At 45.1% G+C, this 72,089-nt stretch overlaps 2 protein-coding genes across 3 annotated transcripts; both read right to left on the bottom strand.

Moving 5' to 3' along the window:
• Positions 1-13,276: 13,276 nt before the first annotated feature.
• On the bottom strand, positions 13,277-24,260 carry MAB21L3 (mab-21 like 3). 2 transcript variants are annotated; one of them, XM_075197519.1, is made up of 7 exons: positions 23,613-24,260; positions 21,108-21,248; positions 18,674-18,745; positions 17,425-17,716; positions 16,702-16,883; positions 14,983-15,177; positions 13,277-14,638 (listed from the first exon to the last, which is right to left on the bottom strand). In XM_075197519.1, the coding sequence occupies exons 1-7, from the start codon at positions 23,670-23,672 to the stop codon at positions 14,378-14,380; spliced, it is 1,203 nt and encodes a 400-aa protein (XP_075053620.1). In that variant the 5' UTR covers positions 23,673-24,260; the 3' UTR covers positions 13,277-14,377. The 2 variants fall into 2 exon arrangements, with proteins under 2 accessions (XP_075053620.1, XP_075053621.1); XM_075197520.1 differs by lacking the exon at positions 18,674-18,745.
• Positions 24,261-34,277: 10,017 nt separating this feature from the next.
• On the bottom strand, positions 34,278-55,459 carry SLC22A15 (solute carrier family 22 member 15). Its single transcript, XM_075197521.1, has 13 exons — positions 55,130-55,459; positions 50,927-51,065; positions 47,968-48,156; positions 45,624-45,756; positions 43,196-43,360; positions 40,636-40,765; positions 40,346-40,558; positions 40,126-40,266; positions 39,471-39,565; positions 37,820-37,934; positions 36,829-36,901; positions 35,867-36,073; positions 34,278-35,233 (listed from the first exon to the last, which is right to left on the bottom strand). Exons 1-13 carry the CDS (start codon positions 55,195-55,197, stop codon positions 35,150-35,152), a joined length of 1,752 nt encoding a protein of 583 aa, XP_075053622.1. The 5' UTR covers positions 55,198-55,459; the 3' UTR covers positions 34,278-35,149.
• Between the last annotated feature and the right edge of the window lie 16,630 nt (positions 55,460-72,089).

The following is a 72,089-nucleotide window of genomic DNA, read 5'->3' on the forward strand; positions in this document are numbered from 1 at the left end:
CCTCCCGGGAGAGCAGGGCAACCTCCCGGTTCTCGCCCCTGCTATAGATAAGTGGCGGGGGACAGGGCTTATGACGCAAAGATCATGTAATCTTAGCCCCTCCCCCTGCTGTAATTGGCCAAAATTGTGACAATCGTTTAGGGGGCCGGGCCAAAATGATGCGATTCATCAAGCCCCGCCCCCACACGCCCACCTCCCCTGGGATCTCTCTGAAGCCAAGGAGGAAAAGTTGGCAAGTATGACTTTACGATGAGCTTTGGAGCGATATTGGTTCATTGTTGCAGTGTACACACTAATGCATAATCGGTCCACACGCTCATTTATCGTGTGATTGGTCCAATAGTTGGCTGAAACTCTGTAGTGTGTACCTAGCCTAAGTCCATATATAGTGTGTAGATAATAGTATGCACAAAGTCCGCTGCTCCCCTTTTATACCTTCCTTTTTTGGGTCCTGTCTGAAACATACAAAGCAAAAAGGGGGCGTAGGGTAGTATAGTATATTTTATTCAGTATTAAATTCATGAATTCAAAAAAAATATATATGTGTACAGAATTTAGTGTCTGTCAGAACCAGTTTGGTGCAGGTTAATCACCGGTTCCTCAATCGTATAACCCGGCAATACAGATTACCTAGTCCAGCCTGTAGAATCAGTGCAGATATACCATTCCTGTCTCCTCCCAACCAGTTCCTGTGATGTCACCAGCGGTACCATTGTGGGACATCTTATAGGGTGGGGTAAGGGTTAACGGTTTGGAAAAGTCAACATACTTTTAAACAATGTGACAATAACGATTGGTATAATACTAAAATGACTACTTACCGTATAACAGATAAGAACTTTTTCCGAAGGTAGAAATGACCGTCCACTGCAATATCCGAATGGGCTAAACAGCTACACTACCAAATTATGCCATTTACCATAGACAGAGTGAAAATGGCGGTTTCAAAGCGGCCTTACACGTACCCCACGCCTGTATTCAATTACACCAGCACTAGATAGCCGCTTCTAAGTGGCTGATTGGGAATTCACCTGAAGATGATAGATGCTTCTGCATTGACCAAACATATATTATAGGATTTTGTGGGCGCATATTAAAAATAATGTTTTTTACTACTTTCATTCGTACGTGTGAAGGAAGATTATATCTGTATTATATCAATCCTAACAAATTTGTTTTTCGCTATCAAAACAAATGATAAAATTATTTTCTTGTGCTGAAGACCTGGCCGTGTGTATACATCATGTTTATATGCTACAGATGCGGAGTTGGAGTTGATATGTGTAACTGGTTTTTGAGCATTAATGCTGTTTGTATGGGGGTCTATTTTTCGTATAGAAATTACGCCCAATATGTGACCATCCTAGCATCAGGCCCGATGTTCGCAGCCATTCTTAGAGTGCAGCTCCTAGGAAGCGATGACATGCACAGGTGTCTTCTGACATTGATGGGGGCTCACACTGATTGTACAGTTCTGTATCTAGATGTTACCTGATCAGACTGGGCCTCCTAGGAGTAGTGTAATAAAGTCACTTTATGATGTTGGTGTAAGAGTTGGGAGGTGTTTTACATTCATTGCCTTGGACCCCTGAGATCATGCTCAGTCCATTCAGTTTGGAGCAGAGCGGGAGGGAGGGAGGGGTGACTTTCTGTGTTATCAGCCCAATCATCCTGCAGCACAGTCTATAGAGTAAATGTTTTATATACTGTACTGGTAAAAGCTGCGTCAAACAAGCTATTAAATCTCTGGCACATTCCTGCCATTAACCCCTGATCGTCTGGTCCTTCTTCTGTGACCTTCAGCAGACTGACAATACATTATGTACATGGGATGGGGGACTAGTAGCCCCAATAAATGTTATGTATTGTGTGTTATTTGCTTTGACGTGAGGAATTATGTGACAATTGATGTTTTTGTTTAGATGACAAGTGCAGAAGACAGAACCAAGGGAGTAGTATATCACCTATTGTACCTTTCATTGTTTGCTAGGTACGCTCTCTATGGCGTGATAATGAAGTGGTCATGGTAATGAACAGATCAGGAACCCTGAGATCACTAACACTTCTGTCCATTATACCAGCATAGTAAAACAATACACAGAAACAAATGTCCAATCAAGTTTATTTGAATAAAACGTGGCGCAAACCCTCATTCACCACTTTAATATAAATAAAATCTTATTTGTTCCTCTGTCTTTCTAATCCAGTTGGAGAACCTCCGCCATAAAACCTGAGGCAATTTGTCACTATGAGCATCTGTCACTAAATGACTGTGACCTGGAGTGACAGATCCCATTAGCCGCTCAACCGATCTCAAGGGTCTTCCCACTCACGCCACCTGTGATTGGCTAGTGACTAAGGGACGTCCTGCCCAATCAGGGTCACAGGGCTGCCAAGAGGAGTCTCAGGTCCCAGTATAGCCGCTTCTTGGGGTGGGCTCCCCCTGGGCTGGCATCCACTGACCCCCACACCTGAGGGTGCAGTCACGGTTTAGGAAAGGTGTGACTGCATGTACCAATAAGAAGCTATGATTATGCACAGTTACTTTACCCCACCCATTATTATGCTCAGCCGTGGGTGAGTCCCCTGTACGCAACTTTCAGCTCCTTTGTTCACGGTCATTCAGCGACGGGTACTCCCAGCGAGACAGCTTTTATGGGGAGTTGCTCACATTAGATTACAGCGTAGAAAGAAAAGGGAATTATATTTTAAAATATGTATTCTGTGTTTTTTGTTTCGCTTTTTTCTATTGTAGAATTACATGTTCCAGCATGCACTGGTATCCAATGGCTGGAACGGCATGCTGGTGCTTGCTGTTCACTACGTCATTCCAGTGAATGTCTGCAATGCATGCTGGGACAGTTCTGCAATAGGTTCTGTTAACATACAAGGCCATAAATAAAACCGCACCAACATACTTCTCTTCCCTTGTCTCACATCTTCCACCCTGACCCCTCTGCTCTTCACAAGATCTGCGTCTCTCATTCACATTCGGCACCTACACCAATTCCCGGCTATAGGACTTTTCTCAGGCTTCTCCCATTCTCTGGAATTCCCTCCCATATACAATAATACGTTCCCCAGCTCCAAGCCTTCCCTGAGAACCCCCCTCAACAGCAAGCTTAGCACATTCCTAAACCACCACTTCCCCAGACTATTCTACCCTATTTCCCCTCACTAAACAGTTCACTCAAACTTACATTCATTTCATGTATGGGTAAAGTGACAAACACCAACATCTCCAGCAATAGAGCCCCTTACTCCTGTGTGAGAATCCTGCCCTGAGATACATGTGAAATGGACGATGGTAATATCGGTGATGGACCATAGAACCAGGGACTTCCCAACTTAGATTCCGTGGGCCGGTGTTGTGTATGGTCTCAGCCACACTGTACAGGACAGGTCACAGACCTACAATAACTAACTTGCAGCTCTTAGGGCAGCAGTTCCCAAAGTGTGCGGCGCGGCTCCCTGGGGTGCCGCGGCGCTGTCACAGGGGTGCCGCGATCGCCCTTGCAATAAAAAGAAGAAAAAAAACTTACCAATCATCCAGCACCGGATCCTCCTCCTCACTGACTGCCGGGCGTGACGTCATCACGTTCGTCGGCCTCAGTGAGGAGCAGCAGCAGAGAGGACATCAGGAAAGAAAGGAAGTGAAGGTTGACACAGAGACACGCTGAAAGGGGGGACAGAGAGACACGCTGAAAGGGGGGACAGAGAGACGCTGAAGGAGGGGGACAGAGAGAGAAGCTGAAGGAGGGGGACAGAGAGAGACGCTGAAGGAGGGGGACAGAGAGAGACGCTGAAGGAGGGGGACAGAGAGAGACGCTGAAGGAGGGGGACAGAGAGACACGCTGAAAGGGGGGGCAGAGAGACACGCTGAAAGGGGGGACAGAGAGACGCTGAAGGAGGGGGACAGAGAGAGAAGCTGAAGGAGGGGGACAGAGAGAGAAGCTGAAGGAGGGGGACAGAGAGAGACGCTGAAGGAGGGAGACAGAGAGAGACGCTGAAGGAGGGGGACAGAGAGAGATGCTGAAGGAGAGGGACAGGGTGTGAGATGGCGAAAAGGGGGGCAGAGTAATATGGTGAAGGGGTGCAGTGATATGATGAAGGGGCACAATGTGATGGTGAAGGGGCCTAAATACATCTTACGTCATTTTGACACAACTACTTAAAAAAACGAGACTACCCGGTAATTATTTTGGCTTAGGGTTGCCTTGGAAAGATTATGGTGACCCTAAGGGGGCCTCGAACTGAGAAAGTTTGGGAACCACTGTTTTAGGGTGATATGCTGACACCTTGTGGTCATTCTGTTAACTGCACATGATTGGTTATATTATAGTTATATTTATATTCGTTATCTTTTCAAAAACCACCTAATTTGGTTGCAAAATTTCATGTTTGGAATTTGGCCTCGTGTTTTTCCCCTATAATTTTTATTCTTCCTTATTATACTCCATCCGTACCACAGAGCAGAATAAAGCGACACAGCTGTCGTCCCAGAACTATTTATAGAATATAAATTCCCGCTGAATGACGAAGTGGAAGATTGTATCGCTGGTACATCGCACCTTCTGTTTCACTGCTATATACAATTTACTCAACATTTTGCTGAAATTTTGCTCAACTGTAGTTATATTGATGATTCACATATCTACCCACTGTGATAACTTCATATTTTATTACTTTTATGTGCTGCACCCAAATCCCATGTTCTACCAGACACCCCCAAACTCACACTCTGGCCACAGTTTATCAGAGTTGAACTACCCACAAGAAAATATAGGTGCCTGCCTGAAGGTGTTGAACGCGATTTCCCCATTGACACTGAGATGCTGATTCTCCTTCTGGGGAGATTGGTTTACCAGTGAATGTTCCTGGCTCTGTGGAAGTGTAATAACTTTTTATACCAGTTGAGGGGTTAATGAGTTCATTATTGTACCTGTATGCAAGCCAACATGGTTACTACCAGAGTTAGAGTCTCTTTGCATGGTGGATTAGTAACATAGTAACATAGTTGATGAGGTTGAAAAAAGACACCAGTCCATCAAGTTCAACCTATTTTGGATCTCCTGCGATCCTGCACTTATATTTGAAATTAATCCAGAGTAAGCAACCAACAATCTCTTTAAATTTTGAAAATCCCCCCAGACTCAATATTGCAATCCAATTTTTACCCTATATCCACTACTATCCTTTATTTTAAATTAACGGTTGTATCCCTGGATACACCTTTCCGCTAAAAATTTGTCTAACCCTTTCTTAAACATTGTCGCCAGGTCCTTTCTTACGTAGTGTGTTAGAGCTGAGCGACTAACCTCACACCCTCCCACTGCAGCTAATCAGTCACTCTCTCACTCTCTCACTGAGACTATTATTGCGCCCTCACAAACTTCCCCTTGGAAAACCTGACTCGCATGGCGGGCTTACGTAGAACAATATCTGTGGTTCATGCTAACCCTGTTACCACAGTTGTCACTGGAGGGTCTAAATCCTCTTAGAGCTAACTGGGATATTAACCTAGGAGCTCTTTCTGATGAGGATTGGAATATTTTGACTAGTAGCACTAGAGAAGCCACCTCATGGTGCATTTTTATATTTTCCATAGAGTATATTTTATTACCACTAGACTACATAAATTGGGACGTCGTAAAAATTCCTATTTTTCCAAGTGCAATGCTCCCTCAGGTATCCTTTTGGCTTATGATTTGGGGGTGTCCTGTGGTGTATACCTTCTGGAACGCAGTGTGTGCTTTGTGTCCACGAGTTTGTCACTTTTGTCTCACATTAGAGAAATACTTTATATATTTAAACACGATCTTACTATTCAGTTTAACCTCACTTGCTAAGGGTATCATAGCACAGGAATGGGTGGCACCTGAGCCTCCTGCTGTTCCAAACTGGACTGCTCTGGTGAATGGTGTGTGAAAACATGAAAGATTTGTGTACGAGACTAGAGAGGCTCTCTGTAAGTATCATAAGATTTGGCATCCCTGGTATAAATTACAATTTGTTAACCATCCTAATCGTCTTGAGGAGGATGGGGAGGGTGAGATGGGAGCCAGTTATGATGATAACTTCAATGATTCTTCACACTATTCTTGTTGGGTATGTCAGCCCTGCAGGGCACTATAATACTGATATTCAATCTTTCTGTGATGTCACTGCTGATTATTATTATTAATAATTTTTATTTATAAGGCGCCACAAAGTATCCGTAGCGCCGTACAAGACAAACAATGGCACAGCACAAGGTGAAACAGCATAATACAAGCAACAGTAAGCACTATAACTCTGGGGCTCAGGCTCAGCTAACGAGAGGGAGGGGAAAAGTCAATACAGGCTGGTAACTTTGGCCCAAGAGGGTGGGCACGGATGACAGGTTAAGAGCCACTGAGGGGAGCAGAGAGAAGCAAGAGGAGACAGAGGGGAGAAGGACCAAGAGGAGGAGAGCTGAGTAGCTGGAGAGCACAGTTAAAAGTGATCGAGACAGGAGGTAGGAGAGCACTGCTCAAAGGAGCGTACAATCTAAAGGGAGGGGAAGACAGACAGACACAAGGATGAGACGGGAGAAACGGAGACAGAGTCGAGGAAGGGGAAGAAGGGATGAGAGAAAGAGAGGTAGCCGACCGGTGGGAGTTTAGGCATGAGACTGGAAGGCTTTTAAGAAAAGGTGTGTTTTTAATGTTCGTTTGAAAGAGGACAGATTAGGGGAAGTTCTGATGGAGCGGGGGAGCTTGTTCCAATGGAGGGGAGCGGCGCTGGAGAAGTCTTGGATACGTGCATGAGAAAAGGTAATCAGAGGGGAATAGAGGCGACGATCGTTGGACGATCGCAGTGGGTGGGATAGAGTATAAATAGAACTAAGGTTAGAGATGTAGGGAGCAGTGGAGTTGGCGAGGGCCTTGTAAGTCAGAGTAAGGAGCTTGAAAAGGATTCTGTAGGGGAAGGGGAGCCAGTGAAGGGCTTGGTAGAGAGGGGAGACAGAAGTGGAACGGCGAGAGAGGAAAATAAGCCTAGCAGCGGCGTTAAGTACAGATCGAAGAGGAGTGAGATGAGAGAGGGGGAGGCCGATAAGGAGAAGGTTGCAGTAGTCCAAGCGGGAGATAATCAGAGCGTGGACGAGAGATTTGGTGATATCCTGAGAGAATAAGGGCCGAATGCGGGCAATTTTGCGAAGCTGGAAGCAGCAGGATTTGGCGAGAGAGTAAATGTGAGGGGCAAAGGAGAGAGAGGAGTTGAGGATGACACCTAGGCAGCGAAGTGGGGGAACAGGGGAGATAGAGGAATTGTCAACAGTGATAGAGAGGTCAGAGGGGAAGGAGGTACGAGAGGGAGGAAAGACAATGAGTTCAGCTTTAGCAAGATTGAGTTTAAGAAATCTAGAGAACATCCAGGAGGAGATGGCAGAGAGGCATGCGGATATACTGGAGAGAAGGGAGAGAGAGATCAGGAGAGGAAAGGTAGAGTTGAGTGTCATCAGCATAAATGTGGTACTTGAGGCCGAAGGAGCTGATGAGTTCACCCAGAGAAGATTACTATTAAATTACAAATCTGTTGAGTTTATAGAGATATATATGGAATTTTACCTTTTCAAAGCAGGTGACTTTTACCTGCTTATAACTTTTATGTCCTGTTACATAACAAAGTTCTCACGGCCTGATTATGTCTTAGTCAGATAAGCTATGTTTAGTTAGATTTAAAATGTATGTGTTATATGTTTCTAAAATAAACAAAAATACTTTATTGAGAAAAAAAGAGTAACTTCACATCCTCCCAGAGACTAACCCCACAACCTCCCACTCAGATTAACCTCACACCCTTCCACTGAGACTAACCTTACATGCTCCCACTGAGAATAATCTGACACCCTTCCACTGAGACTAACCTCACCACCTCCCACTGAGACTAACCTTACATGCTCCCACTGCGACTAATCCCACACCCTCCCACTGCGACTAACCCCACAACCTCACACTGAGATTAACCTCACATCTTTCCACTCAGATTAACCTCACACCCTTCCACTGAGACTAACCTTACATGCTCCCACTGAGAATAATCTGACACCCTCCCACTGAGACTAACCTCACACCCTTCCACTGAGACTAACCTCACACCCTTCCACTGAGACTAACCTCACCACCTCCCACTGAGACTAACCTTACATGCTCCCACTGCGACTAATCCCACACCCTTCCACTGGGACTAACCTCACACCCTCATCACAAATTATAATGGCGTATGTGTTGCACGATGGCACTGGCTCCCAGATTCCCAGCGCAAATAGCTGTATCTTTTACTAAAATATTCAGATTCTATGGATACTCTACAAATTTTACATACTATAAACATAAATATTACACAGGGGGGTCAGTTGTTGTGCAGAGAGAGATATTGTATTGCTCAACTTTTTTTCATATCACATATATGGGTCTGTTTTTTAAAAAGTGGTTATATTGCTGTTTTCGAAAACCACTTATCGCAGCAATAGTAAACCTGCTACTGCCACGATTTACCGGGAGAACATTGCCTAGTCCTACTCAGCTGCCTGGAGATGCTGGCTGACAGTGGTAAAGCTTGGTAGATTTGAGCATGTTTGAATCGGCAAGCTGGGTAGAGCTGGATACCCTGAAAGCCTGACTTGGGCTTTCAGTTCCATTTGTAAAAAAAATACATAAAAATTATTTAATGTGGAGGTTTTCCCATGTGACAAAAGAGAAACCAGTGTATCATTTTGAAGACAGCGAGGGGGGGGGGCTAATGCCAGCGATAGTCTCTGATAGATAGGATGAAGCCCTACCTCCAAAACACTAGTATTCCTTGTCCAGAGGATGATTACTGGTACCCATCAACCCCAGGTAACTCACACTTCTCTACGCCACTGGAATGGCTAACGGCTACTATCATGAGCTTGTAGAACAAGATGTAGAGGACTTCACCCATAGCAGCTGCTTTTCCCATAGAGCTTGTTGCGCTTACAGGTGTTCAGATGCCCCCAGGTCTTACACTCAGCGTAGTACAAGCTTATGATTGTAGCGCAGCACGGGTTAGGGAAGCGTGGTCAGGAACAGGCCGTGTTCTAGGGTCCGAAGCAGGTAACGTGGTAAGGTACAGGCAAGAGATCAGGGCTGGCAGCAATCAAATAGACTCCAGATAACAAAGCAGAGGTCAGGGCAACAAGTAAACAATCAAAAATCCAGGAAACAAGCAGAGGGTAATGCACAGAGAATCAATCCAAAGTTTTCAGCAAACAAACAGGAGCAGGCACACTTAACAGGAACTGGACGCTATAACCGGCAGGGAGACTAAGCCATCCCTGCCTTAAATACATAGATGAATCCTTGCTGGTAAATCAACCTCAGGAGGCTGCTAATAATTTTGTTATTAAATAAACCTCCCCCTTCATGCTGGGACAAGGCGGATAGTGACATAGCGTCCCGACCGTTGCTCTAGCAACGGCTGGGATGAAACCGGAAGTGACGTCCCGGTCGTCATAGCGATGGCGAGGCGCAGCCAGCGGAACAGAACGAGTCGCAGTGGTTAGGGCACTGCCACGGCTCGTAACAGTACCCCCCTTCAGGAGGGGTTGAGGCACCCCGACATCCAGGTTTAACAGGAAATTTTCTTAAGAACTCCTTGAGGAGTTTGTCAGCATGAAGGTGCCTCCAGGGAACCCAGGATCGTTCTTCTGGGCCGTAGCCTTTCCAATGTAAAAGGAAATGGAACTGCCCTTGAACTTTCTTTGAATCAAGAATTTTTTCCACAATGAATTCATGATCCCCATTCACATTGAGTGGCCGTGGTGTGTGTGCTCTATGCCAATTGATCTTACTGGAGGGGACAACAGGTTTTAAGAGAGAACAATAGAATGTGTTTAGAATTTGTAAAGATGAAGACAGTTTGAGTCTGAATGCCATGGGGTTATTTTTTTTGATAATTGTAAAAGGTCCAATGAATCTGGGTCCTAGTTTCTTACAAGGCTGCTGGAGTTTGATGTTCTGGGGGGAAAGCCAAACTTTATCGCCGACTTTGAAAAGGCAAACTCTATGATGGTGATCTGATTTGAATCTGAAAGATTCCTGACATAGCGCAGAGTGCACTTTCTTCCAGATAGATCTGAGTCGTGAAGCAGTAGAAGGAATTCCAGAAAAGACAGGAGTAACAATAGAAGAGAAAGTTTGCTGTTTGATGGAACCCGACAGTGCAGAAAAATGGAGACATGCGGGTTGAGGAGTGACAAGAATTATTATAATGAACTCGGCCCATGGCAGTAAAGAGGACCAATTATCATGATATTTGGATACATACAAGCACAAAAACTGTTCCAAGGACTGGTTTATTCTTTCCGTTTGACCAATGGACTGCGGATTGTGAGTGGATGACAGGCTAATCTTTATTCCCAGTAGACTGCAGAAGGATCTCCAAAAGAGAGTGACAAACTGGGACCCCCGGTCAGAGACAATGCCCTCAGGGAGACTGTGTAAACAAAAACTATGTTGAATAAACCATGCGGCCAGAGTTAGAGCATCAGGTAATTTAGATAATGGTACAAAGCCATCTTACTGAAGCTATCCACGACCACCCAGATGGTGTTTCCATGGTTTAACTGGAATAGGAAAAGGTATTAACTGATCCGAAGGATGACTTCTGGAAGATTTGCTCCTGGCAAGAAAGAACATATCTCTTGACATCAGAAGACAAAGTGGGCCACCAAACCCAACGTGAGAGAGCTTTGATGGTCTTAGATATACCTGGGTGCCCTGCAAGTTTGTTGTTATGGCATTCAGCAAATACCGCTTTCATGAGATGAACAGGAACAAATAACCTGCCTGTAGAAGTTTGGGAAGTAGCAATCCTCTGAAATTGGAGTAGCATTACTCCAAAGTCTTGAGTTAAAGCAGCGTGGATTAATGTGGACAGAATGATGGTTTGAGGATCAGGAGGCTGATCATAGCAAGACATGAAGCTCTGAGACAATGCATCAGCTCTGATGTTTTTTTAACCTGGCCGAAAGGTGATTAAAAACTTGAAAATAGTAAAAAAGAGGGTCCATCGGGCATGCCTAGGATTCAAGGTCTTGGCGGCCTGAAGTACTGAATGTTTTTATGATCCGTGAAAATGGTGATTTGATGGGTAGCTCCTTCCAATCAGTGTCACCACTCTTCCAGAGCCCATTTGATGGCTAATAATTCTCGGTTGCCCACATCATAATTAATCTCTGCAGTTGAGAATTTTCGGGAGAAATATGCACAAGGATGCAGCCTTTGGTTCCGAGGATCCCTCTGAGAGAGAATAGCACCAGCCCCCACGTCTGAAGCATCCACTTCAACTATATACGGAAGTTCTGGGTTTGAATGCCTGAGGACTGAGGCAGATGTAAAGGCATCCTTAAGGGTTGAAAAAAATGCTATGGGTGCCACGACCAATTAACTGTATTGGCACCTTTAACGTAACAACAGTAGTAGATGCCACTAGCACTGAGAAGGAACGGATGAACCTCTGAAAATAATTGGCAAAGCCAAGATATCTCTGAGTAGCTAATTAGTAGCAAATTAGTAGGAAGCACCCAATGCTGAACTGCTCACACCTTCTTGAGATACATTGAGAACCCACTGGGAGAGATGACATAATCTAAGAAGGTAATACGGGTAACCTCAAATTCACATTTTTCGAGTTTAGCATACAGGTGGTGCTGACGTAGTTTAAGGAGCACCAAAGATTGTGAATAGATTAAGATATTGTCCAGGTAAACTACAACAAATATGCCCAAGAATTCCCGTAGAACATAATTATTTAAATCTTGAAACATTGCAGGATCGTTGCCAAGGCCAATGGCATTACCAATTGCTTTTAATGATCTGAGTGAGTATTAAGGGCTGTTTTCCAGTCATCTCCTTCTCTTATCGGAATCAGGTTGTAGATGCCTCAGAGGTCAATTTTAGAGAAGATAGTGGCCAATTTCAGTTAATTGAAGAGTGTAGAGATGAGAGGAAGCGGGTGTCACGAGTCGCCACGGGCACCGCCGCGACTCTCCTCCTCTTGGTTCTGACAGCTGGGACTCGTAGGAGAAAGACTGAACACCCAGGACTGAGGGTCTCCTTGGAGCAGAGAGATTATGATGCCGACTCTTTGCTGCTCAGAACCTGTAGAATGTGGTCTTGCAACTCTCTCTAAAGTTACGGAATAAGACTATCACCAGAGAAATGGTCGGGTAAATTCAATTTGGGCTCCACTGCAGGGCCTGAAGAAGCTTGGTGGGCTTGCGAGGTTTCTTCTTGTGCAGACAACCGATGCGACAGACCTTGGACCATCTCAGATAAGGTTTGAATCTGACTAGCCAGAGCCTGGGCGGGAGAAGGATTCGTCCCACATTCATCCGTGGAACCGAGTTCTTCCAACTTCTTCACTGGCTGGTCATAAAGTTATGACTAATGGCTACTATCATGAGCTTGTAGAACAAGATGTAGAGATCTTAACCTATAGCAGCCACCTTTCCCGTAGAGCTTGTTACTCTCACAGGTACTCAGATGCCCCTATGATGATTAGGGAAGTGTGGTCAGAAGCAGGCCGTGGTCTAGGGTCCGAAGCAGGTAACGTGGTAAGGTACAGGCAAGAGGTCAGGGCTGGTAGCAATTAAAGAGGGTCCAGATAACAAAGCAGAGGTCAGGGCAACAAGCAATCTAAAATCCACAAAACAAGCAGAGGGTCATGCACAGAGAATCAATCTAAAGTTTTCAGCAAACAAACAGGAGCAGGCAAGCTAACAGGAACTGGACGCTCTAACTGGCAGAGAGGCCAAGCCTGCCTGCCTTAAATACATAGATCAGCCAATAGGGAGTCAGGAATCCTTGCTGGTAAATCAGCCTCAGGAGGCTGCTAATAAATTGTAATTAAATAAACCTGTTTGCGCACACGCCCAGAGCCCTATTAATGCCGGGATACGGCGGAGAGTGGCAGAGCGTCTCGGCCGTTGCCCTAGCAACAACCAGGACAAAACCGTAAGTGATGGTTATAGCGACAGCTGGGATGCAGCCAGAGGAACGGAGTGAGCCGCAGCTGCTAGGGCACCGCGTGGCTCGTAACAGCCACATCGCCAATGTTACAATTTCATAACACCATTATTTGCAGCTATGTCTCTTTCTGTTAATTCTGCCAAATAGACAAAGGAATTGGATGAATTTCTTGTGAAATAAGTGACAAAATGTCTGTATGCCATATTTGTTTTTCCCTGGGATGAGCTGACAGAACAGGTTTTCTGAAAGGAATTGTCACCGTGCACAGAAAATAGGGAACACATTTATTTCTAACAATGACACATAAATACATTGATTCAACATACAATAAACCTTAAAGGGTGACTATAGTACACAGAGGGTGACTATAGTACACAGAGGGTGACTGTTGGATGTATCTGTATTTCAAACTTGTCAACTGCACAATAACCTCTTTACTGCATGTTAGCATTCTTACATCTGTTCTTATTGTTGGGGTTTGTAAGTAACTCTTTATTGAAGAGAAATGATTAAGATGAATACGCTATAATCCAGTTCAGTAATGGAAATTGCAGTGTGACATGGTTCCCCAATACAGTTTTCATTGTGACGCTCAGCAGCAAAGTGTAAAATGTTAGCAATTATGGTTAATTCCAGCCTGACTATAAAGGACTCAGAATAAGATATTCAACATAGTACATTACTGATTTTTGCATTTGTTACAGACTTTATATAATTTCTGCTGGGGGTTTACATTTTATCATCTGTAGGTGCCTTATAGTAAGTGGTCACTAGAGGGCGAGCTGGTGCTGTACAATCGTACAATCCACTGTGAGTTAGAAGAGACTTTATTTTTATTCTGGGCTATAAAATGAAAACTTTGGATGAATAGAATATAAGCCCCGTCTGAAAACGGCCCAGGTAACATCATCATCGTCATTTATTTATATAGCAAAAAGAAGAGAAGGCCCTGCTTGCAAGCTTACAATCTATGGGACAGACCCTTGAGGGTCTGATATCCCCACATTCACTGTGAATCTCACAGGACCATCGTGGCTGGTCAGATACCTCCATAGAGTGCTCCAGACAACGTAGGAGGTTTGAAGACCTGGTATCTGAGTTTCAGTTTGGTTAGGAACATTACCATTCACTGGGGATGACCATAGGTTTATCATGTCTCATCACTAGGAAGCTACCTGACATCGGCTGCTGAATATACACATGGATTTAGGAGTATGCCCCCTGGGAGTTTTGTCCATTTCACGTGGAGGGGAGGGGGGTGTAGATATATCTGGCTGTTCCTTTAGAGAGATGTCGGCAGGCCAGGTGTGTTTTCTCAGTGAATGGAACTAGTACATGCTCATTGCTCTTCGGGGGCTGACTTAGCAAACAGAGGAGCTCTCAAGATAAGAAGATATATTTAGTGATGGACTCTGCAGGAAGCGCCTCAGTTTCTCAGCCAGCATATCAAGCCGAGTGGCATCTGCATATTTTAGTAGGTTTGCTCGTTTGATGAAGTAATGACGTAAGAACCTTTGTCTGGAGCATTTCAGAAGCCTGCGAACTAGACGTAGGAAACAGGTCCCAAAATCCAACCATGACTTTATGGAAGGGTTCCGTTCACACTCCCAGAGGAGAACCATCTGTCAGGAGTAGAAAAGAGATGTCATGGAACAGAAGCAACTTTAATATACTGGTCTTTAAGGTGACACAGGCAGGAGAGAGCTACAAAGACAGGAGGAAGCTATGAGACATGGAGTATGTCCCTCCCACTACACTGCAGGGTGACACGGACACAATGGAGTTAAGAGACAGGGAGTCTGTTCATCCCATTGCAGGGTGACACAGACAGGAGGAAGCTATGAGACATGGAGTCTAATAGCTCCATGTCCCTCCCATTGCTTTGGTTACTCAATGGCAAAGAAGAAATCCATTTGCACCCCTGACTCGGAGAACATGGATTCAATTTCTCTGAACTAACACAGACCTGAAGATGCTGAAATGTGATGACAGGACGAGTTCCTGGGCACCACACATCTTCCTTCAACTGCCGGATAACACGTAAACATTTCATGCGACAGCCTCCGTCCTCATCTATTCCCTCCAGCAGGAGGCGCTCTGCACGCAGGAAAGACAACTGCCAGTGGTAATTTTTTTGAGCAATAAGATCGAAACCAAATGACTGAGAGATACAAATAGAGAAATTGTTAGTGAGGGGATATTCTTTAAACCAGCTGAAGAAAGCTCATATTCTGAAGTATTATTGTACCATATGCGTAACATATGTTAGAAACAAACTTCCAGAAAACATTAAAACCAGGTCTGAGTGCAAACTACTAATTTGTAAACTATGATGTCAGTTTGAATTTAAAGACAGATGGTGACAGTTTTGGTGCAGAGATGGGGTTCCATAGGAGAGAATCTGTAAGAGAGAGGTTTAAGGTGAGAAACAGATGAGGTAGTTCCAGAGGTAAGGAGCAGAAAGAGAGAAAGGATACAGATTAGTAGTCAGAATGGATCCTGATCTGATAGAGGGTGGAGTTCCAGAGAGAAGGAGCAGAAAGAAATAAAGCTTCTAGATCTGGTAGAGGGACAGATTTACAGAGGTAAGAAACAGAGAGGCTAAGGTTTCAGACATGGCAGATGGATAGAGCTTCAGGGCTAAGAAGCCGTTAGAATGCAAGGTTTAGGTCTGGTAGAAGGATGGAGTTACAGAGATAAGGAGCAGTCAGAGAGAAAGGTTCAGATCTGGTTGAGGAATTGCGTTAAAGAGGTAAGGAAAATCAGTGATGAAAGGTTCCCTATCTGGTAGAAGAATGGAGTTTCAGAGATAAGGAGCTGAGAGAGAGAGAGAGAAAGAGTCATATCTGGTAGAGTGATGGAGTTACAGAGATAATGAGCATGTGGATTGTGGGCTTCTCTATGTGGGAGACTGTGTGTATGCACTTCAAATATGAGTTCCTCCACATAGTAAACCTAGAAAGAAAGTGATACTTAGCTGTCCGTAGCCATGAATTACTGCTTGTAGGTGGATGTTGTAGCATTGTACCGGACTCCTTATATGGTGGATGGTAGCATACAGCCAGGGTCCATAGATGGTGGATTAGGGATAGTGGTGGAAAGATGCAGTTTGAGACATGAAGGCTGTGGTACAAAACCCCCACAACAACCACATACAAGCAGGGCTCCATGGCCATGGAAACCAGAGGGAACGTGATAGATTTTTCCAAGGTGCCAATATAAAGTGGGAAAAAAAGGGATGAGTCAAAAGTAATCTCTAGGGAACCAGTCCATCAGTGATCGTCAGGTCAGGTATTGGATATTGGGCCAGGTTTTTTAATGAAAAGAACACAAGTTTTGTGTTGTTGGAGATGGACCATCTAGGAGTAGATTGCCAGAAGACAATACAACATATCTGAATGGTCCATGTTTCTGCCAACAGCAGCATGAAGAGAGGACAAATCACCGTCTCACATAAAACACATACTTGGCATTGACAAGCTTTGAACACAGCCCCTCTCACACTCTCGCTATATTCAACAGTAAAACTTTCCCAGGCTAATGTCACATTAAAAATTGTCCAACAAGTGAGAACCAAGTCTAATGTCCTCATATTTATGTCTAGTCAGATGTCAGGATATTATCTCTGTAATATTGAGCAACAGGGAGCAGATACAACAGTCTGTTCTGCAGCCTCAATTGATACCTTAACACACCGCGCTCTATCCTTGGACGGCCACCGTTGAAAGAAACGTGGCCACCGAGCTTTTCTTGGCCAACATCCAGGAATTTCCACCATCGGTACTAGCTCCACTTCCACCATGTGCACAGACGTCTCCACGTTCACTCTGGTGGTTGTACCTATTGATTCAATCACACTCACCCTGTCTGTTGTGGAAAGAAATCAAATTAAGAGCTGGCCTCACACATGGGAAATTCATCTGCCATTTTGCATATCATACCTAACCGGGAGTAATTTGCGGGAATATGTGGTCCCAGATGCCTGGGAAAGTTTTAAATCTGTCAGAACTTCATTCATTACTTACTAAAAATGTAGTTGACCAGTAACCATGGTGGTTATGTGTGTATAGTTAATAGCCGAACACACTGATGGAACCAAATGGGATCTGGCTATGGAACCTTACTACCAAACAATAGATCTGTCCAATTTGGACATCCACATGTTGGTCTAAGATCAAGACATCATCTAAGATAATAGACACATCATGAATACATGTATAAATGTATACTTATAAAAATACCTTAAAGACAAATAAGCTTCACAATGTAACACAAATATACTTTCTATTGTAGTATCACTTTACACATATATCTAAACACAATAAAAAAAAAAACTTTCATCAGGAAGAGAAAGTATACAGTAGAAGGAAAATAGAGAGTGGAACATGGAGGAAACAGGCTACCTTACCAGACAAGTTGCAAGAGGTGATAGCTCGGTGAAGAAGTCCCTGGAAGACACTCAGCACACGTGCGGGCACAATGTCTCCCTGGATGTTGACATCACTCTCGTGCCACTGGGGGGCACTTTTCTGGAACTGCTCCACTTCCAACCACTGATGCAGTTTCTCTGGCTCCATAACAGGAGTCAGGAGCTGAACACCACTCGGAGTGTAATAACGCCAATGCCGTGAATTCTTTTGTCGAAATCCACTCAGACCATGCAGTGGAACTGTGACCAGAAGCTGAGAAGGAGCCAGAACCTGTGGAGAAAAATATTCAGAGAGTTAATTGGAATTAATAGTGCTTTAATGCTGGTTAGTGAGGAGATACAACGATCACATGTATAAGCATATCAGGGGAGGACAGGAATAAAGAAATAAAATATCCATCTACCTCTCCGTAGAGAAGTATCCTAATGGTCATTGACGACACTGCATGATCTGGAATGCTATGAGAATAAATCAAACCATTCTTCATAACTGAGTGATTTCCTGTACGCTGGTTACTGGTACTCTCCTCACTGTCCGGAATGGTACCCTTATATGCCCAAAAATTGAATTATGCACCAACCACTAAACACCAGATTTTGGAAGAAGGGGTAAAAGTTCTAAACAAGCCACACTATGGCTGAGACAACAATCTAATAGAATATACAAGGTTCCAAATAAATTCTGACAGCAATACACAAAAAAATATGTAATCTCCGTAGTAATTCCAATCCCACACTGATGCAGGAGGAAGCACAGGGTGACTGCATCATACATTGCCCAATTACCGTGCACATAGGAGGAGCACATGGCAGTCAGTTCTGGGGGAAGGCGGAGGACAGAAAATAAGATTTTGTTTTTTAATAATGAATTTGTGAGACTGACACAATGACATTTCTCATTTTGATTAATGTTCTTTGATGTTTCACACCACATTAATTTCCAATAGTTGTCAGTCTGTTTTCTTGTAGGATTCATCATCCGATTGCAGGATTTGGGGAGCCCTGTTGTGAATTTTGGGATAAGGCAAAATGCACAACAGAGTCAATCAATATATCGGTAATTATGGCAGAGACATCTGGGCTAAATCAGAGTAAGAATGAAAGTCTGGTATGAGTGCAGCCAGTAATGAGAAGTATAAAGTTACAGACAAGTGTGTAGGAAGTACAGGGTACAGTGGTACAGACAGTGGGTTCTTCCTGTAGATCACATATATACACTCCTCGTTACCTGTATACAGGGGTGCAGTGACCGCTGCCCTCTTAGCAGCACCATCCAGTGAGCCAGTAAATCTGGCTGGTCCTGGTTCCGCCAGCAGCCACAGAAAAAGAAAGAAGACCCAGAATGATGACAGTGGCAGATAAAGTGCAGGAGCAATGGAGAAAATGTCAGCTCAGTGTCAGTCTGCAGCCACAACAGCTCCGTTAAAGAGCCAGTAAATTCATATTCTGTGTGTTCACCAGAAACCTGAATAAAACTAAACAGTGATCCCTATTGTTAGGAATTCACTTCATTGTCTCTGTGACTATCTCACATATTGCCATGGCACAACTTCATCGGCTTCTATCAAAATGTGAAATGGCCAAAAAACGAGCCTGTTAGCAACATATTACCATACAAATGTTAGACTTTCTCAAAAGTAGATTATGAAAATAGCTATGAGAATACCCCATAAATATTCTATATTAAAAGGGACATTATCACTTTATGTTTTATAAGTACACATAAATTAAATGTTTCATTAGTGGATCTATTAGTAATGCCTGGGCTCCCAGGCATTACTAGATGTCTGCTGCCTGACCCGGGACTCGCACAGTTCCAACATTAAGTACCTTTCAGGGACACTCTGCTGCCGATCCTGTCACACAGGATGTTGTCTGTTTCGAACTACAGTCCTTGGGCCTGATTTATCTTTGAACACAATATAAACGCAACTTTCTCAAGAAACGTTTCCATTTGAATATGGGTATAAGTACGCTCTGGCTATACATTACTCGCCATATGTAGACAGACAAAACACAGTGCAGGATACGTATGTGTATGTGTGCAATATGCAGAATATGGGTATAAGAACACTCTGGCTATACATTACTCGCCATATGTAGACAGACAAAACACAGTGCAGGATACGTATGTGTATGTGCAATATGCAGTCACATCAGAACGCATGCCAAAAAAGAAAAATGTAAAAAACAAATTTATAATATTAATACTAATATTTAATAAACATTTTTTTTTACATTAAATACATAATTCACAATGTCCTTAATGCATACTGTACACAAAATGCATTTATATAGGTTCTCTCGGCACTTACACCTGCTCTGTAGCTGGTGCAAGTGATATGGCTGAAAAACATGCCCCTAATAGAAGCCCAGAGCTTGAATCGGACAACTGTGCCTGCACCCGACCTCAGCACATCCCTACTGTACATTGCCTATGTGAGTCCGCCCCTTCCTGTTCCACTCTTCAAGTCCTAGGCAGTGTGTCATTAAAATTTGAACATGAATTGGATGCAATTGCATACACTGGTGTAAAGTATGTTTCTGAGCATGCGCAGAGCACTTTCATGCAAGATACGACATGCAACAGCACTTCTGAAGATTGATCTGGTCCCTCATGTCCTGTTTCCTCAGTTGGCTTATAACTTTCTATATTTAAATACTTTTCATAAATATTACCTTGTTCTAAGAAATGTCCCTATTTTTCAATAATGACAATAAAGCTCCCCATTTCCTTTCTCTTGGGTGTAATTAGTATCAGGTATTTGTTTATTTTCATTTCTATTGAAGATAACAATGTCTGTTATAGTGAAACTGAGGAACAGGTCTTGATGGGGACTGTCCGAGGTTGGATAAGACAGTGTGGTGTGTGACGGGCTCAGATGCTCCGGCTCAGCAGTGATGTGTTCCCGGAAACTATTGTACAATGTTGGTAACTATGAAAATGGCAGATAAAGCTCAGAGGATTCTGAGCGAAGTACCATCGTAGCATTGTGGCATGTTAGAGTACTCATAGAGGTGCAAGCGAAATTCAGCAATTTTTTAGATACCGTAATACATGAAAATGTGCACAAGGCGCACCTCACACAAGGTGTGACTCCATCAGAACTGAATTACCCCCTAACAGTAGCTGTAAAAATTGTCTTTAGCATGCAGAAAAAAGGTATTTTATTTTGTTGTTTGTCCCATTAGAAGGACATGGATCAGACATGGTCTCTAAGCTGGTGCAAAAATCAAATCCTTTTGTGAAGTGAAAATAAACGAGGGCACCTCCGCACTCCAAGAACAGCCCTAAAATGCACTATTTCCACCGTCATTGCAATAATCTCATCCTGCAATTCCAGCTTATCCATCCGGTGTTCTTACTCCGCCAGAAACCCTACTCTACATTACTCTGCCCAATTTGCTTATACTAAATGTTGCAGTCTTACTCCTGAAGCCTAAATTCCTCAACAGAAATCGAGATGCAAACCGAGACGCATGGTGGTTCCAAAGCTGATTTTGCACTTCACTAATTACCTCAGATAATAAAGCAGCCATGTTTGTTTAAAAAGGAAGCAAACAATCTGAAATAATTATTCTAAAACAAGTAAAGTATTGTGCTCCTTTCTGATGACATTCGTTACTGTTCATGGACATAGCAGCGGGTTCCTGTCTCTCACCTTCAGGTTGTCGCTATGGATCCCAGCGTTGGAGATACTATGAAACCTGGAGTCCCAGAGACTAATCTGTGCGGTCAACTGCACCATGATGCGCTGCACCTCTTCTACCACCTGGGAGACACGACGGTGGCGGTCTGCCCGCTGCGGAGAGATATGGAAATCAGAGTGTGGGGAGAACCGTCCTGTTACAGGATTGATTTATTTGGGGGGATATAATGAGGTACATGCTGGGGAGGAGAGTATGGGGTATGATGTACAACAGTACAGAATAGATTTGGGCTTATGATAATATATTGCATATACCCAGATTTGGGAAGTACACCCACTGCGGATAGATATTTACAAGAACAAATTCTGTCCTTAAACTTGTACTGTGATAAACATGAAGATTAGTAGATATTTGGATTATGTACAGGGTTAGATATTTGGAATAAAGACACGGGGGTAAATGTATCAAGCTCCGGGTTCTTCAACACCCGCAAGTTCGGCGTCTTCAGTGCTTAAATTTAAAGCGGCGCAGCCTTGTAAAGAGAAGTTTCCCTTTACAAGGCAGCGCCGCTTTAAATTTAAGTGCTGAAGACGCCGAACTTGCGGGTGTTGAAGAACCCGGAGCTTGATACATTTACCCCACGGTGTTAGTAGAGATCTGGATGGTAGACACAGGGTTAGTAGATAACTAGATGAGAGGGAAAGTTAGATATGTGGATGATAGGGAGGTTAGTAGACAACTGGAAGATAGGCTAGAGCAGTGGTTCCCAAACTGTGTGCTGAGGCTCCCTGGGGTGCCTCGGCGATCTCACAGGGGTGCCTCGGCGATCTCAGGGGTGCCTCGGCGATCTCACAGGGGTGCCTTGGCGATCTCACAGGGGTGCCTCGGCGATCTCACAGGGGTGCCTCGGCGATCTCAGGGGTGCCTCGGCCAGGGCCAATGGTAAGCAAGGCAGGGGACTAATTGGTAATTATTTTGGCTTAGGATCTACATCATTTTTTGAAGGCACCCCTAAGGGTGCCTTACACTGAGTATGTTTGGGATCCACTGGGTTAGGGGGTTAGTTAATTTCTGGATGATAGAGGGTTGTTAGATAACTGGATGATAGATAGGGAAGGTTTGTATATAACTGGATCATAGACACGTGCTTTAATGGATAACTGGATGAAAGACATGGGGGTTAGTAGATATCTGGATGATAGACCCAGGGGTAAATGTATGAAACTGCGGATTTTGCAAGTTACCGATATTCAGCGACTTTACAGGGTAAGTTTAGAACAGCAGTGTCTTTAAAGGCAAAATACATTTACTGGAGTTAAGTAGATATCTGGATGATAGTCACAGGCTTTAGTGGAAAACTGGATGATAGACAGGGAGGGTTAGTAGATAACTGGAAAATATGGAGGGTTAGGAGATAGATGGTGGATAAGAAAATAGCTGAGTGATATATGGTTGGTTAGTAGATAAACTGGGGTAGAATATCTGGATTATAGACACAGTCGTTTGCTAGTGGATAACTAAAAGGATAGACAGGAATTAGCTGAATGATAAAAAAAAAAAAGGTTAGTGGATAGCTGGATGTTAGATGGAAAGGGTTAAAAGACAGGAGTTAGATGAGGGCTAGTAAAGAGCTTGAATGGATAATAGACGGAGGAGAGCAGAGAGCAGGAGGGCAGACTGGAGTTTAGAAGACTGGGGTAGGATATCTGCATTATAGACACAAGATGGAAGATAGCTAAATGAAAGATGGGTAAGATAGTAGAAGTTTAATAGATGGGGTAGTAGAAAGCTGGATGATTGATGGGTAACTCAGATAGCTGGATGATAAATGGGCAAGTTGTGAATGTTTGATAGATGAGGTAGTAGCTGGACATTAGACAGGGAGGGTTAGTAGAGGTTTACTAAATAGGTAGTAGATAGCTGGTTGATAGACGGGTAAATTAGCAGATGTTTGACAGACGGGGTAGTAGCTGGAAGATAGACAAATTAGCACACAGCTGGGTGGTAGAAATTTAGCAGATAGCTCAGTGATGGACAGGACATTATTAGATAGATGAGAGGTTATAAGATATTTTTGTTGTTAGTAGGGAGGTTAGCAGTTAGCGCCGGTAGATGGGAAAAAAACAATTCAAAATGTTACATTTTCATCCGTCAGTAAAAAGACATAACAAGTAAAAAGACATAACAAGTAAAAAGACATAACAAGTGCTGGCTGAGAATCCTTATTTCTATTACTGCGCCCTCTTGTCCTGCACATGACTTAGGAAATGTTTAGAAACCTGTAAGTAAAATGGCCGTAGTCTATGATACTCCCCAGTGTGCAGAACAATCTACACTCAGAGGCCGCCCACTGCGACCTCCGGCCAACAAGGAGCAAAAGGAGCTTTGTTATCACCTGACTGCGACCACTTCTGATGGGTTAAATTAGCAATAAATCCAGTAAATCCGTTCCCTGATCCTGGAGATATATCACAGTCACTATACACAGACCCACAACCAGACAGAGACAAATGTACCGTATTTAGGAGGAGATTGTGCAGCTCTTCCTCAGTGATCCTCTTCATCTCCACTTCCATCTGTTTGGTAAATCTACACTGTGCTGCAACTGCCCTAAAACTACCCCCCTCCCAGACCCAAACACGGCTAGAGCAGCACCCAGAGCACTTAAAGTAAAGTGCATGAAATCAATGTGAGCAGCTGCCTCTCCCTCCTGTTCCAGCTTGTTGACATTACACTGCCCTTGTCCTCTCCATTCTCTGCCTTCAATTCTTTACTGTAAACAGACTGCTTAAACGGCCACATCACACCCTGAAATATTCTCCCTGCCTCCATCATAGATCTGCAGGGAGATACGGTCTGATGAATGTGCACGATGTATTATATTCTATAGTGCCACATACAGTCCTATCCCTACTCTCCCAGACATGTGATTAGGGGACACTGACCAGCAAGTACATTAGATGGTCAGCACTACAAGGCCTCCACCTAGGACTTGAGGCACCTAAGTTTTGCAAACTTATGGTGAAATTTCACAGGCACCAAGTTGTTCGGTGAAACAGGTCACGACACACAGGTGCAACGTTCCAGTGGTACAATTTTTCAGTTCTGCATTTCACAGAATTCCAAGCTTATGGGGGGAATTCAATTACCAGTGAAGTCTCGCACAATGGGGCCTATTTATCAAAGGTTTTCCCCCTGTAAAATCCCCGAAAACAACACTTTTTTAGATTAAACACTAATTTGCTATTTATGATAGTAGCATCGCAGCCGATATCATAGATATCTGCTGTTTTGCATCTCCTATTGTTTTTACTGAGCACTCCCCATAACAATGTATTACCGGGGGTGCTCAGTAACGCTATTTAACAATGAATGTAATTAACTTTTCAAACATGATAATGTACTTCAGCTGAAGCTGTCGTATCTTATCATTAATGAAAAGTTTCAGTGCTGTCAGCTCTGCTCCGAAGAGCAGAGCTGGACAGCGCATGTGTGGAGGGATCACATGATCCCTCCCTGTCACTCACTGATCACATGATCCCTCCCTGTCACTGATCACATGATCCCTCCCTGTCACTCACTGATCACATGATCCCTCCCTGTCACTCACCGCTCTCTCTCTGCAACTATAGTTGCAGAGCGAGAGCAGAGATGTCGGTGCGCATGCCCGAGGGTTTCACTCAGCGCATGCGCACTGGAGTCAGAAGCGGAGCCCCGTTCATCGCTTGCTGCTTCGGGAACAAAGATTGAGTGCTCAGTATGTTTTCCACTTCACAGGAACAGCAGTTTTTCGGAACTACTGTTCCTCTGTTGCTTTTTTAATAAATATGAGAAATAGTTCAATCCTTATCAATGCGATAAGAATTGAAAACTATTTTTCATATTTTGCGAGATTTGATAAATGTGCCCCAATGTACGTTTCCAGGTATCACGGTATTGCTGCTTAATGGGGTGTGGGCAATAATCACTGATGTCTTAGTACCCTAATATCCTGCAGAGTCTCATCACACAAGGCTCTGACGGAACTTTGCTGTTTATTTACTTTCCCCTATAGATAGAGCTGGAATGACACCATTCTGCTCCGAGATGTGGTGGTTGGTGAGTACGAAGACATCCGATTATGTGATTGAGTGATGCTGCATGGGACGCTTGACCTGTTTCTCAAGCCCATGCTCCAGTACACAGGCCTACGTCACATGGGTGCTGCTCATCACTTATACTGATGTCTTGTCAATAGCATTTCTATGTTTATACTCTGATATGACGGATTGTAATGCAGACAATTAGCAGTATTTCTCCCTTACATCTTCTCCTACGTTCGGACATGCCCCTGTCATGCTGCCATGCCGGGAGGTGCGGTATACGTTTCCCAGGCTCTTGTCTGGATAACAGAATGTGTGGCTCACAGCTGATATAACTGAGAGGGGTCAGATTGGGGTGCAGTAGTTAGGTTGGCACCAGGGTGAGAGCCAATCTCTACCCTACTCCATGTTTCTTCTATCACAAACAAGGGGACATTTTAGCGAAGTGTAAAGTAATGACTCCTGGCTGCAATGACCACCCCCAAATGTTTATGACCATAACTAGCTGCCATTTGGTCATTCTGACAGCGGAATTGTCCAGAATCTGTAACTTCTTTATCTCCTTGGTAGGTGATACAACCTTATGACAGGGATTGTTTACACCCCACACCTCCCACCTCCAGGTGTATTGTGCCCCAGATCACTCAGTTTAACCCCCTGGCATGGACTGGTTACTAGGCTGGAAGGTTAATAGCAGAGACGGCGGGTGCACACTGCTCAACCGGGGTGTCGGGTGCACACTGCTCAACCGGGGTGTCGGGTGCACACTGCTCAACCGGGGTGTCGGGTGCACACTGCTCAACCGGGGTGTCGGGTGCACACTGCTCAACCGGGGTGTCGGGTGCACACTGCTCAACCGGGGTGTCGGGTGCACACTGCTCAACCGGGGTGTCGGGTGCACACTGCTCAACCGGGGTGTCGGGTGCACACTGCTCAACTGGGGTGTCGGGTACACACTGCTCAACTGAGGTGTCTGATACATATTGCTCAAGCCTGGTGTCGGATACACATTTCTCCAGTTGTTGGGCTATTCATGTGTAACTTATATGAATGGGCCGTATTGTACAGCATCCCAGTTAGTGATCTGTGCCCTGAATTCATTATCATCATATCCCTTTACATTTTTTCTATATACTAAAGACTGCTCAATTGTCTTTATCACCACTTAAGTAATTAGCATTCTAGTAATGATTACAGTGCCCACCATCACTGCTGCATATTGTTAATAGCGTACGTCATACACACATAATCCTCCAGTTGTTTTATTATTATTATTAATTTTTATTTATAGGGCGCCACAAAGTATCCTTAGCGCCGTACAAGGACAAACAATGGCACAGTACAAGGTGAAACAGCACAGTACAAGTAACAGTAAGCACTATAACTCTGGGGGCTCAGGCACAGCATGAAAGAGAGGGAGGGAGGGGAAAAGTGAGTACAGGCAGGTAACTATGGCCCAAGAGGGTGGGCACAGATGACAGGTTGAGAGTCACTGAGGGGAGCGGAGAGAAGGGAGAGGAGACAGAGGGCAGAGGGACTGAGAGGAGGTGAGCTGAGTAGCTGGAGAGCGCAGTTAAAAGTGATGGGAACAGAAGGTAGGAGAGCCCTGCTCAAAGGAGCGAACAATCTAAAGGGAGGGGAAGACAGACAGACACATGGATGAGACGGAGAGACGGGAGAAACGGAGACGGAGTCGAGGAAGGGGAAGAAGGGATGAGAAAGAGAGGTAGCCGACCAGTGGGAGTTTAGTCATGAGACTGGAAGGCTTTAAGGACAAGGTGGGTTTTTAATGTTCGTTTGAAAGAGGACAGATTAGGGGAAGTTCTGATGGAGCGGGGGAGCTTGTTCCAATGGAGGGGAGCGGCGCGGGAGAAGTCTTGGATACGTGCGTGAGAGGAGGTAATCAGAGGGGAAGAGAGGCGACGATCGTTGGACGATCGCAGTGAGCGGGAGGGAGTGTGAATAGAGATAAGGTTAGAGATGTAGGGAGCAGTGGAGTTGGCGAGGGCCTTGTAAGTCAGAGTGAGGAGCTTGAAAAGGATTCTGTAGGGGAAGGGGAGCCAGTGAAGGGCTTGGTAGAGTGGGGATACAGAGGTGGAACGGCGAGAGAGGAAAATAAGCCTAGCAGCGGCGTTAAGTACAGATCTAAGGGGAGCGAGATGAGAGAGGGGGAGGCCGATAAGGAGAAGGTTGCAGTAGTCCAAGCGGGAGATAATCAGAGAGTGGACGAGAGATTTGGTGGCATCCTGGGAGAGGAAGGGCCGAATGCGGGCAATGTTGCGAAGCTGGAAACGGCAGGATTTGGCGAGAGAGTGGATGTGAGGGGCAAAGGAGAGAGAGGAGTCGAGGATGACACCTAGGCAGCGGAGTTGGGGAACAGGGGAGATAGATGAGTTGTCAACAGTGATGGAGAGGTCAGAGGGGAAGGAGGTACGAGAGGGAGGAAAGACAATGAGTTCAGTTTTAGCAAGATTGAGTTTAAGAAATCTAGAGGACATCCAGGAGGAGATGGCAGAGAGGCATGCGGATACCCTGGAAAGAATGGAGGGAGAGAGATCAGGAGAGGAAAGGTAGAGTTGAGTGTCATCAGCATAAAGGTGGTACTTGAGGCCGAAGGAGCTGATGAGTGCACCCAGAGAAGAGGTGTATAGTGAGAATAGTAAGGGTCCAAGGACAGAGCCCTGAGGGACCCCGACTGGAAGGGAGGAAGAAGGGGAGAGAGAATCAGAGGTGGAAACAGAGAAGGAACGGTCGGCAAGGTAAGAGGTGAACCCGGAGAGAACGGTACCGGAGAGGCCAATGGACTGAAGGGTGTGAAGCAGGAGGGGGTGGTCAACGGTGTCAAAGGCCGCTAAGAGGTCGAGGAGAATCAGGAGGGAGTAGTGGCCCATGGCTTTAGCCGAGAGATCGTTCGTAACTTGAGCCAGGGCAGTTTCAGTGGAATGGAGGGGGCGGAAGCCTGATTGGAGAGGGTCAATTAGGGAGTGTTCAGAGAGGTAGGTGGAGAGACGGTTGCAGACAAGTCTCTCGAGTATTTTGGAGGCAAATGGGAGAAGGGAAATGGGGCGGTAATTAGAGAGTGAGGTGGGGTCAAGATTGGGTTTCTTGAGAATGGGTGAGACGAGAGCATGTTTAAAGGTGGAGGGGAAGATGCCGATGGAGAGGGACAGATTAAAGAGGTGAGCGAGGTGAGAGCAGGTGGAGGCGGAAAGGGAGCGAAGAAGGTGAGAAGGGATGGGGTCCTGGGGGCAGGTAGAAGGGGGGGAAGAAGAAATGAGAGAGTGGACTTCCTCACCCGAGGTGGGGCGGAAGGAGAGAAGGAGTTGGTGGCTGGGGGGAGAGGGGGGGCGAGTGGAGGGGGGAGGAAGGGCGAGAGGGGGGGTGGCGGAAGAGTGGGTGGAGGAGGAGATTTCAAGTCTGATGGCTGCGATTTTAGAGGAGAAAAAGGAGGTGAAGTCAGTGGCAGATAAGGAGGAAGGGAGGGGGGGTATGCTGGGACTTGTAGTTTCACAACACCTGGAGTGCCACAGGTTAGCCAAGCCTGCACTAGACTCAGAACAGTTGACAGACTGTCCTGCCTGTTCTTGTCACTTTTACCATGTTTTATAAAAGAAACAGAAGAATTAGAAAAAAAAATTTATAGTTTGAACTTCAAATAAACAAAGATGATTACACACAGACAGTGTCGGACTGGGACACAAAGGGCCCACCGGGGGACTGCAACGCTAGGGGCCCACCAGAGGGGGTGTGGCCAGACACTAGTGGGGGAGTGGTCAGCCCACAAAGGACAGCTAGCACCATCGTGTAGTATGTAAATAATGTAGTGTATATATAAAGAGTACACAATCTTGACCTGCCCCTTAGATTGGCAGAACAGTCACCTTAAATCGGGATTGTCCCACTAGACCAGACTTGGCTAACCTGTGGCACTCCAGGTGTTGTGAAAGTACAAGCCCCAGCATGCTTTGCCAATATATAGCAGCTTATTGCTGGAAGGGTATGCTGGGACTTGTAGTTTCACAACACCTGGAGTGCCACAGGTTAGCCAAGCCTGCACTAGACAGTTGACAGACTGTCCTGCCTGTTCTTGTCACTTTTACCATCTGTGGCTACTGGTTTCTTTAGTTGCGGCTTGTATGGATCCTGGAATGTTGAGGGCCCTATTTGGAAAAAATAATGGGTACATTTAGAAAATTCCAACCAGCCTCGGCATTAAATAAATAGGACCCACAATTAATACTTAGGCCTTCCTCCAGACCCAACATTAAATTAATAGTATTCCCATTTAATAAATAAACCCGATACCCTCCCTCCAAACAGCCCCAGCAATAAATTATTAGCATTTACATTTAATACATCCATTTCCCACAACCATTCCCAGCATTAATTAATATTCACATTTAATAGATAGCCCTCCTCCCCACACTCAATTATAGGCCCAAAACACCTCAGCATTAAATTAAAGGTCCCATCACCCCCCTCCCTATAGTGTTCTCTGTGCAGCCCCCCTCCCTATAGTTTAGCATAGGCAGCCCCCCTCACTATAATTTAGTGTAGAACGGCAGTCCACCTATAGTTTAGTATAGTCAGTCCCCCTATGCCACACAGGAGTGCCCCCAAACAATATTATGCCACACAGGAGTGCCCCCAATGTTATCCCACACAGCAGTACAAAAAAAATCACAAATGCCACACTATAGTGTCCCCATGTCATATTATAGCTGCAATAGTGCCACCTAATTCATATATATATATATATATACATACACACACACCACACACATGAGACACACACACACATATATATATATATATATATATATATATATATATATATATATATATATATATATATATATAGAAAGTCAAACAAGGATACGTTGCACAATGGTGTGTTACTAGGAATTTATCCCAGGTTCAGTGGGGAAGTAGTAATATAGTCAATAGATCAAAGTTCCACGCTTGCTGGACGGTCTTATAGGACCAAGGGTATAAGTCCAGTTTGCACATATAAAAAGACAGAATAATATAGGCACAGGATTAGTAGGAGCAGTGTGTTAGTGATAGCCCATCACCATAGTATTACACACCCAAAGGAAATTATATCGCTTATCTGTATGAGTCGGAAGCCTCCTGGACGTGATGAGGCGAGGGTTAATGGCGGTTTCCATCACTAAGCACCGCCCTCTGCTATGAAATGCCGTGAAGTCCCTTGAGTGGGAATGTTGGGATGAGGGAGGGAGGTATGTAATGGTCTGCCCTCTGGGGGGGCGTGGCCGCACCTCCACCGAAACGTGGACACACCCCATTTTACCATGGTCACACCCCTCTCCCTCTGGTGGGACAGACATGTTGGGAGGTTTGCCCTTGAGAAAAATGTATGTATATGTATAATATATTTATATAGGAAGCAGCTCGTTGTTAGGCAATGATAAACCAGTGTTTGTGTTGTATACAGAGCCCTACACAAATCTTCACATATCACAAATATCAGATTAATAGAGGCAGAGTCACCTGAGTTGCATCTATCAACCAACAGAGGGCGCTGTCTTACCTGTCCACAGCGTTGTTTTACTATGTCACTGTCTCGAAGACCTATAACGGTGTTGTGACCCATTTCTGACCCTTTCTTAGAGGGAGCCCCAGTGGACCTCAGGGTTAAGGGATTCCTCTAGCCTTGGTCTAAGGGGGTATATACGCAACTAGACAATCAGAGTGGCTTTCTTATGCTCCGACCACTCAAATCAAAGCCAATTTTGATTGATTATTGAGGACAGGTCCACGTTTGGTCATTGGCGCAACGGCTCTGTAAGGGTCAGGTTCTCCATCGTCTATCAGGGTTTTTTCTTTAACCATTGGATTGACATAGAAAACAGAAGAAGGAAGGAAAAGAAAGATGACCATCCCTTAGGATTTACAGTATAATAAAGTGGAGAACGAGATTGGAGGAGTGTTGATATCAAATAAAGAACTTTTACTATGGTGTGTCTTTTTTTTTATTTAGTATTTCAGTACGTGGCCCTACAGATCCCAGGGGGCCCTGTATGCCAGGGCATGGTAGTAGTGGCGATTCTAGAGGCACCACTACACCTAGGCAGTTTATGGCTGCCAGGGTTTGCTGGGACCAGTAGTGCCAATATTTACCAACACACCCAATAGCCATGGATGTGGAAGGAGCCCCAGTGCGATCAGCACACAGCTTTTCTTCCTTAAGGGAACGGGCCCCATTCCCCTTGAGACTGTGGGGCCCCACACTCTATGTCCCTTCACAGTTGCTGGCTATGAGTGCTGGTGCTTAGTTACTGTTTTTTTAATTTATTTCCTATTTTTTGCTTATGAAACATTAAAATGGTTGATGACGTCTCTACTATCTCTTGTATGCGGCTAAATCGTCATACATGTAAAGCGTATCTTGAGGCAGCCGTATTATTACATGCCACACAACACGCCATTGTCAGTAGGTATCTTAAGACACGTACGACTCCAAATAGCAACACAGAATTTGTACGCCCCACATTTTATGGGGACATTTGGGCTACAAATGCATCCAACTCTAAAAAAAGGTAAACCCTACCCTTAAAAAAAGGTAAAATAGAACATATTTTATCTCAACCTCCACCCCAAGTAAGTGGCAAATTCTTATAATTTTGTAGAGTGTTGTGTGGCTTTATACTGACTTCTGGAAGACATAAATCACATTATTCATTACCATCCGAGCAAATTATTTTTATATTCAATAAACGTTCTTAGGACTACGTGAAGTGAACGAAAGAGAAGAGGAAACCAGCAGAAGCCGCAGTGTGAGCTCAGAATATGTAGTGCAGCATTTTGTTCCATGATCTTTACACATGGACAGATCTCCTGGATATCCTTGTCTGGATGTTGAAATGATCTAGCAGTTTGTGTTACTGGTTCCTTATTAAATCAGGGTGCTGCCCAGAAATGGTCCTCCTTCCTCTTGGTGCAAGGTCCCAGGAATGGTCCTCCTTCCTCTTGGTGCAAGGTCCCAGACATGGTCCTCCTTCCTCTTGGTTTCATGGCCCGAGGCATGGTCCTCCTTCCTCTTGGTGCACGGCCGCAGGAATGGTCCTCCTTCCTCTTGGTGCATGGCCGCAGGAATGGTCCTCCTTCCTCTTGGTGCAATGTCCCAGGAATGGTCCTCCTTCCTCTTGGTGCAAAGTCCCAGAAATGTCCCTCCTTGATCTTGGTGAATGGTCTCAGATATGGTCCTCCTTCCTCTTGGTGGAAGGCCTCATGTTCCCCTGCATGTGGCTGTACAGTTGTAGCACACCTGTGGGGGGTGGGATATTCTGTATCAGGACGATCCGGTATATTGTAGGAGTGGAACACTTAATTGCCGGGGCTCCATAGTAAAATTGGGGGGTTTGATGCAGACTGCACACCCTGCAATTATGGTAGTTCTGCCACTGGAATATAAAACACCCACATATGACGATGTATAGATGGGGATCAATATTAATATCTAATAATACCACTCTTTAACAGCAAAGTATGACACTCACCCCACCCTGTTATGGAGAACCATTTCTTCTGCTCCAGTTTTTACTCTGCCTGCAGGACACATCAGTCCCTGTCCCGTCCCCCCACTCCCCAACATTACACAGTTACAGGCTGCCAATCAATACCCGATAAGTGCGTCATCAATCATCTGAGTGACAATTAGCTCCTGGCTCTTAGTGATATTGATTAGAAGCACTCAGTCATTTTTAACACACAGAAATGGACAGTTCCAAGAATATGATGTACATGAACCATGAAAACTAAAACACAGTTTAGATTATATACAGGATCTTCATATACCATCCATATAAGGAAGGTACCGTGTGCGCAGATACAGCAGGTCGAGGTGTCCAGTGATCCCAGCAGCAGAAGCCCTGACCTGTGGATGACTCTCTCTGTCGCAGACGCCGTCCGTCAGTCTCTCTCTGTCGCAGACGCCGTCTGTCAGTCTCTCTCTGTCGCAGACGCCGCCCGTCTCTCATTCCATTGTACATGTCTCACCATCCCTGTTACAGACCACAAATTTCCCCTCCAGCTAATTCATTTTCATCCTGGCCTAGATTATACTTCTGAAAGATCTGGTGTGTCTCTATCATCATCTCTCCTCCATCTGATCATAACCTCATCAAATCCTCCTTCGTCTTATTATGAAAACTACATTCAGGTCATTGATTCTGGGGTGTAATTATCACGACACCATAGACACAGCCACCGTATGGCTCTCACATACTGCCCCTACACCATCCCAAATCATGCCCCATATGTCCACCATCTAATTATCTGCCCAGAATACATACAACTGTCCCACAATCTACACCAGACATTGAACTGGAACTGAAATGGAATAAATACACATAAGAACAAATTGACTTTCCCCAATCATTAATCATTACCCCAGCCGCCCTCGGCATTACAATGTGCTTTAGTTCCCTGTTCCATCTGTTCAACCAATGCCACCTTCACCACCAGAGCTCTTGGGCTGTTCCTGGGTCAGCTTTGATCTCCTTTTTACATCATACCAGCCCCTTTTAGGCCACCCACTTCTTCTTAATCGTCCTCACGCTCTCCTTTTCTCATTAGTTTTTTATTACAAGCCACCGTTGGACACCTTTCCCTGAAGCCATATTACGTCACCATTATCTCTACAACCACATGGTATCTTCAATGTCCAACAGCACTAACTGGACCCCATATCATGCAGTCATTGGACTTGATGGCCTCTGAATCCAGTCCCTCGTCTCATGTATGTGAAGGGTAGAGGTGGGCTTCATGTCTAATCTATGAATGCACTGTCGTATGTCAGTAACATATAATGGGCCTGACTCCATCTGCAATGTATGACAACCAGGCACCTGGAAAAGTTATACTATAAAGTGGCGCAGAGAATAAGTATTTCCTTCTTTTATGTCAGGCAGAGTAAGCACCAGGTCTAATAAGTCTCACCCTCTTTCTGTTAACAAAGGGGTTAAAAGACCCAATTAGATAGCAGTCCTTGTGTCCCCCCTCCCAGCTTCCACTCACAAGTAATTAGACTGTATCACTAGGAAGATAATCCCCAGATCAGCGTCAGTTTGTAATATCTGCCTGGATGGGATTTTATGTCCTGAAAGTTGGAACTTGCTGTAAAATGGTGTCATTTATATACAACGTGGCTGGTAGACAGCATTTGGAGGCTTGTTGTATTATGTATGTAAACATTTATTAATACATGTAAAAAATAAAGATAAAAAGGTTCCCAGCCCATGATACAACTATGTACAAGGATGTCCTGAGCCATCAGAGCAGGAGATGTTGGTCTTCCAGTGAGAGCTTTGCTCTTGTCTCTGTAAAGTGCAGTCAAATAAACTTATCCATGTTTAGTTGTTCCAGCGGATTTTATAAACTGCGCCCTCCTATAATCATGTCACTCATATCCCTTGTCCCTATAACAGACAGGAGAGCTCTGAGAGGTGATGATGGGATCAGGGGAGGGCTGACAAATTTTTGTCCAGGGGGAAACACTCAGGTCAGCAGCTTATTAGGCACATTTTAAAGTGAAAAAATGCCGGTGGCCCAGTGACCCAGCCCACGGTAGCCCCCGGCCTGGGGGGCAGATAAAAAAAATATAGGTTTTAAAAGTTTACACGCCTGTGCACAACCGTTTCTGGAACATTTATTTCTGCTTCACTCATCTTGTTTTGTTTGGCATTTTCTTAGCTTCCTTGTGCTCCTTTTATAGTCCAAAGGCCTCCATCATATTCCGCTTTATGCTGTTTTTTTGGATCGCAGTGGTAAAGGACCATCCACCCCAATAACTGCAGCCACTATACATCACCACACTTCCCTCACCTCGAAGTTCCAAGGTTTCCTTTGTCTTCTGGCTTCTGCAAGTAGATCTGATTGATGCAGACTTGGGGTTATAAAGAAAGGCTTTGCCTCTGTTTGCTCCAGTTGTCATTTCAGAGTCCGGGTCAGCTGTTAAGGGTCCTCTGAAGTTGACCCAGATCCTCTTCCTCCTCCTCACTTGAGGCCTCATCTTGAGTCCTGAGCTCGTCCTGAAGAGACAGCAGAAGACGGGAAATGTTATCAGAGTATCCAAGAAACTGAAAGTCAGTCAGTAAATGCTCCCTTATTCCAACACCCAACAGTGGTCGTAACCACCCTTTATTGAGTCCTTTCAGTTGCTTCACACTCTTTTCTATCACTCAATTTCCATTTATAGCTCTTTCCTAACCTGTCGCCAAGATTCCTGACACACCGTACACTGTATGTATCCTTCATTGTTCCCTTTCATCTGGTCTCGTCTCCCAGCAGCTTCTAATGACTCCTGATCATCCCTAGCTCCAAACTCTTTTCCATATTCTCTCACTTTGCCTCCATTCCCAGCTCAATTTTCTTCTACTCCATACATTGCTCCACACTGTCCTTCTCCTGAAATCTTCCCATCGGCAGGAAGTCCGGTTCTAACATCATGCCTGACTTACAGCATTACCTCTTGCACTACTCTAAACCGTGATTTCACCATGTTACCACCTACAGCAGGTCTCAGTACACATCGTGCCAGGACTGGCAAAACTCTGAAAGTAAAGAACCATGGCAGGTCAGGTGGCCTTGGTGGTACCCTTGTATGGTATAGAGGTGTATTAGTTCCAGAAAGCTATCTACTAGTTCCGTTTTTTATTGGTTACCTCTCTATCTCCAAAAAGCGTCTCTTCATGCAGCAGGAAGTCCTCCTCCTCCTCGGCAGCCAGGCGCCGGTATGAGGATACCTGCAGGTCAGACAGCGTCTCGGGAAGTGGACAGTTCAAGGTCTCTGGTAAGAGAAGACTGAGGAATCCAGCAGACAGGCCGGCACAGCCAAACACAATGAATGGTAGGGATCTGTGGAAGGAGCGCTGAGCAAAACAGGAACAGTCACTACAAATTCCCAGATGTCTAGAATGTATGTAGATAAGCAATCACAATATTGATAAATATGGATGGGAGAAGGGGTCACCGGCATATTAAAGAACCACTAAACCTAAAGTAGTGGCCTGATGCAAAAGAGCCACAAATAACATTCACATATATATATATATAAGTAAATAATTCAGAAGCTTCTCATAGCTGCAGATATTTGATAATAAGGGGGATTTTCTCATACACAACAACACCCATCATAGATGGGTACTGCATCAATACTTCACTATTTTGTCTGAACATAATGGGACTGATTCATTAACCGAAGCGAAGTAAAAAAAATTGAGTAAGTCTCCTGGACAAAACCATGTTACAATACAAGGGATGCAAATTAGTTTTCTGTTTTGCACATAAGTTAAATACTGGCTGTTTTTTCATGTAGCACACAAATACTTGATAGCTTATTTGAACACTGAAATTTAAAGTTGATATTTGTGTGTTACATGAAAAACAGACAGTATTTGTCTTATGTGCAAAATAGAAAACTAATTTGTACCCCTTGCATTGTAACATTGTTTTGTCCAGGAGATTACTCAATTTTTTTTACTTAGCTTCCGTTAATGAACCAGGCCCAATGTCTTTACATTGGCAGCATATCCTTACTAGTATAAAGCGAGAGGGCAGCTGGCGGCCGTATTTCCACGGAGGCAGCTTGTCACTAAGTACAATCACAATACAATAGACTACATACCAGCGCTGGAATGAAGGGGGAAATGATCCCTCCAAACCTAGAGAACATCGAACAGATTCCCATTCCCAAGCTCCTAGAGATACAGAAAATTAATTTATAATAGATTATATTATATTAGAGTGCTCAAATGGGGAGGGAGAGAGAGGGAGGGAAGAGATGAGAGGGAGAGAGAGTGACAGTAACCTGATATAAATTGTGTCCAGGAGAGGAGAGACAGCCCTCTGGGTGTATATCAGAGAGAGGAGGGATACGTTCTTACCCCCCTCATCTGCCTCCCCTTCTGCTAATCCCTTCACTGGCTCCGCTTCTCCTATAAACCACAATTCAAACTCCTCACCCTCCCCATCAAAGCCCTAACCCCCCCCCCCCCTCCCCAACCTCATATCTCTCCCAACCTTTCTGCTTGGGCAACAGCCACTGTCTCTCCTCTTGGATTACCGCATCTCAGACTCCTCCAGAGCTGCTCCCCACTTCTGGAATGCCCTTCCCCGCTCTATCAGACTCTCCCAGCCTCCAATGCTTAAAACTCACCTATTCACCAAGGTCTACCAGACCACCGCCTGATCCTGGCACCACTTCTACGTGTCGGCCTCGGCCCTATACTCCAACCACTCCCCTTTACTATGTAAGCTCTCACAAGCGGGGCCTCCCTTCTTCCTCGCCCCTTCCCTTCCGATTTCCTGTCCATTTCTTTCAAGATTTACTATCTTCCAGCCTCTTACATTCTGGGATATATCTTCACAAGACAACGTTACTGGCCTTAAGCTACCCATTCTATCATGTAACTTGCCCTTATGCTGCCCTTTCTGAAATACTACTGGAGTAATGTTATCCCTGTTTCGAATATTATTTAAATAGAAACTACACTATTTGTTTTCTTGCTTTGTACAGCGCTGTGGAATTTTCTGGCATTCTGTAAAAGTAAATCTGCTAATACTACTAAACAAGAGAAAGAAAGTAGGAAACAATCCCTTCAAAATGATAAACATACCTAACAGTCGTGGGATACAGCTCTGATGTGTATATATAGACAATGCTAAAAGAGGCACTGATACAAAGCTTCCCAAGGAGAGAGAAAGTCTGATTGTTTATCACAGAGAGGAGACCTGGAACATAGAGATCAGATGATTATTAACAAATGTGTGTACAGGGATTGGTACAGGAGGAGCCGGGATTAGTAAATGAGGAGCCGGGATTAGTACATGAGGAGCCGAGATTAGTACATGAGGAGCCGAGATTAGTACAGGAGGAGCCGAGATTAGTACAGGAGGAGCCGAGATTAGTACAGGAGGAGCCGAGATTAGTACACGATACAGTGTGTGTGTACAGGAGGAACCGTGATTAGAACAGGAGGAACTGGGATTAGTACAGGAGGAGCCGGGATTAGTACAGGAGGAGCTGGGATTAGAACAGGAGGAGCTGGGATTAGTACAGGAGGAGCCGGGATTAGTACAGGAGGAGCCGGGATTAGTACACGATACTGTGTGTGTGTACAGGAGACGCCGGGATTAGTACAGGATACAGTGTGTGTGTACAGGAGGAACCAGGATTAGTACAGGAGGAGCCGAGATTAGTACAGGAGGAGCTGGGATTAGTACAGGATACAGTGTGTGTGTATAGGAGGAGCCGGGATTAGTACAGGATACAGTGTGTGTGTACAGGAGACGCCGGGATTAGTACAGGATACAGTGTGTGTGTACAGGAGGAACCAGGATTAGTACAGGAGGAGCCGAGATTAGTACAGGAGGAGCCGGGATTAGTACAGGATACAGTGTGTGTGTACAGGAGGAGCCGGGATTAGAACAGGAGGAGTTGGGATTAGAACAGGAGGAGCCGGGATTAGAACAGGAGGAGCCGAGATTAGTACAGGAGGAGCCGGGATTAGTACAGGATACAGTGTGTGTGTACAGGAGGAGCCGGGATTAGAACAGGAGGAGCTGGGATTAGAACAGGAGGAGCCAGGATTAGTACAGGAGGAGCCGGGATTAGTACACGATACTGTGTGTGTGTACAGGAGACGCCGGGATTAGTACAGGATACAGTGTGTGTGTACAGGAGGAACCAGGATTAGTACAGGAGGAGCCGAGATTAGTACAGGAGGAGCCGGGATTAGAACAGGAGGAGTTGGGATTAGTACAGGATACAGTGTGTGTGTACAGGAGGAGCCGGGATTAGAACAGGAGGAGCCGGGATTAGTACACGATACAGTGTGTGTGTACAGGAGGAGCCGGGATTAGAACAGGAGGAGCCAGGATTAGTAAAGGAGGAGTCGGGATTAGTACAGGATACAGTGTGTGTGTACAGGAGGAGCCGAGATTAGTACAGGAGGAGCCGGGATTAGAACAGGAGGAGCCGGGATTAGAACAGGAGGAGCCGGGATTAGTACACGATACAGTGTGTGTACAGGAGGAGCCGAGATTAGTACACGATACAGTGTGTGTACAGGAGACGCCGGGATTAGTACTGGAGGAGCCGGGATTAGTGTAGGATACAGTGTGTGTACAGGAGGAGCTGGGATTAGTACGGGAGGAGCCGGGATTAGTACGGGATACAGTGTGTGTACACGGGAACAGGAAATGCTATGTAGTTAATAAGTTGCAACATTATAAATACAAATAATACATAGAGAATATAGTGTGTACCTGCGTCACCTCTCTTATTTGGCATGTACATAATGATGAGACAGGCTACACCACCCATACTGAGAAAAGCACAAAGCGATCTCCTCCGACCGAAACTGTAAAAGACAAACAGAGACATCCTATTCTCCAGTGCCAGCACTCTAATACATTACAGGGGCCACAGTCTGATGATATTTGTTTATGTTTGTGTTATGTGCAGGAAGTAAATGTGATAACTTGGTCTCAGTGCTTCCTTCTGCCCCAATATTGATGAGAAGATGAAGTCAAAAAGCTGCTGGAGCCTCGTGCAGAGTAGGTCAGTGGCGGAAATACCATTAGTGCGGTAGGTGCCGTGAACAGGGGCCCCTGGGGATAATAAGGGCCCGCCTACCTGTACCGGGGCCCACAGCTCACAAGTTCCGCCTCTGGTGTAGGATAGACAATAATGATACTGTATATAGACTATATAAGGGCACATTGCAGAGTTCTACCTGTAGAAATTATATAGGACTGTAGGAAGACGGGGACCACCAAGTGTCTAATATCAGGACTGCAGAGTACAACCCGTGTCCAGCCAGCACTCATCCACGTTGCTGATGATATCAATACCTAACGACATCCCTGTTTACATGTAGTGCGACCTGGTACAGAACAGACATGTGTTGTATGCGCTCACCTCTTGCGGGTGATGAGATACATACAAAGTGGATACGCTGGAACTTCAGCAAGTCCAGAAAGAGCAAGATTTAGGTAGATGCTTCCACTGAAATCCCCCGAGCTCAGCGTAAGACCGTAATACACCAGACTACAGACAAACCTGGGAGACAGAGAACATATACTCACAGTATGGAGAATCACACATTATCCTTTATATAATCTACATTCTATGGACTCACCATATCCACATCATGACAAGTGTACGACCACGCAGCACCGAGTGCCGGCATATGGTGAGTATACTAGATCGGTGGACAGAATCTTTCTGACGGGGGGTCAGAGAGAAAGGGTTCAGCTTTGCACAATTCCATCGTCCAAGGAAAGTCAACGTGTCATGTGCTTCGCGGACTCGGCCCGCTGCGTACAGCCAGCGGGGGGACTCAGGGATGCACCTACATACAGGGACACCTATTTATTTATTCTATACAGGGGAGGAATTACACAATGAATGTCCTTAATGTGTACTCACAATGACAGAAGAAACACTGCCAATCCTTGTATATTCACCATCACAGCTAGGACCCGCCAGGACTGGACAAAATATCCAATAAGGGCAAACTGCGCAATTCCCAGAGCGAAACACAGACCGGACAGAGACCCTGTACATGGTGAGAGGCAACATAATCACTCAGGGGAAACTGTTATCCGAGATTCAGTGACACAAGGGAGCCACACATATCAGTCACTAATACTGGACAGTGCCACGCATATCAGTCACCAATACTGGACAATGCCACGCATATAAGTCACCAATACTGGACAGTGCCACACATATCAGTCACCTATACTGGACAGTGCCACGCATATCAGTCACCTATACTGGACAGTGCCACGCATATAAGTCACCAATACTGGACAGTGCCACACATATCAGTCACCTATACTGGACAGTGCCACGCATATCAGTCACCAATACTGGACAATGCCACGCATATCAGTCACCAATACTGAACAGTGCCACACATATCAGTCACCAATACTGGACAATGCCACACATATCAGTCACCAATACTGGACAATGCCACACATATCAGTCACCAATACTAGACAGTGCCATCCATCTCAGTCACCAATACTGGACAGTGCCACGCATATCAGTCACCAATACTGGACAATGCCACGCATATCAGTCACCAATACTGAACAGTGCCACACATATCAGTCACCAATACTGGACAATGCCACACATATCAGTCACCAATACTGGACAGTGCCATCCATCTCAGTCACCAATACTGGACAGTGCCACGCATATCAGTCACCAATACTGGACAATGCCACGCATATAAGTCACCAATACTGGACAGTGCCACACATATCAGTCACCAATACTGGACAGTGCCACGCATATCACTCACCAATACTGGACAATGCCACGCATATCAGTCACTAATACTGGACAGTGCCATCCATCTCAGTCACCAATACTGGACAGTGCCATCCATCTCAGTCACCAATACTGGACAGTGCCACGCATATCAGTCACCAATACTGGACAATGCCACGCATATAAGTCACCAATACTGGACAGTGCCACACATATCAGTCACCAATACTGGACAGTGCAACGCATATCACTCACCAATACTGGACAATGCCACACATATCAGTCACCAATACTGGACAGTGCCATCCATCTCAGTCACCAATACTGGACAGTGCCACGCATATCAGTCACCAATACTGGACAATGCCACGCATATCAGTCACCAATACTGGACGGTGCCACACATATCAGTCACCAATACTGGACAGTACCACGCATATCAGTCACCTATACTGGACAATGCCACGCATATCAGTCACCAATACTGGACAGTGCCACGCATATCAGTCACTAATACTAGACAGTGCCATCGATCTCAGTCACCAATACTGGACAGTGCCACGTATATCAGTCACCAATACTGGACAGTACCACGCATATCAGTCACCAATACTGGACAGTGCCACGCATATCAGTCACCAATACTAGACAGTGCCATCCATCTCAGTCACCAATACTGGACAATGCCACGCATATCAGTCACCAATACTGGACAGTGCCACGCATATCAGTCACTAATACTAGACAGTGCCATCCATCTCAGTCACCAATACTGGACAGTGCCACGTATATCAGTCACCAATACTGGACAGTACCACGCATATCAGTCACCAATACTGGACAGTGCCACACATATCAGTCACCAATACTGGACAGTGCCACGCATATCAGTCACTAATACTGGACAGTGCCACGCATATCAGTCACTAATACTGGACAGTGCCACGCATATCAGTCACCAATACTGGACAGTGCCATCCATCTCAGTCACCAATACTGGACAGTGCCACGCATATCAGTCACTAATACTAGACAGTGCCATCCATCTCAGTCACCAATACTGGACAGTGCCACGTATATCAGTCACTAATACTGGACAGTGCCACGCATATCAGTCACTAATACTAGACAGTGTCATCCATCTCAGTCACCAATACTGGACAGTACCACGCATATCAGTCACCTATACTGGACAATGCCACGCATATCAGTCACTAATACTGGACAGTGCCACGCATATCAGTCACTAATACTGGACAGTGCCACGCATATCAGTCACCAATACTGGACAGTGCCATCCATCTCAGTCACCAATACTGGACAGTGCCACGCATATCAGTCACCTATACTGGACAGTGCCACACATATCAGTCACCTATACTGGACAGTGCCACGCATATCAGTCACCACCAATACTGGACAGTGCCACGCATATCAGTCACCTATACTGGTCAGTGTCATCCATCTCAGTCACTAATACTAGACAGTGCCATCCATCTCAGTCACCAATACTGGACAGTGCCACACATATCAGTCACCTATACTGGACAGTGCCACGCATATCAGTCACCTATACTGGACAGTGCCACACATATCAGTCACCAATACTGGACAATGCCACACATATCAGTCACCAATACTGGAGGGAAACAGCGACAGTCACCGCTGATACAGGACAGAATACACAATGATATTACATTACCCACTATTGCCCAGTAGGTGGCACCGATGTACTCATTAAGCAGCACAAATGCGACCAGGGACATCCCTCCATTCATCACTCCGACAAAGAAACGGGTGGCGAGGAAGATGCTGAGCGTTGGAGATAAAGCATTCAGCAGAGAAAACACAACGTCCAGAGCCAAACCTGCAAGAGAGGATGTCACAGTTTACAGAGCTTCTCCCTGGACCACCCCTCACATTGCACAACTGAATGCCCAGGTCAGAGGTGAGAACCAGGCAAAGGAAAGATTATAGTACATAGTCCACTAGATGGCGCTGCAACAAAACAAATGGTCAGAATCCTGAATGACCACTAGAGGGCACAATGCACAACAGGCTCAGTACCTCCCCTCATTCTTCCAGGTCCCTCTCAGGGAGACAGCGTTCCAGGTTTATTACGTGATCGCTCGGCGCACACTGACATTGTCATCTGCAGATCAGACGCAGATATCACTTCCATTCTTAAATGACCAGTAAACACCAAGTTGTTATTACCCCTCAATCCTACCCCATTCAGAAGGCAATTAAAGGGTTACTGGTTTAATAGCAGAACTTGTAGTGATAGGGTTAATGTAATATAGTCACTGGTAGAATCTCCTCTCCTTGGGTGTGTAACTTCACCTTCTGCGGGTGACACATCTGCTTTTAGTACTACAACCCCCGGCTTCAGAGGTGTTAAGTTGCACAATGAATTGTTTGTCACACACACACACACACACACACACACACACACACTAGCTGAAGATAAGCAGAAGTGTATAAATGTGTATTATTATTATCATTTTAGTAATAATGTGTCTGTTCCTCTATCTCTGTTGATCGCACTCTCTATTGCAATAGAAGAACAAAGTAGAATTGGTATCTGGGCATTAATTTTTCATCATCACCATACAACAAGGAACCCAGATCTCACCGCTCAGCCCTCATCCAGTGTTCATCCAGGGGGGAGGGTGTAGAAACCACAAAGTTGCGGCTGTTTCATGGATCAGTTATTGCCTGCTGACATCTACATGATGACCCGCCTGTTACTATGGGGTAACCCTGCACACAGGGGGCAGTCATGAGCATTGTGCTTATTGGTCCTTTAACAATGTTTGTTCAGTGTATGTTAGTACTTCTGCTTCACAGCGCTGGGGTCATGAGTTCAATTCCCGACCATGGCCTTATCTGTGTGGAGTTTGTATGTTCTCCCCGTGTTTGCGTGGGTTTCCTCCGGGTGCTCCGGTTTCCTCCCACACTCCAAAAAATATACTGGTAGGTTAATTGGCTGTTAACAAATTGACCCTAGTCTCTCTCTATGTCTGTCTGTGTGTGTTTGTGTGTTAGGGGATTTACACTGTAAGCTCCTATGGGGCAGGGACTGATGTAAGTTCTCTGTACAGCGCTGTGGAATTGGTGGCGCTATATAAATAAATGGTAAAAATAATAATAATAATAATAATAATTGTTACCTGTGTTATTCTATATCTTAAAGGGCGACATGTTTCCTTATTAAGGGGTACATAAACTGCGATAGCCCAAAAATGCTGATATAATCGCGGGTTTCTCTGAAGAACGGCAATTACAGGACTTCACTTTATTTATCAAGGGGTTAACACAGGAGAAAACATTAACCTCCTTTTCATTAGATACCACAGACCACATAGATTCTGATGGGACTACGATGTCAATGATTTACCAAGCAGTGAAAAACATTCAGAGATGGCGCTACCGGTTCTATAGGCTGCAGGGAAGCTGGGATCCCTCGCCGGGTCTGATCACTATGACTTCTGTCTCCTAGCCCTTAGACACCTGGATCTCACTCACCTACACTTCTCACCAAGGCACCCTATGTTCTCCCAGCTGTACCTTCATCATCGTTTATTTATAAAGCGCTACAGATTCCGTAACATCTAACATTTATCATACGGATATAACAAACATCAGTGCCATAAATGTAAACCCTTGTGTCCATTCATTCTGCCTCATCCGTTCACAACATTCACCTACTTTCTGTCATCACCCCTCCCTCTAGAATATAAGCTCTCACGGCCAGGGTCCTCTCCTCCTTCTTGTTATGTCTTAAGCTGAATCCTCGGATACCTGCAGCTATTACTGCTGACTCATGGTAATCCATGGAGGCTCATTGTATCCACGTCACTGTTATTATCGGTTATTATATTATAACATCTGTAAGAGGATCGTCCGGTGCTGCGGGATCGGTGGCACCTTCTGAATAAATGATGATGGTGATGGAATTTAGTTCTGCTCACAGCTTAGATAAGCTCCTTGAAAGTAGAACAACAATGCGAGAGATACGTATATCCCATCATCCTGCCATTATCTCCTGATTAATGGGGGGAATAACAGGACCTTGCAGTAATATTACAACATCAATGATCATATTAATCCAGAACGTATTCACTTACCGGTCACATATATCGGTTTCCTGCCAAATCGGTCTGATAATTGTCCAAATATTAGGACCCCAACTAGGACTCCTGCAAAGAATACTGAGCTGGCCAAACTGACTTCATACGCTGAGCTGCCGACCAATGACCACTGTGGGGAACAGAGGAGATGAACAATGAAGAACAACTATATGAGGGATAGACGGAGGCCAGGGCAGGAGACAGGTGCGGGGGGTACCAAGGGCAGGAGACAAGAGCGGGGGGTACCAAGGGCAGGAGACAAGTGCGGGGGCCCAAGGGCAGGAGACAAGTGTGGGGGCCCAAGGGCAGGAGACAGGTGCGGGGGGGGCCCAAGGGCAGGAGACAAGAGCTGGGGGGTACCAAGGGCAGGAGACAAGAGCGGGGGGTACCAAGGGCAGGAGACAAGTGCGGGGGCCCAAGGGCAGGAGACAAGTGTGGGGGCCCAAGGGCAGGAGACAGGTGCGGGGGGGGGCCCAAGGGCAGGAGACAAGTGCGGGGGCCCAAGGGCAGGAGACAAGTGCAGGGGGTCCCAAGGGCAGGAGACAAGTGCGGAGGGGGGGCCCCAAGGGCAGGAGACAAGTGCGGGGGCCCAAGGGCAGGAGACAAGTGCAGGGGGTCCCAAGGGCAGGAGACAGGTGCGGGGGGGCCCAAGGGCAGGAGACAGGTGCAGGGGGGGGGCCCAAGGGCAGGAGACAAGTGCGGGGGCCCAAGGGCAGGAGACAAGTGCAGGGGGTCCCAAGGGCAGGAGACAAGTGTGTGTGGGGGGGGGGGGGACAATAATGGTGAGGAGTTTGTACAACATTCTGAATAATCAGTTTCCGACACGCTGCAATCACTCCTCCTCCGGTCTCTTATTTAGAAGCAACTGAATAGAGGACACAGGGCTTATTACAGCTCATATTTCGGTACAGATTGGACTAATGGGGTCCTCAGAAGTTGGGGCGAGTTAGTGAGGATTCAGAGCAGCGGAATAAGACGAGATGCTCTGCAGCTCCAGCTAATATTAGACCGATATGTTAGACTCCTATTCCAAACATTGCAATTATAAAGGGTTAAATATAATAACAGGCGATGGACTAAACTGTTCCCTCAGGGAGTTTTGTGCTCTAATTGTACAGACACTTCTGGAACCTTCTGGAACCTGGCTGAGCTGGTTTATCTCACAGGAGCCGCGCTGGCTATTAGTCCTAGATGTCCTGCAGTCATAGGCTAGTAGTCACCTTTATTATATGCGGGGGCCAGGGGCAAGAGAGACAAGTGCGGGGGGCAATGGCAAGAGAGACAAGTGTGTGTGTGGGGGGGGGGGCAGGGGCAAGAGAGACAAATCACTGTGTGTGTGGAGCTTGTATGTTCTCCCTGTGTTTGCGTGAGTTTCCTCCGACACTCCAAAAACATACTAGTAGGTTAATTGGCTGCTATCAAAGTAAGTGTGTGTGTGTCTGTGTGTGTGTGTGTCTGTGTGTCTGTGTGTGTGTCTGTGTGTGTGTCTGTGTGTGTGTCTGTGTGTGTGTCTGTGTGTGTGTCTGTGTGTGTGTCTGTGTGTGTGTCTGTGTGTGTGTCTGTGTGTGTGTCTGTGTGTGTGTCTGTGTGTGTGTCTGTGTGTGTGTCTGTGTGTGTGTCTGTGTGTGTTTAGACTATAAGCTTCAATGGGGCAGGGACTGATGTGAGTGAGTTCTCTGTACAGCGCTGCGGAATTAGTGGCGCTATATAAATAAATGATGATGATGATGACTGTGTGTCTGTGTGTGTCTGTGTGTCTGTGTCTCTGTGTCTGTGTCTGTGTGTGTCTGTGTGTGTTTAGACTGTAAGCTCCAATGGGGCAGGGACTGATGTGAGTGAGTTCTCTGTACAGCGCTGCGGAATTAGTGGCGCTATATAAATAAATGATGATGATGATGACTTAGTGTGAGTGTGTGTGTGTGACTGTGTGTTTTTGTGATCCTAAACAGATAAAGACAATGGAAATCCTAATGGCCAGGATTGGTCACAGATATTTGGATTTATCACACTTCTAGTATGCGAGGACCAAACCAGCAGGGGTTAAAAGAAATAAAAGCTCTTCAAAGTGGGTATAAGAGTGGTCACATCTACACTGGGGCCTTTTACCTACACGTCTGATCACTCTTTAAATAAGAGGAGACTGTTTCTTCAGTACTTAATAAGAAAGCGGTGAGAGGGTCTCTGTGCCCCCCATGACCACACTGCTATGAAAATACCGAGTCATTATATAAAAAACGCACTTATTCCTTCAGCATCTGATCCGCTGTCCCAGGCTGCACAATAGTGACTACAATATATTATGTCTATAATATGATATCTTATTAGTTTGAAGGGTTCTCACCTCGGAGCTGATGGAAGTGAAGTTGCCATCAAAGTGGAGGAGTCCACGTCCCTGGCTCTCGTTCCACACAGATACCTCATACCCCCCAGAGTGGTTCCTGTAGCTTGAATTAGAGGTGTCATAGATCCAGTGGTAGGGAGGGGTGACACCCAGGATGGCGATGAGAACGACTTCTGTGGCCACGTACAGCTGGAGAGAGAGAGACAGACAGAGAGAGAGAGAGAGAGAGAGACAGAGAGACAGAGACAGAGACAGAGAGACAGAGAGAGAGACAGAGAGAGATGACTGGAATGTATAGACACAAATATAAACTTTAAATGTCAGTGTACAAATAAGCTATCAAGTATTTGTGTGTTACATGAAAAGACAGTCAGTATTTAACTTATGTGCAAAATAGAAAACTAATTTGCACCCCTCGCATTGTAACATTGTTTTGTCCAGAAGACTGAAATAAGAAGTTTCTCAAGTTAAGATTCTTAATGAATCAGGCCCAAGATGTGGAAGAGTAAGAAATGTGATCTGTACAACTGGTAAATTCACTACCAAGTCTCGCTATGTAAATTTATATATATATATTGTCAATTGTTGAACAAACAGGCAGATAAACTCTTCTTGATAACAGTATTAGTGGAATGAATAGTTACTTCCGTTGATCACTAATACGATCTCCAGTAGTTTATTATCAAGATGTTAAAACATCTGCAGTGATTATACCAAAGATTAAATATAAAAACTAAAATCCATAAATGCTGTAATTTGCTATTAATACGGCCCATAGGTGATTATTGCTATTACCCTGTCCTGAAACAATATTATATGTTATTTACAGCTGCTTCCACAAATACTCAGTAATGTAGTTTCTAATAGCAGATAATGTGGCCACTAATGATTGTAATAATGGATAGGACACACAGTGGTTCTAGCGGTGATACATTGTAACCACAGCGTCAGCTGATATATGTACAAAGGGAAGTCTAATAAACCGCTAGAGCGCTGCAGTACATAGGTGACCTGAAAACAATCCATGGTGTGACGTATTACTATTAGCGGACTGGAGCCAGATCAATCCCTGAACCAACTACCCTGGAACCTGACAAGACGAGTTAGTCAGTCTGATCTAATTAGCCAGACCTCTAATAGTAATATGTCACACCATCCATTGTTCTCCCCCGTCACATTACACCCGGGAGGAAGCTCTCCCCCATCACATTACACCCGGGAGGAAGCTCTCACCCGTCACATTACACCCGGGAGGAAGCTCTCACCCGTCACATTACACCCGGGAGGAAGCTCTCCCCCGTCACATTACACCCGGGAGGAAGCTCTCCCCCGTCACATTACACCCGGGAGGAAGCTCTCCCCCGTCACATTACACCCGGGAGGAAGCTCTCACCCGTCACATTACACCAGGGAGGAAGCTCTCCCCCGTCACATTACACCCGGGAGGAAGCTCTCACCCGTCACATTACACCAGGGAGGAAGCTCTCCCCCGTCACATTACACCCGGGAGGAAGCTCTCCCCCGTCACATTACACCCGGGAGGAAGCTCTCACCCGTCACATTACACCCGGGAGGAAGCTCTCACCCGTCACATTACACCCGGGAGGAAGCTCTCACCCGTCACATTACACCCGGGAGGAAGCTCTCACCCGTCACATTACACCCGGGAGGAAGCTCTCACCCGTCACATTACACCCGGGAGGAAGCTCTCCCCCCGTCACATTACACCCGGGAGGAAGCTCTTCCCCGTCACATTACACCCGGGAGGAAGCTCTCACCCCTCACCTTACACCCAGGAGGAAGCTCTCCCCCATCACATCACACCCGGGAGGAAGCTCTCACCCGTCACATTACACCCAGGAGGAAGCTCTCCCCCGTCACATTACACCGGGGAGGAAGCTCTCACCCGTCACATTACACCGGGGAGGAAGCTCTCCCCCGTCACATTACACCCGGGAGGAAGCTCTCACCCGTCACATTACACCCGGGAGGAAGCTCTCACCCGTCACACTACACCAGGGAGGAAGCTCTCCCCTGTCACATTACACCGGGAAGGAAGTTCTCACCCGTCACATTACACCCAGGAGGAAGCTCTCACCCGTCACATTACACCGGGGAGGAAGCTCTCCCCCGTCACATTACACCCGGGAGGAAGCTCTCACCCATCACACTACACCAGGGAGGAAGCTCTCCCCCGTCACATTACACCGGGGAGGAAGCTCTCCCCCGTCACATTACACCGGGGAGGAAGCTCTCCCCCGTCACATTACACCGGGGAGGAAGCTCTCCCCCGTCACATTACACCGGGGAGGAAGCTCTCCCCCGTCACATTACACCGGGGAGGAAGCTCTCCCCCGTCACATTACACCCGGGAGGAAGCTCTCACCCGTCACACTACACCAGGGAGGAAGCTCTCCCCCGTCACATTACACCCAGGAGGAAGCTCTCCCCCGTCACATTACACCGGGGAGGAAGCTCTCACCCGTCACATTACACCCGGGAGGAAGCTCTCCCCCATCACATCACACCCGGGAGGAAGCTCTCACCCGTCACATTACACCAGGGGCAAGCTCTCACCCATCACATTACACCCTGGAGGAAGCCCTCACCTGTCACATTACACACAGGGGGAAGCTCTCACCCGTCACATTACACCCGGGAGGAAGCTCTCACCCGTCACATTACACCCGGGAGGAAGCTCTCACCCGTCACATTACACCCAGGGGGAAGCTCTCACCTGTAATATTACACCAGGGGGAAGCTCTCACCCGTCACATTACACCCGGGAGGAAGCTCTCACCCGTCACATTACACCCAGGAGGAAGCTCTCCCCCGTCACATCACACCCGGGAGGAAGCTCTCCCCCGTCACATTACACCAGGGGGAAGCTCTCACCCATCACATTACACCCTAGAGGAAGCCCTCACCCGTCACATTACACCCAGGGGGAAGCTCTCACCTGTAATATTACTCCCAGGAGGAAGCACAAGTAGATCTGATATATTCCCATCTCTCCCACCAGCTTCAGAGCGTCTTCCACCTCCATGATCGCTGATTCTTCCCCACTTCCTGTAACACTATGGAAGATTATCAGATGGCTATAAAGAGTGATGGATATGTGACTATAAATATTATAAATATTTACAAATACATATTTTCATGCACTTTGAAACCACAGAGCAGCTTTACAGATAAATAATTATCATGAATATTATTGATAATTTCCCACTATAAACGAGAGGGATTCCACCGACATTTGGACTTATTATACTTTGTATCGGAGAACTCGGAGCTCCTGTCGGTTGTGGACATTCCGGGATCTCTATCACATTGTAGGAGGCAGAGAGTGGGGGCAAATCACCGGATTTGGTTATAAATTGATATAAACACGTTGGTATTTTTTTTCCGTACAATATGGACTTAAATTACCTCCATTTTTAAGACAATTTTGGATTCAATTAGGGGTAAAAATGTGTTTTACAGTAAATAAAAATGATTTTAAACCGTTGTTTGAACTTGACACAACTGATCTACATATATAGTTATTATGTTACAGACAGACAGGAACCTTCCAATGGGCTTCTGCCGCTGTAATACCCATCTTTATTATTCAACAACACCCCTTTTATAAGAAGAGAAACCTGGACCCACCTTCTGCACTATTATAATATAACCGTTCTTTATAGCATTTTATCACAAGTAATAACATTCTATTATCAGATTACTGATGTGTTATCACTGCAACGTGTTTACACCGCCCCCTGCTGGTAACAATGTGTCTACATGCAGATACTTCTGTAGAAGGAGGTGGAGGGGGCCTGCTGTACCTGGGGGAGGGGTGGGGGCTGCCTGTACCTGGGGGAGGGGTGGGGGCCTGCTATACCTGGGGGAGGGGTGGGGGCTGCTGTACCTGGGGGAGGGGTGGGGGGCTGCTGTACCTGGGGGAGGGGTGGGGGCCTGCTGTACCTGAGGGAGAGGTGGGGGCTGCCTGTACCTGGGGGAGGGGTGGGGGCTGCTGTACCTGGGGGAGGGGTGGGGGCTGCCTGTACCTGGGGGAGGGGTGGGGGCTGCCTGTACCTGGGGGAGGGGAGGGGTGGGGGCCTGCTGTACCTGGGGGAGAGGTGGGGGCTGCCTGTACCTGGGGGAGGGGTGGGGGCTGCCTGTACCTGAGGTAGAGGTGGGGGCTGCCTGTACCTGGGGGAGGGGTGGGGGCTGCCTGTACCTGGGGGAGGGGTGGGGGCCTGCTGTACCTGGGGGAGGGGTGGGGGCCTGCTGTACCTGGGGGAGGGGTGGGGGCCTGCTGTACCTGGGGGAGGGGTGGGGGCCTGCTGTACCTGGGGGAGGGGTGGGGGCTGCCTGCACCTGAGGTAGAGGTGGGAGCTGCCTGTACCTGGGGAAGGGGTAAGATAGGAGTATAGCCTTAGTATAAGAGATACATTGTATGAGTCTCAAAAGGAGTTAATATATAACACAGTATAGAGTAGTACAGTACAGTACTATTAGAATACATATAATACAACATAGTATTAGTATAAAAGATACATTGTAACATTCCATTAGCATTACATTATAAAATAGTAATTATATAAAAAAAACAGAGTATTAGTATATTAGTTATACTGTATCAGTCTCAACAGATCACTATAGAGAGGTGTAGTGGATGTGATATAGAGTAGTATTAAATAGGACACAGTAGGATATAAGGAAAAAAGTATTGGTATAACAGATACAATGTAGCACAGTATTAGTATATAGATACAGTGTAGCACAGTATTAGTATAGAGATACAGTGTAGCACAGTATTAGTATATAGATACAGTGTAGCACAGTATTAGTATATAGATACAGTGTAGCACAGTATTAGTATAGAGATACAGTGTAGCAAAGTATTGGTATATAGATACAATGTAGGACAGTATTTGTATATAGATACAGTGTAGCACAGTATTAGTATATAGATACAGTGTAGCACAGTATTAGTGTATAGATACAATGTAGCACAGTATTAGTGTGTGTGTGTGTGTAGATACAGTGTAGCACAGTATTAGTATAGAGATACAGTGTAGCAAAGTATTGGTATACTGTATAGATACTATGTAGCACAGCATTTGTATACAGATACAGTGTAGCACAGTATTAGTGTATAGATACATTGTAGCACAGTATTAGTGTATAGATACAATGTAGCACAGTATTAGTGTGTGTGTGTGTAGATACAGTGTAGCACAGTATTAGTATAGAGATACAGTGTAGCAAAGTATTGGTATACTGTATAGATACTATGTAGCACAGCATTTGTATACAGATACAGTGTAGCACAGTATTAGTGTATAGATACATTGTAGCACAGTATTAGTGTATAGATACAATGTAGCACAGTATTAGTGTGTGTGTGTAGATACAGTGTAGCACAGTATTAGTATAGAGATACAGTGTAGCAAAGTATTGGTATACTGTATAGATACTATGTAGCACAGTATTAGTATAGAGATAAAGTGTAGCACAGTATTAGTATATAGATACAGTGTAGCACAGTATTAGTATAGAGATACAGTGTAGCACAGTATTAGTATAGAGATACAGTGTAGCACAGTATTAGTATAGAGATACAGTGTAGCACAGTATTAGTATAGAGATACAATGTAGCACAGTATTAGTATAGAGATACAATGTAGCACAGTATTAGTATATAGATACAGTGTAGCACAGTATTAGTGTATATAGATACAGTGTAGCACAGTATTAGTATAGAGATACAGTGCAGCACAGTATTAGTATATAGATACAGTGTAGCACAGTATTAGTATAGAGATACAATGTAGCACAGTATTAGTATATAGATACAGTGTAGCACAGTATTAGTATATAGATACAGTGTAGCACAGTATTAGTATATAGATACAGTGTAGCACAGTATTAGTATAGAGATACAATGTAGCACAGTATTAGTATATAGATACAGTGTAGCACAGTATTAGTATAGAGATACAGTGTAGCACAGTATTAGTATAGAGATACAGTGTAGCACAGTATTAGTATAGAGATACAGTGTAGCACAGTATTAGTATAGAGATACAATGTAGCACAGTATTAGTATATAGATACAGTGTAGCACAGTATTAGTGTATATAGATACAGTGTAGCACAGTATTAGTATAGAGATACAATGTAGTACAGTATTAGTATAGAGATACAGTGTAGCACAGTATTAGTATAGAGATACAGTGTAGCACAGTATTAGTATAGAGATACAGTGCAGCACAGTATTAGTATAGAGATACAGTGTAGCACAGTATTAGTATAGAGATACAGTGCAGCACAGTATTAGTATAGAGATACAGTGTAGCAAAGTATTAGTATAGAGATACAGTGTAGCACAGTATTAGTATAGAGATACAGTGTAGCACAGTATTAGTATAGAGATACAATGTAGCACAGTATTAGTATATAGATACAGTGCAGCACAGTATTAGTATATAGATACAGTGTAGCACAGTATTAGTATAGAGATACAGTGCAGCACAGTATTAGTATAGAGATACAGTGCGGCACAGTATTAGTATAGAGATACAGTGCAGCACAGTATTAGTATAGAGATACAATGTAGCACAGTATTAGTATATAGATACAGTGTAGCACAGTATTAGTATATAGATACAGTGTAGCACAGTATTAGTATAGAGATACAGTGCAGCACAGTATTAGTATAGAGATACAGTGCAGCACAGTATTAGTATAGAGATACAATGTAGCACAGTATTAGTATATAGATACAGTGCAGCACAGTATTAGTATATAGATACAGTGTAGCACAGTATTAGTATAGAGATACAGTGTAGCACAGTATTAGTATAGAGATACAGTGTAGCACAGTATTAGTATATAGATACAGTGCGGCACAGTATTAGTATAGAGATACAGTGTAGCACAGTATTAGTATAGAGATACAGTGCAGCACAGTATTAGTATATAGATACAGTGCGGCACAGTATTAGTATAGAGATACAGTGTAGCACAGTATTAGTATAGAGATACAATGTAGCACAGTATTAGTATATAGATACAGTGCAGCACAGTATTAGTATAGAGATACAGTGTAGCACAGTATTAGTATATAGATACAATGTAGCACAGTATTAGAGATACATTGTTTCAGTCTCACCGGCTGTTTAGTTTCACTTCCTCATCCACTTTCTGCATCTGAATATGACTAAGTGGGCGTGGTCTCATATCAGTGGGCGGGGAAGAAGTCTTACTAGCTGATCACAATGACACGTCTCATCCTGTCACCCAATCAGAGGGGAGCACATGATACCAAAATAATGCAGATTAACACTCCCAGTAACACATTAACCCTCTCCTGTCACCCTGCAGATCATCTCTCCTAGTAACACATTAACCCTCTCCTGTCACCCTGCAGATCATCACTCCCAGTAACACATTAACCCTCTCCTGTCACCCTGCAGATCATCACTCCCAGTAACACATTAACCCTCTCCTGTCACCCTGAAGATCATCTCTCCTAGTAACACATTAACCCTCTCCTGTCACCCTGCAGATCATCACTGCCAGTAACACATTACCCCCTCTCCTGTCACCCTGCAGATCATCACTCCCAGTAACACATTAACCCTCTCCTGTCACCCTGCAGATCATCACTCCCAATAAAACATTAACCCTCTCCTGTCACCCTGCAGATCATCACTCCTAGTAACACATTAACCCTCTCCTGTCACCCTGCAGATCATCTCTCCTAGTAACACATTAACCCTCTCCTGTCACCCTGCAGATCATCACTCCCAGTAACACATTAACCCTCTCCTGTCACCCTGCAGATCATCACTCCCAGTAACACATTAACCCTCTCCTGTCACCCTGCAGATCATCACTCCTAGTAACACATTAACCCTCTCCTGTCACCCTGCAGATCATCTCTCCTAGTAACACATTAACCCTCTCCTGTCACCCTGCAGATCATCGCTCCCAGTAACACATTAACCCTCTCCTGTCACCCTGCGGATCATCACTCCTAGTAACACATTAACCATCTCCTGTCACCCTGCAGATCATCGCTCCCAGTAACACATTAACCCTCTCCTGTCACCCTGCGGATCATCACTCCCAGTAACACATTAACCCTCTCCTGTCACCCTGCAGATTATCACTCCCAGTAACACATTAACCCTCTCCTGTCACCCTGCAGATCATCTCTCCTAGTAACACATTAACCCTCTCCTGTCACCCTGCAGATTATCACTCCCAGTAACACATTAACCCTCTCCTGTCACCCTGCAGATCATCACTCCTAGTAACACATTAACCCTCTCCTGTCACCCTGCAGATTATCACTCCTAGTAACACATTAACCCTCTCCTGTCACCCTGCAGATTATCACTCCCAGTAACACATTAACCCTCTCCTGTCACCCTGCAGATCATCACTCCTAGTAACACATTAACCCTCTCCTGTCACCCTGCAGATTATCACTCCCAGTAACACATTAACCCTCTCCTGTCACCCTGCAGATTATCACTCCCAGTAACACATTAACCCTCTCCTGTCACCCTGCAGATTATCACTCCCAGTAACACATTAACCCTCTCCTGTCACCCTGCAGATCATCTCTCCTAGTAACACATTAACCCTCTCCTGTCACCCTGCAGATTATCACTCCTAGTAACACATTAACCCTCTCCTGTCACCCTGCAGATTATCACTCCCAGTAACACATTAACCCTCTCCTGTCACCCTGCAGATCATCACTCCTAGTAACACATTAACCCTCTCCTGTCACCCTGCAGATTATCACTCCCAGTAACACATTAACCCTCTCCTGTCACCCTGCAGATCATCTCTCCTAGTAACACATTAACCCTCTCCTGTCACCCTGCAGATTATCACTCCCAGTAACACATTAACCATCTCCTGTCACCCTGCAGATCATTACTCCCAGTAACACATTAACCATCTCCTGTCACCCTGCAGATCATCACTCCCAGTAACACATTAACCATCTCCTGTCACCCTGCAGATCATTACTCCCAGTAACACATTAACCATCTCCTGTCACCCTGCAGATTATCACTCCCAGTAACACATTAACCCTCTCCTGTCACCCTGCAGATCATCACTCCCAGTAACACATTAACCCTCTCCTGTCATCCTGCAGATTATCACTCCCAGTAACACATTAACCCTCTCCTGTCACCCTGCAGATTATCACTCCCACTAACACATTAACCCTCTCCTGTCACCCTGCAGATCATCACTCCCAGTAACACATTAACCATCTCCTGTCACCCTGCAGATCATTACTCCCAGTAACACATTAACCATCTCCTGTCACCCTGCAGATCATTACTCCCAGTAACACATTAACCATCTCCTGTCACCCTGCAGATTATCACTCCCAGTAACACATTAACCCTCTCCTGTCACCCTGCAGATTATCACTCCCAGTAACACATTAACCCTCTCCTGTCACCCTGCAGATCATCACTCCCAGTAACACATTAACCATCTCCTGTCACTCTGCAGATCATCTCTCCCAGTAACACATTAACCATCTCCTGTCACTCTGCAGATCATCTCTCCCAGTAACACATTAACCCTCTCCTGTCACCCTGCAGATCATTACTCCCAGTAACACATTAACCATCTCCTGTCACCCTGCAGATCATTACTCCCAGTAACACATTAACCATCTCCTGTCACCCTGCAGATTATCACTCCCAGTAACACATTAACCCTCTCCTGTCACCCTGCAGATCATCACTCCCAGTAACACATTAACCCTCTCCTGTCACCCTGCAGATTATCACTCCCAGTAACACATTAACCCTCTCCTGTCACCCTGCAGATCATCACTCCCAGTAACACATTAACCCTCTCCTGTCACCCTGCAGATCATCACTCCCAGTAACACATTAACCATCTCCTGTCACTCTGCAGATCATCTCTCCCAGTAACACATTAACCATCTCCTGTCACTCTGCAGATCATCTCTCCCAGTAACACATTAACCCTCTCCTGTCACCCTGCAGATTATCACTCCCAGTAACACATTAACCCTCTCCTGTCACCCTGCAGATTATCACTACCAGTAACACATTAACCATCTCCTGTCACCCTGCAGATCATTACTCCCAGTAACACATTAACCCTCTCCTGTCACCCTGCAGATTATCACTCCCAGTAACACATTAACCCTCTCCTGTCACCCTGCAGATCATTACTCCCAGTAACACATTAACCCTCTCCTGTCACCCTGCAGATCATTACTCCCAGTAACACATTAACTCTCTCCTGTCACCCTGCAGATCATCACTCCCAGTAACACATTAACCCTCTCCTGTCACCCTGCAGATCATCACTCCCAGTAACACATGAATCCTCTCCTGTCACGCTGCAGATCATTACTCCCAGATTGATATACATTTGCTATAAAAGGTATTTACCCCTTTGGACTTTTTCACATATAGTTGTGTAATATGGAGCTATGATGTATTTATTTGAAATTTATTCCCACTAACTAATAAGAAGTACTAGATAACATGACAAAAAATAAATAAACATTTTTCCAAATTAATTATGAACAATAAACATTTGATATTAAAGTTTGTTGGAGTCCACCAGGGTGAGTCAGATGATTATATCATACTTGCCAACTCTCCCGGAATGTCCGGGAGACTCCCGCATTTTGTGAGAGTCTCCCGGACTCCCGGGCGAGTGTGGCAATCTCCCGAATTCTGCTCACTTCCTAGTGAAGTCGGCAGAATTAGATTCCCGGTGAAATCGCGGCGTTTGGCCCCATCCCCCGCTATCAAATGACGCGTTTGCATCATGATGTCACAGAGGGCGGGGCCAAATGACGCGATTTTGGCCACCACGCCCCCCTCACTGGCTGGCTGCCGGAAGGGAGCTGAAGAAAGTAGGCAAGTATGGATTATATCATAAATACACCTCTCCTCAGTAGTTAGTGCATTTCTGAGCAAGGACTTCAAAAGTCAAAAGAACATTCCTGTCAGGTTACCAGGAGAATATAGGAGTCAGCACTAAGCCTGATTGACGCTGGCAGGTCCAGAGGTGCAGAGTCTAATGAGTTCCCCAGTATTCACCTAGAACCACCGCAAGGCAGGATGGACTTTGCTAGAACTTGTAGGTCACGGTGCTCTGGGTTGCCTCAGGGTGTAGTACTGCGGAGAAAAGGTAACAAGAGAGGCTCTATGGAGCACAGGATACTTTGGAGCAGGGTCACATAGTACACAAAGTCCAGGTACTAGCGGAAGGAAAAAGCAGAGTCAGATTATCGGTCAATCAGGAGGATGGTCAGCAGGCAGAGGTTCCATACACAGGAGTCAATCAGAGAAACAACCAGGGAGGAGAGACTGGAGCAGACACAGGGATCAGATCCAATTTGTAGAGATGGTGGCAGATGTAGCCAGAAGGCCACTGGGTTAATCTTGGTGCCAATTTCATACTAGGAACTTTTAACCGAATATTTCTGGTGGACAACCAAACCATGTCTTCGGAACCAGTTTGGGAACAGCGCACCTTCTCTTGTTGTAGCGCACCTTGGAACGAGTAGATCTCTTCAAACTTATTTTGACCTGTTCCCAGATAACAGAGAAATTGAGAAAAAAGGAGTTCACCGCTGGACCTGGAAAAGTAGGAACTGAAGATAAAGTGGGAAATCTCGGTTAAACCATTTAACTGTGGGTGGTAAGCGGATGAAAAATCAAGTTTAATCCCCATTTTACCACAAAAAATAAACCAAAACTTAGAGCCCAACTGTGAACCAGATACAACGTCAAGGGGGCACCCATGTCATCAAAAAACTTCTTTGATGAAGAGATCCGCCAGGTTAGAGGATGATGGACGGACACAAAGTCCTTAACATCCTTGCGTAGGGAGGGTCACCAGTAATTGAGTGAGAGAAGTTCCCAGGTCTTATTGATTCCAGCATGACACAAAAAGCTGGAGGTACGGGACTAGAGTAATAATTTAGCTCGTAAATGCAGAAGATTAAAAGACTTCCCATGGGGACAGGTGGAGTCCACCAGAGATGTTGTAGCTAAAATACCTTCAAAAATCAACTTAACCTCCTTGGAAGGTTTGTTTTCGGCATAATGAAAGGACCCGGAAAGCGCATTGGTTTTCTTGCTCTTTGGTCCGGTGCGATATGTCATATTAATGTCAAACCGTGATAAAAAAAAAAAGTGACCACCTTGCTTGGTGGGGATTTAAGAAGTGTCCTGAATGTAAGTGTAAGAGATTTTTGTTATCCGTGAAAATCGTTACTGGAAATACAGCCTCCTCGAAAAGACACCACCACCATTCGGAAAGGGCTAGTTTGGTAGCTAGCAGCACCTTATCTCCAATACGGTAGTTTCTCTCAGCAGACAGGAACATATGGGAGAGGAAACCACAGGGGTGGAGAATCTCGATGAGACAGGATAGCTCCAGTACCGTGGGAGAATGCGTCCACTTCTATGAAGAATGGTCATTGACCATCAGGTTGTAGTAAAATAGGTGCAGAAGAAAATGCAGCATCTAGTTTCTTGAAAGCCTTGATGGCTTCTGGGGGTCAAACCTTGGTATTAGCAGATTTTTTGGTTAAAGCCGTGATGGGATCAATGACTGAAGAATAACCTTTAATAAACTGCCTGTAATAATTAGAGAAGCCAAGAAAGCGTTGGATAGCCTTCAACCCAGTGGGTTGTGGCCAGTCAGAAATAGCATTCACTTTAGTGGGATTAATGTCCTGTACCTGAAATAATGAAGCCCAAGTAGGGCACTGTACAGGGCACTCTGTTCCTGTACAAAGAGGCAATTTTCAAGATTGCAAAACAGCTGATGCTCCCTGAGGAAAGTGAGGACCTCTGCTACATGTCTTCTGTGGGAGGGAAGAACTTGCGAGAAGATGAGAATTTCATCAAGATATATTATTACAAACTGGTAAAAGAGGTCCTGAAAGATTTCCTTCATAAAATTTTGAATGGCTGCTGGGGCATTGCACAAGCCAAAGGGCATTACAAGATATTCAAAGTGACCATCATGGGTGTTAAAGGCTGTCTTCCACTCATCCCCTTGCTTGATGCGGATGATGTTGTAAGCCCCTCGTAAACCCAGTTTAAAAAACACGGTAGCCCCTTAATGCATTTAAAAGACAAATTAATGGTAGAGGATATCTACTCTTAATAGTGATGACATTCAGATCCCTAAAGTCAATGCAAGGGTGAAGGCCCCCATCTTTCTTTTTTACAAAAAAGAATCCTGCTCTCACCAGAGAAAAGGATTTTCTAATGAACTCTCTCTTCAAATTCTGCTGGATATATTCGGACATAGCCTTGGGGGTAAATGTATCAAGCTGAGAGTTTTCCGGCGGGTTTGAAAAACCAATCAGATTTTAGCTATCATTTATTTAGTACATTCTACAAAATGATAGCTAGAATCTGATTGGTTGCTATAGGCAACATCTCCACTTTTCAACCCCATCTGAAAACGCTCAGCTTGATACATTTAGCCCTTGGACTCCAGAATAGATAAAGGGTAACACATTTAGGGGGAATGGGTTTTCCTGGGAGAAGGTCGATGCCACAGTCCCAAATCCAGTGAGGAGGAAGTTTGGTTGCTTTCTGCTCACAGAAGACATCAGCAAAACTCTGCTTTTGAGGAGGAAGAGAATGAGTATGAGAACATTGAGAAAAACGTAGAGTGACTGTCTTCACCAGACAACGGGAGTGACAGTGTGAACCTCAGGAGAGGATCTGAGCAGACTGTCAATCCAAAGTAGGAGACTGAAAGCCACGGGAGGCCCAGGATCAGGGAATTGAAGGAATTACCAGAAAAAAAGATATTTCTTCTTGTGTAATGATCCAGCCTAGATTGTCCTGCTTCCATCGATAGCAGTGAGACTCATAAGACAGTCCAGGGAGACCATTGGAATAGAAAGTTGTACAACAATAGAGGCAAAAATAAAGTTGCTCGCCGCACCAAAATCTAGAAGTGCAGAAAGGGATATAGAATTGGTCATAATAAACATGGAAACTGGAAAAAGAAGATTTTCTTCATTATAAGAATTGGAGAGAGCAGCGTAAGATGGACCCAGTGAGACCTCTCCTTGTCTCGTTAGGCCTTGTCATTTCCCCGTACACAGCGGACAGGTTCCCAGAAGGTGACCATTCCCACTGCAATAAAGGCAGAGTTTATTCTTGAACCTGTGCTCCCTTTCTTTAGGATTAAGACAGGCTCAACTTAATTGCATGGGTTCCTCAGTAAGGGGTGTAGGAGCCTGGAACTGAAAAGCTAGGTGGAGACTGCTACTTTATCTGAGACCTTTCCTTAAAACACAGATCCACCTTGATATTGAATGAGATAAGGTCATCAAGGGTAGCCGGAAGCTTGCGTGAAGCTAACTCAGCCTTGATATGGTCTGACAATCCCTGCCAAAAGGTTGCTAACAAGGCCTTGCTGTTCCTGCAGAGCTCAGAGGCCATAGTTCTGAATTGAACAGTGTATGGGCCCACTGACTGAGAACCCTGATGCAAATGAAGAGTCCCAGTGACTGTGTTGGAAGCTCTTCCTAAAATCTTCTTAAAGGTACACAAAAATTCAGAGCAGTTGTGAAGCAAAGGGTTATTCCTTTCCCACAAGGAGATGCCCAGTTGAGGGCTTGCTCTGACAGATTATGTAGGCGATCTTGGCTTTCTCTGAAAGGAATTTTTCAGGTAGGAGCTCAAATTGTATTGCACACTGACTTAAAAATCCCCTGCAAAGCTTAGGATCCCCATCAAATTTAGGAGGATTAGAAATACGTAACTGAGAAGTAGAAGTTGGAGCTAGAGTAGAGACAGGTTCCAGGGCCGAAGCTGAAGAACCAGATTCCACAAGGGTATTCTGGAGGGTGTCAATGCAAGTGGACAGACCTTGGAGAAATTTCAGCAGATGCTCTTTATTGGCTTCCTGTTTCTCCACTCTTCCAACCAAATGTTCCAGTAAATCCATAGGAGAGGGACCCTCCACAGGGTCCATTTTATGGTCAGAGTAAACTGTCATGTTACCAGGAGAATATAGGACTCAGGTACTGACCCTGTTTGGTGCTGGAAGGCCCAGAGGTACAGAGTCTAATGAGTTCACCAAGAACCACAGCAAGGCAGGATAGACTTTGCTGCCAGGAACTCATAGGTCGCAGTCCTCTGGGTTGCCTCAGGGTGTAGTACTGAGAAGAAAAGGTAACAGGAGAGGCTCTAATGAACACAGGACAATTTGGAGCAGAAGCAGGGTCACACAAGCCAAACAGCGCCTGTGCGGGCAAACACCAGGCACAGGCCTAAGGTAAAAGCAGAGTCAGATGAGCGCCAAGATCGGTCAATCAGGAGGATGGTCAGCAGGCAGAGATTCGATATACAGGAGTCAAACAGAGAAACACCCAGGAAGGAGAGACTGGAGCAGACACAGGGATCAGATCCAGGAGTCAGAAGGTTGCTCTGACACTGAACGCGTGTGAGAGCGCTGTTTAAGTAGAGAAGCCCTGGCCAGCTGTCACGTGAGCTGACACCCGAAGCGCCAGGCAGCCACGCGATCGAGATGGTGCTGCAACAAGGACAGGTAAGTCGTATCAATTCCAAGCAGATTCAGGACAAGGTCATTGAGAAGTACCAACCAGGAAAAGGGTAGAAGGAAATTAATATACCCCAAAGTACAGTGAAGTCCACCATACAAAAATGGAGATGATATGTAACTGTAAATATGTCTAGAACTGGCCGTACTCCAAAGCTAAGGGTCTGGCTGGGAAGAGCGGCAATAAGGGAGGACAACAAGAGGCTGTTCCCTGACAGAGATGGAGGTAAGAGTACATGGGATAACACTAGCACACGCTTCATAAATATGGGTTTTATTCAAATGTGATTTTCCCACAATGCTAAATTCATATATTATATCACTGTGTAGAAAAGTTGTGAGGATTATAACAGTCTTCACATGTTACTGTTCTACTACCAGCAGAATCCACATATTCACATGTTTTATTGGCACAAAATAAAAGTAAGATTGTACTACTGTGTGGTTAATGTGTGGATCCATTCATCAGTTATATCTACCTAATAGAGCCACTAGTAATAGGAGCATTGTTTTCTCTCTTTTCTTGGCCCATGTAGGCATTACTATGTAGAGAGCACCTAATACATAAGAATAGACACATTTCCTCCCACACTCCAGTAACATACTAGTAGGTTAAATGGCTGCTATCAAATTAACCCTAGTCTCTGTGTGTGTGTGTGTGTGTGTGTGTGTGTGTGTGTGTGTGTGTGTGTGTATGTGTGTGTGTGTGTGTGTGTGTGTGTGTGTGTGTGTGTGTGTGTGTGTGTGTGTGTGTGTGTGTGTGTGTCTGTGTGTATGTTAGGGAATTTACAATGTAAGCCCCAATGGGGCAGGGACTGATGTGAGTGAGGTCTCTGTACAGCGCTGGGGAATCAGTGGCGCTATATAAATAAATGGTGATGATGATGATGATTAAATCATTTAATATTGTATTATAAGGGTAGAGTTAATCTAGTGCAGAGTATTCCTCCTTTTATGTAATTCCCATGGAATGTGCCCCATACTGAGAGGGGGCCGCTATACGATGCAGCGGCTATTTGGGGGTGCGGCTGGAACAAAGGATGTGAAGACAGTCGCACCTCATTTAAAGGAAAATCCCTGTATATTGGGCTGGAGACTCTGTGACCAATCGGGTGTTAAATATGATTTTTTGTTAAGGCCTTATAAGGCCTTTGTTCAGCCATTTTATTGTAACTTGCATAGAAATATTATTTGCTAGAAGAGATTATTCATTTTTCTGCTGATTTGCAGTCTTACAATATGTGGGCCTATGGCCTTGAAGTTAAGCTGACATAGACAACACCTGAAGAATGTAACCAGATATGAAAACAATAAGTAGCTTCATATTCAGCTGGTAGTATGGCAGCTGTGCCCTTGATGTTGCACATAGCATACCCCCAGCTCCCCTTGAGATAAGAACAATAGGCTCATCTGTCCTTAGGAGGGGGAGAAAAATAAACACCTCAAGAATACGTGAGAAAGTTAATCAGTAGTGCCTCTCATAAACTAATGTTATAGACTTGTATGCTTATGACGTAGGATTCATTTATTCAGTAGGCTATAAAAACTTGTATCTTTGTATCAATAAACTAGAGAATATTCCTTGTATACAGAACTTGGTCTGTGTCAATTCTCTCCAGCTGATTGAAGCGCTTCCAGATATACTGGACACCACAGGCAGACTTGGGTCAGAATTTTAGATCTTACACGGGTAAACCCAGAAACCTGATCTATGGAACTACTATCTCCAGCAGCGCCTGGTGTGTAATATGCTCTTAGTATATAAGTGCTGTGTGATGTGGTGCGAGGAAGCACTAAGTGATTTTGGAGCAGCGCAACTTTTATCACCACATACGTATTTACTCCTAATTCACATCTGAACCCACATTGACCTTATTACTCCTAACCACACAGGTTTCCTGGCAATTCCATCATTGTCGTGAACATAGAGAACTTACAGTTATTTAAAATATTATATATATATTTAACCCATGACATAATTGTGGGGAATAAGGGATAAATCATAACTGCAGTGTAAATATGTTATATCAAATGAATCCATTGATAAGTTCAGCTATGAAAGTGTAAAATGTGAGGACAGAAAGTGTGATGTAAATGTATTGGAGGGCTTTGCACATTCCAGGATGAGCAGAGAGGAGAGTCACCTATGGCAGCTTCAAATAACTCTTATGTGAGATATATCCTGACACACGTTAGTTTTTGGACTCCTCAATAGACTTTGTGGGGCCGGTCACAGCTGGACATCCTTGCAGCCCAAGGCATCATTTTGAAAGTCTATACAGATATATAGAAATATGAGCTTCAAAGAAAAACGTCTTCATAGTTCATCATTTTGGGAAATCCGGGTGCACTCTATACTGAGGAGCAGAAATCACACCAGGGTTGTGAATGACAGGTACGGGTGGTATCCTGGAACAGCTAAAATCACATATCTTTGTAAAATGTATGTCACATTGTCAAAATTTCATCATGTTTGGTATCAAAAGATGGACAAAGTCATAGGGGATTTATTAATAATAAAATTGGGTCTGTGTAACACTCCACAGAAAAGTTATGTCACAAAGTAGAATAGAGTAGTAAATCAGACAACATGCAAATGGTAAATGAAAAAGTATCACAGACACAATCCCTGGGGGTAGGAAGAGGAGTGGAAGTGTCTTTAAAATGCTGAAACCAGTTACAGCAAATTGTCAGACTTTTTGGGAAATCAATTCACATTGATAAGCTGTCCATCTTCCAAGCCAGAAAAGGCAATTCATGTAAGTGGTACTCTGAATGTAACCCCTTTTATTTTAAACTGTTTTGCTTGTTATGTCAATCTATTACTTGTTTATTTATTATTTTTTTGTCTCTGTATGCTCTGTACTTTTGTATATTAAATCTATAATTTAATATGTTGCGTCCTTGATACTCTAGCGAATCCATTAGCCAGTTAAGAAGAATATAGCTCGACCAAGTTAACACTTTGAATGCCAGTGTGTGATTTGTTGATACATTTGATTAACAAGCTGTGTGAGATGAGCGGGCTCGGATTATCGCAATCCGAGCCCACCCGAACAGTGCGGATCCGATGGTGATCCGAGCACTGTTCGGGTATTTCCGGCGGGGAGAAACACTGAAAGCGAGCCTGAGCTCAAAATCCCGCCGTCGGATCTCGCGAGACTCGGATTCTATACATATCACCGCATGCGCAGAACATACCCAGCAGCGGCCGCGACTTTGAAACACACTGAAGATCTAGCCGTAGCCGGAGACAGCACTTGGGAGGAGATCACCAACCTGAACAGGGTAAGTGAAATTATATTACGTCCGGACCCACAGGCTGGATCGCTGGACCTTTCTTTCACCCTACCAACAGTGGGTTTTACCGGCAACCCGCAGCTACCACGGGACCGTGGCCCCACTGTTTGTGCAAGCGCTCAGTCTCCGGACTACTATTATTTATGGTCTCTACTCCCTTTGGATTGTTGCATTAATCATAGACTGGATTTGTTTTGTCTATCATCTAACAGCATTGGATCGATTATAGACTCTATTTGGAGCTGTATATTTGTATATGTTTGATCCGTAGTCCCATTTATGGTGTTTGACATGTATGGTGAATAGGAGTTTCTGTACCCTCACCAGCAATACATCTACGGATTTCTGTTCGATATGCAGTTCTGTATCTAAAAGGCTATAAGCCTGGTCAATTGTGACCTAAACTATATGATAATTTTATTGGACATATCACTGTCAGTGTCTATGTTTTTAATGACATATAAGGTTGCCACCTTCTCTCTAAGTGTTCAAGCATACATGTATATGGTGACCTACTGAGATATAAAAGGCATTTATTGTGCATATAGGAGACACTACATTGGTTTAGTGAACACATGTTAAAGGGTCTCTCTGACTAGTTAGCCAAAGATAGCCACTAGTCATGTATATTTAACTGTAAAATACGACAGCCAAATACGCCTAGATTATGTCAGCAGTTTCGTTGATTTTGGCCATGTTAAGCTGGTATTCTAGTATGTGTTCTCTGATCTAAATCCAATCAGACAGGATGGAAGGATGCAATGATGCACATGGTACATATATAGTGACACTGTCACACTGGGCCACGTGTTTGTGCCGCCCACTTGTGTCGCTTAGCTTAGTCATCCAGCTACCTCGGTGCAACCTTTTGGCCTAAAAACAATATTGTGAGGTGTTCAGAATAGACTGGAAATTAGTGGAAATGAATGTTATTGAGGTTAATAATAGTGTAGGAGTGAAAAAAAACAAAAATAATGGATTTTAGCACTTTTTAAGCTTTTTTTAAAAAAAAATCAGAACCCAAAACCCGAAATCAGAACCAAAACCTTTCGTGGGGTGTTTTGGCAAAACAAATCAGAACCCAAAACCTCAAGCTAATCAGAACCCAAAACCCCAAAAGTGGCCGGTGCACACCCTTGAAAAATATATTACAATGCAAACATCTGCAAATACTTTCAAAGGGTCAGAAAACCTACATCAAACATCTGCACATGACAAAGTATACAATGCTTGTAAATCAAATAAAATCATTTTGTTTGTTGCTACTGAGACTCATATGTTGGTTTCCCCAATCTTTTTGGAAAGGACCCCACCTGCCATGATCTTATAGTGTTGTTTAATGTGATGAATGGTGTCAGGGGTGCTGGTGAACTGTCAGTCATCCCATTAGATTGTGTATTTGACCATCACTATCGTCTGTCGGTTACATCTACCCTGGAGCAGGTACAAACCTCACGTCTGACGACTCCAGGAATGAACCAGCCGCACCTACGTGGGACGCCCCTTACTGAACCTGGGCTACCTTAGTCGCCCCCTCCCTTCTCCGCTCCACCCTTCAAGTCATAAGAAGGGGTAAGTGTCATTTGCATTGGGACACTAATTGCATATAATTACATATGTTGGTATAAGTCCTGTTCTGACGCATGAGCAGAGATATTTCACACAAGATACGGCACGAACATGGACTTATGTCCGGAATAACAATAGAAAGTGAGTGTTGGCACAACAGAAGGATTGTATACAGTTGTATCAACGTCTCACACTGTGAGAGAGACCGGAAGTAAAGCAGATTTATGGAGGACCTCTGTGCTATACCGCAGAACCATCCGTACAATGTGCTGAGTTTCCAAGTCAGGTTTCAGAAAAAGAGAAATTTAAAGCACATAAAGAAATTAAAACTGAAAGTTTGAGGTCAGTTGAGGAGAATCTCCAAAAGAAAGTACCAAAGAAATGTATAATAAAATGGACCAAGCTGGAGGTTTCGAAAACTCTGCTGGAGAACCTCAGGGTACAACAATGAGCTGAAGACCATGGTTGCTGTTTGGTGACAAATACAGCGTTTCATTTGTCTAGGAAAGAGTTATATGAAATCAATGTCCGTTTTCCCCAGGAAACAAGTTTTTAGCTCTTTAAGAAATCACAGAGAGGGGAGATAGAGAGGAGAGAGATAGAGAGGCGAGAGGAGAGCGAGAGGGGGAGATAGAGAGAGGGAGAGGAAGGGAGAGAGAGGGAGAAAGAGAGAGAGAGAGAGAGGGGAGAGAGAGAATATATATATATATATAAAGAGAGAAAGAGAGAGAGGGGGGCAGAGAGGAGGGGAAAGAGAGAGGGAGGGAGAGAGAGAATGAGAGAGAGGGAGAGAGGGAAAGAGAGATAGAGATATAGAGAGAGGAGATAGAGGGGGAGGGAGAGAGAGGGGGGACAAAGGGAAAAGGAGAGGGGGAGAGAGAGAGAGGGATGAAGTAGAGAGGGTTAGAGATATATGGAGAGGGGGGGGGGTAGAGAGGGGAAGAGGAAAGGGGGGTGAGAGAGAGAGGGAGAGGGGGGTGAGAGAGAGGAGAGAGAGCGGGAGAGTGAGGGATAGAGATATATAGAGAGAGAGGGGGACAAAGAAGGAAGGAGCGGGATCAGGAGAGAGGAAGATAGAGAGTGAGGGAGATAGAGAGTGAGAGAGAGATAGAGAGAGGGGGGAGAGAGAGGAATAGAGATATATAGATAGGGGGACACAAAGATGGAAAGAGAGGGAGAGAGAGAGAGAAAGAGAGAGAGGCATAAAGATATAGAGAGAAAGAGGGGGGAGAGAGAGAGAGAGAGAGGAATAGAGATATATAGAGAGGGGACACAAATATGGAAAGAGAGGGAGAGAGAGAGAGAGAGAAAGAGAGAGAGAGAGAGAGAGAGAGGGATAAAGATATAGAGAGAAAGAGGGGGAGAGAGAGGGATAAAGATAGAGAGAGAGGGGAGAGAGAGATATAGGGATATAGAGAGAGGGGGAGGGAGGGAAGGGGGGGTTGAGAGAGAGGGGAGAGAGAGGCGGAGAGGGAGAGAGAGAGAGAGAGAGGAGTGGGAGGGAGGGATATAGAGAGGAAGAGAGATAAAGAGAGAAAGGGGGAAGATAGAGGAATAGGGATATATAGAGAGGGGAGAGACAAAGATGGAAAGAGAGAGAGGGCTAAAGATATAGAGAGAAAGAGGGGAAGAGAGAGAGAGAGATAGAGAGAGAGAGAGAGAGAGAGAGAGAGAGAGAGAGAGAGAGAGATAGGGATATAGAGAGAGGGGGAGAGAGAAAGAAGAGAGGGGGGTGAGAGAAAGAAGAGAGAGTGAGAAAGAGAGAGAGACAGAGGGGGAGAGAGGGGGGACAAGGAGGAAAGGGGAGGAGGAGAGAAAGAGAGAGAGAGGGATAGCTATATATAGAGAAAGGGGGGGAGGGAGGGAAGGGGGGTTGAGAGAGAGGGGGAGAGGGGGAGAGGGAGAGGGAGAGAGAGAGGAGTGGGAGGGAGGGATATAGAGAGGAAGAGAGAAAAAGAGAGAAAGGGGGAAGAGAGAGGAATAGATATATAGTAGAGAGGGGGGAGAGACAAAGATGGAAAGAGAGAGAGGGCGATAGGGAAAGAGAGAGGGATAAAGATATAGAAAGATAGAGGGGGGAGAGAGAGGGAGGAAAAGAAGAAGAAAGAGAGAGTAGAGAGGGGGAGAGAGAGGGAGAAAAGATAGAGCGACGGATAGAGATATAGATAGAGAGGGGGAAGGAGAGACAAAGGGGGAAGTTAAGGAGATGGAGAGAGAGAGAGCGAAGGAGAGAAATAGAGAGAACAGTAGAGAGGTAGAGTAAGGGAAAGAGAGATATAGCGAGAGGTGAGAGAAGGGGGAGACAAAAAATGAAAAAGAGGGAGGGATAGAGGGAGGGAGTGAGAGAGAGTGAGAGAGAAAGAGTGAGAGAGAGGGAAGAGAGAGAGAGGGAGAGAGAGGGGGAGAGTGAGAGGGAGAGAGAGAGGGAAGAGAGAGAGGGAGAGAGAGAGAGGGAGAGTGAGAGAGAGAGGGAGAGAGAGAGAGGGAAGAGCGAGAGAGAGAGAGAGAGAGGGAGAGTGAGAGAGAAAGAGTGAGAGAGAGGGAAGAGAGAGAGGGAGAGAGAGGGAAGAAAGAGAGAGAGAGAGAGAGGGAGAGAGTGAGAGAGAGAGAGAGAGAGGGAGAGTGAGAGAAAGAGTGAGAGAGAGGGAAGAGAGAGGGAGAGAGAGAGAGAGAGAGAGAGGGAAGAGAGAGAGAGAGAGGGAGAGAGAGGGAAGAGAGGGAGAGAGAGAGAGAGAGAGAGAGGGAGAGAGAGGGAAAGAGAGGGAAAGAGAGGGAGAGAGAGGGAAGAGAGAGAGAGAGGGAGAGAGAGAGGGAAGAGAGAGAGGGAGAGAGAGAGGGAGAGAGAGAGAGGGAGAGCGAGGGAAGAGAGGGAGAGAGAGGGACGAGAGAGAGAGGGAGAGGGAGAGAGGGAGAGAGAGGGAAGAGAGAGAGAGAGAGGGAAGAGAGAGAGAGGGAGAGAGGGAGAGAGAGGGAAGAGGGAGAGAGAGGGAAGAGAGTGAGTGAGAGAGAGAGAGAGAGAGAGAGGGAGAGAGAGGGAACAGAGAGAGGGAAGAGAGAAAGAGAGAGAGAGAGAGAGGGAGAGAGAGGGAGAGAGAGAGAGAGGGAGAGGGAGAGAGGGAGAGAGAGGGAAGAGAGAGAGAGGGAGAGAGAGGGAAGAGATAGAGGGAAGAGGGAGAGAGAGGGAAGAGAGTGAGTGAGAGAGAGAGAGAGAGAGAGAGGGAGAGAGAGGGAACAGAGAGAGGGAAGAGAAAGAGAGAGAGAGAGAGAGAGAGAGAGAGAGGGAGAGAGAGGGAAGAGAAAGAGAGGGAGAGCCCTGGTGATTGAACAGAATGTATCAACCTCAGAAAGAAGAGATTTTGTTGTGCAGTCAGTTCTGAGGTTTGATAACGAGTGTGCACGTGATGTACACGTGTGTGATATACAGGTGTCTCCAATATATTGGTGTGTGCAATATAGAGGTATGTACAGTATAGAGGTGTACTAGAGGCATGTATCTGCAATATAGAGTTTAATATACATGTGTGCAATACAGAAGTGTGTTTAATATAGAGGTGATTGGGTATGTTTAATAACAAAGTGTGTGCAATATAGAGGTGAGTGTAATACAAAGGTGAATATGTGTGTGTAATATA

Source organism: Mixophyes fleayi, chromosome 2 (assembly GCF_038048845.1).
Source record: "Mixophyes fleayi isolate aMixFle1 chromosome 2, aMixFle1.hap1, whole genome shotgun sequence".
Lineage (NCBI taxonomy): Eukaryota > Metazoa > Chordata > Amphibia > Anura > Limnodynastidae > Mixophyes > Mixophyes fleayi.

What these genes read in the sequence shown, in the direction of transcription:
- SLC22A15 (XM_075197521.1), bottom strand. Translation starts at nt 55,197, where the DNA reads ATGAGACCACGCCCACTTAGTCATATTCAGATGCAGAAAGTGGATGAG. An exon ending in TCACTTCCATCAGCTCCGAG is followed by an intron (nt 45,757 to 47,967) that starts GTGAGAACCCTT and finishes TGTTCCCCACAG; the next exon opens with TGGTCATTGGTCGGCAGCTC. An exon ending in GAAACCGATATATGTGACCG is followed by an intron (nt 43,361 to 45,623) that starts GTAAGTGAATAC and finishes CCTCTCTTGCAG; the next exon opens with GTTTGGCTCTGGACGTTGTG.
- MAB21L3 (XM_075197519.1), bottom strand. Translation starts at nt 23,672, where the DNA reads ATGGAAGTGGAGATGAAGAGGATCACTGAGGAAGAGCTGCACAATCTC. An exon ending in TCCATAGCGACAACCTGAAG is followed by an intron (nt 18,746 to 21,107) that starts GTGAGAGACAGG and finishes TGGCGGAACCAG; the next exon opens with GACCAGCCAGATTTACTGGC. An exon ending in CACCTCTTGCAACTTGTCTG is followed by an intron (nt 16,884 to 17,424) that starts GTAAGGTAGCCT and finishes TTTCCACAACAG; the next exon opens with ACAGGGTGAGTGTGATTGAA.